This window comes from Tasmannia lanceolata, unplaced genomic scaffold, assembly GCF_043159265.1.
Source record: "Tasmannia lanceolata isolate RefF3 unplaced genomic scaffold, GAP_Taslan_0.1 ptg000003l, whole genome shotgun sequence".
Classification (NCBI taxonomy): domain Eukaryota; kingdom Viridiplantae; phylum Streptophyta; class Magnoliopsida; order Canellales; family Winteraceae; genus Tasmannia; species Tasmannia lanceolata.
The window spans coordinates 14,309,774-14,381,101 of NW_027518680.1; the positions used below are offsets into that span (position 1 = coordinate 14,309,774).

At 41.2% G+C, this 71,328-nt stretch overlaps 6 protein-coding genes across 6 annotated transcripts; 3 read left to right on the forward strand and 3 right to left on the reverse strand.

The window, feature by feature from the left end:
- Positions 1-6,549: 6,549 nt before the first annotated feature.
- Positions 6,550-10,435, reverse strand: LOC143852148 (uncharacterized). Its single transcript, XM_077361566.1, has 2 exons — positions 7,645-10,435; positions 6,550-7,457 (listed from the first exon to the last, which is right to left on the reverse strand). The coding sequence occupies exons 1-2, from the start codon at positions 10,268-10,270 to the stop codon at positions 6,964-6,966; spliced, it is 3,120 nt and encodes a 1,039-aa protein (XP_077217681.1). The 5' UTR covers positions 10,271-10,435; the 3' UTR covers positions 6,550-6,963.
- Positions 10,436-21,675: 11,240 nt separating this feature from the next.
- LOC143865815 (uncharacterized) lies at positions 21,676-22,952 on the forward strand. The gene is made up of 3 exons (XM_077375920.1): positions 21,676-22,119; positions 22,173-22,831; positions 22,916-22,952. The coding sequence occupies exons 1-3, from the start codon at positions 21,676-21,678 to the stop codon at positions 22,950-22,952; spliced, it is 1,140 nt and encodes a 379-aa protein (XP_077232035.1).
- Positions 22,953-31,508: 8,556 nt separating this feature from the next.
- On the reverse strand, positions 31,509-37,038 carry LOC143852164 (uncharacterized). Its single transcript, XM_077361567.1, has 2 exons — positions 34,349-37,038; positions 31,509-32,435 (listed from the first exon to the last, which is right to left on the reverse strand). The coding sequence occupies exons 1-2, from the start codon at positions 36,969-36,971 to the stop codon at positions 31,942-31,944; spliced, it is 3,117 nt and encodes a 1,038-aa protein (XP_077217682.1). The 5' UTR covers positions 36,972-37,038; the 3' UTR covers positions 31,509-31,941.
- A 2,386-nt stretch (positions 37,039-39,424) lies between these two features.
- Positions 39,425-43,825, reverse strand: LOC143852180 (uncharacterized). Its single transcript, XM_077361568.1, has 2 exons — positions 41,095-43,825; positions 39,425-40,321 (listed from the first exon to the last, which is right to left on the reverse strand). Exons 1-2 carry the CDS (start codon positions 43,718-43,720, stop codon positions 39,864-39,866), a joined length of 3,084 nt encoding a protein of 1,027 aa, XP_077217683.1. The 5' UTR covers positions 43,721-43,825; the 3' UTR covers positions 39,425-39,863.
- Positions 43,826-53,000: 9,175 nt separating this feature from the next.
- LOC143865824 (uncharacterized) lies at positions 53,001-54,180 on the forward strand. The gene is made up of 2 exons (XM_077375928.1): positions 53,001-53,312; positions 53,803-54,180. Exons 1-2 carry the CDS (start codon positions 53,001-53,003, stop codon positions 54,178-54,180), a joined length of 690 nt encoding a protein of 229 aa, XP_077232043.1.
- A 2-nt stretch (positions 54,181-54,182) lies between these two features.
- Positions 54,183-54,716, forward strand: LOC143865834 (uncharacterized). The gene has a single exon (XM_077375938.1). It carries the CDS (start codon positions 54,183-54,185, stop codon positions 54,714-54,716), a length of 534 nt encoding a protein of 177 aa, XP_077232053.1.
- Positions 54,717-71,328: the final 16,612 nt, after the last annotated feature.

The window sequence follows — 71,328 nt, forward strand, 5'->3', positions numbered from 1 at the left end:
CATGGTATACCTTTTAGTCAAGCAGTTTTGGCCCTCAAATGCATTTGCTAAAAATCATTTCAAAATATATTTTGAAAAACATTTGATAAACCTTTTATCAATTCCACCTGGCCAGGTAATTTTATAGGCTTACTACTCTGACAAAAATTATAGATGATTCTCAGTAATTTGGGCGGAGAATTCCATGTTGGGTATCCCTATTAGTCTTGTATTTTTGTCCAACATTCCAGTACTACCCTTGGGTGATCCTTAAAAGAACCTCTATTAAATAGACTAAGAAGGACGGGCCCACAGATCAATATGATTCCTCAGGTCAAAGGACATGTAAAGGGTTCCGTCTGGTAGAATAGCCTTACTATCTCCTCTCCACAGGCTTTCCTAATATGATCATGTTCAGTACACGATCCCGTCGTTGCACCCCCTCTTCTTGCTTAGGGTCTACTACCCAAGTGACTGAGATAAGCCACTCCACGATATGTGCATGTAAGCAAGATTGGTGTTATTTGTGTACGGGAAGAGATGCCCAATCTTGATGCCAACTAGGAACCTTCAATGTCTGCAAAGAACGAAATTTCATATCTCCTTGCTCCCTAGGATCTGTGAATCACTGAGCATGTGATTCCTATTTTGCTCCTGAGGACAAATATGTGTAAAACAATTAAGCACATTTCACATATTAATTAAATAACACCCAAAAATTAATGTCATAAAATAAAACTTTTATTAATTAATAATCAAAGTACACTAGTTTTTAGGGCACTAACTCTAACATGAACAACCACAGGCTGACTTTTTGACAGATTTTGTCTTATTCATTTAATTCATCGTAGGTGGTTCTATCATGCAAAAACCAGACGCAAAAAGCAAATCCCTATTTTTTAAACAAAAGAAATATTCTTCTGCGATGGTATTTACTGTTGCCACTATATAAAATAAGAGATGGTTACCTAACCGTAGCCGTTACTCTTTAACAACAATCTAACTACTATATATAAAGGCAAAATGATGGGTTAAGTTCTTCCACCCTTTGCCGTTATTTTCACTTGTGTCCCACCGCCATAATTCCAATCCAATTGTATCCCACATGTAAGGGCATTTGTGTCATTTGCTGTTATTTCCGCTTGTGTCCCACCTTTTGATCCACACGTCAGCATTACTCTTTTGCCATTAACCCCTTTGCTGATATCTAACATCTGTCTCTATGAGAAATTATTTGAGGGTAAAATCGTAATCTACATACGAAAAGTACCTACACAGGGTACCTGTCTATGACAATTACGGCAAAAAACTACCAAGAAGAGGTAAAGACATATGACAATGACGAAAGAACTACTTTATATTACTCATGCAGGACACTTGTAAAATATTGATGGATTCCGGGCACCTGAAGAGGAACAACAATTATGGAAACCCCTATCGATTGGAGGGCTAGGATCAGCTTATATCGATTAGAGGGCTAGGATCAGCCTATATCGATTGGAGGGCTAGGATGAACCTATGGAAATGGTTTTAGGAGCACAAACGATTGATGTTGTGTTCCATCACATGGACGGTTTAGATCGGAAGGCTTCGGATCAATTGATGAAAATTATTTTTGGGGCACAACCTATGTAGGAAGTGGTCCATCCAAAAGAAATTTCTTTTCTTTTTGTCTGGGATTTACACGTCAGCATTACTCTTTTACCATTAACCCCTTTGCTGATATCTAACATTTATCTCTATGAGAAATTATTTTAGGGTAAAATCATAATCTATGTACGAAAAGTACCGACACAGGTAGGGGTGTAAATGGATATTCGAAAATTTGATTACCGTCCGCATCCGAATCCATTTAAAGCGAATATTATCCGAATCCGTTTCAAGCGGATATTATCCGAATCCGTTTATGAGATATCCGGCTCTTAGCGGATGCGAATCTGGTAAGTGGTATATCCGATCCGTTTAACATCCGAATCCGAGAAGTAAATCCTTTTTATTTATTATTAATAATATCATTAATATTTATTTTTAGTAATGACACACTATCTTTTGTTTCTATAAGAAAAGTGAATATTCTTTTTAGAAAAAAAATATAAAAACAAAAATAGCCCAAACCCATTCCATCAAAATAGCCCAAACTCATTCCGTCATATACAAAAAAAAAGGAAAAACCCAAAGATCACTACCAACACTATCATCCATCCCCATCTCCTCCCTCTCTCTCTCTACCTTTGTTTTAAAAGGAAGAAGAGGATCTCATATATTTTAGGGTTTGAGAGTTAATTTTGTGAAGAGAATGTAGAGGTCTAGTTTTAAGGTTTGAAAAATTCATTCGAGTAAGTAGGAGAAAAAAGATAAAGTGCTGCAATAAAATGTTCGAATTTACCGGATAAACGGATACGGATAACATCCGAATTCGAACAATATCCGACGGATACGAATTCGGTAATAGATATTAAATATCCGTCGAATCCGAATCCGAATCCGAATTCGGATAGTGTATACTGTAATCGAATTCGGATATAGCCATATCCGCTCCGAATTCGATCCGTTTACACCCCTAGACACAGGGTACGGACCATACCGTACATTTTAATAGAGTGAGGAGTGCGATCATCAAAATACGGTGAGTAGTGCCATTATAAAATATGGTAGGGAGAACATTAGCACTATATATAATTTCAAACCGTCGTTGTTACTTGGGTGTTCCCACGCAGGTCAGGTTCAACTCGAACCCAACAGGTTCAACCCGAATTTGGGTTGGGTAGGGTTAAGCTTTTTCGCAAATCGGGTTGGGTTGGGTTGGGATGGGAAAAATCCACCCCAATTGGAAATCGGGTTGGGTCGGGCTGGGCTGTCGGGCAACCCGACCAGTCCCGAAACCCGAATTTGGGTTCCATCTGAAGAAGTTTTGTATATGTGTGTTTTTCTTTTTCAATATTGAAATAGTCTCCACAGACCACAATGTACGGTTTGGATAATCCTATGGTGCGGGCCATACCGTACTTGAATCAAGTGAGGAGTGTGATCATCAAATATAGTAGTGAGGATAATATTTCCCTTTGTTAATTGTTAGTCCCTGTTTGGTTTTGATTTTGAGAACCGATTGTGAGTTAAAAACTGATTATTGATGACTGACTATTGGTTCTCAAAATCCAAAACAACCCGGCTTGAGTTGAGGTGGTCAACAATTGGTACCATATCAAATTGGGTCAGCCCGAGCCAACCCAACCCGAATTGGGTCGGGTTCAACTCGAACCCAACAGGTTCAACCCGAATTTGGGTTGGGTAGGGTTAAGCTTTTTCGCAAATCGGGTTGGGTTGGGATGGGATGGGATGGGAAAAATCAACCCCAATTGGAAATCGGGTTGGGTCGGGCTGGGCTGTCGGGCAACCCGACCAGACCCGAAACCCGAATATGGGTTCCATCTGAAGAAGTTGACCCGAAACCCGAATTTGGGTTCCATCTGAAGAAGTTCTGTATATGTGTGTTTTTCTTTTTCAATATTGAAATAGTCTCCACAGACCACAATGTACGGTTTGGATAATCCTATGGTGCGGGCCATACCGTACTTGAATCAAGTGAGGAGTGTGATCATCAAATATAGTAGTGAGGATAATATTTCCCTTTGTTAATTGTTAGTCCCTGTTTGGTTTTGATTTTGAGAACCGATTGTCAGTTAAAAACTGATTATTGATGACTGACTATTGGTTCTCAAAATCCAAAACAACCCGGCTTGAGTTGAGGTGGTCAACAATTGGTACCATATCAAATTGGGTCAGCCCGAGCCAACCCAACCCGAATTGGGTCGGGTTGACACCCAAGTTGCACTTCTAACGATGACGAAAAAACTACTTTTCCTTATTCACTACGTGCGGGTCAAATTACAGAAATGTTGATATTACGAATGTAGGACACCTGTAAAAATATTGACGAATTCTGGGGATATTAAGAGGAACAACAATTATAGAAACCTTTATAGATTGGAGGGCTACGATCAGCCTATGGAAATGATTTTACGGGCACAACCTATTGATGTTGTGTTCCATCACATGAACGGTTTAGACCAATCTATGATGTGGCCTGTACAATTTTAAATGGAGATGCACGTGCATTTTTATTAGTTGGAAAAAAGAGGAACCTCTACTTTATAAGATGGGATATTCAGCCGATTTTTCTTCATTTGTGATGTAGCCGCTGTCATATGAAATAGGCCATTGCGAAATGCCTTGTGCGATGTAGCAAATCCCTTTAGATATCTACTATCTACTATAATAAGCTGGATGGAAAAGAAGAGAATTTTTTGATTTTTTTGAAAATTATATGAGAATTACACATCACTTTTTTTTGACTTTTTTTAACAAATGCATCCATTCAAGTCACATATTTTCAATCCTACCCCCTCCATTATGCTTTTAACAAAGGCACCCATTAAAGCCATATAATTTCAATCTTACCCCTCCTTTATGGTTTTTTAATAAAAAATCTATAGGGTGATCTTAATCATCCGATTTAAGAAGAATTATGGAAACATCTATAGATTGGAGGGCTAGGATCAGCCTATGGAAATGATTTTTGGGGCACAACCTATTTATGTTGTGTTCCATCACATGGACGGTTTGGATCAACCTATGACGTGGTCCGTACAGTTCTTTGTGGGCCGGTGCGATGTTTTTTACTAGTTATCTATGGAAGGGGGTTTGACGGTGCTGGAGAACCACACATCCATTTTATGACAAGTCAAGCCGTGGCTATGAGAATTTAAGTCGCCGTGGCTATGAGAATTTAAGGCATCCACACATTCATTTTATGACAACTCAAGTCGTGGCTATGAGAATTTAAGTCCGTGGCTATGAGAATCATGGCCCCATTGCACATGTAATAGACGCCTCAAACATAATTTTTCTTAGTATGACAATAAATTCGCACCCCATGTAGGATTATTCGCGCCCAGTATGACGGGATTTAACGTCAAAAAGCGTTAAAATCTGCCACAATTAAAGTTGCCGGGGTACGAAATATTATCCCACAGGGGGTGCAAATTTATCATCTCCGTTTTTCTTATCCTGAGGAGTCAAATCAAGTCGTCTCAAACTTGGCTATGAGAAATCTAACACCAAGTAAATTGCTTAGAACCTTCCTCTTTTTGACCACAAACCATTTGTGGGGTCCAACAACGAATGTTTTACATCTCTCCATGAGGCGGTGTTTGAATTTTAGTGCTCCGAAATTTGTGGGTTCAACTCGGATCGGGTTGGGTCGGTTTCAAACCGACCCGAGCTCAACCCGAGCTTTAAGCATGGTTTTGAAATTTCGGTTTCGGTACAGGTTTCGGACCCCACCAAAATCGAAATTTCGGCCGAAATCCGGCGAAACAAGAAAACTATTATTTCATTGGATATAAAATTTCGGTCGAAATTTCGGTAAAATATTTAATTAATTAAAAAAACAGATTTTTGGTTGAAATTTCGAAAAAAAAAAACGAAATTTCAACCGAAATAAAATACCGTTTCAGATTTCATTGATTTCGGTGTCAGTCTCCACCGAAATTTTGGATTTCGGTCGGAATTTAAAACCATGGTTTTAAGCTTAAAAAAATAAAAAATCACAAAAAAATGTCGGGTTTTACACGGTTCAGGTTGCAAAACCCTAATTTTAACCCGACCCGAACTCAAGCCGGGTTGGAAAAAGTCAACCCGAACCTGAACCCGATCCAAACTCAACCCGACCCGACCTTTTTCCGGGTTGAACCCAACCCGAGCTGCACCCCTATCCGAAAACCCAAATTCAAGTTATGTTATTTCCAGCATTATTACATATATAGTTGTAATAACTGTTCCTAATTTCTTAAGAATCAAACGATTTAATGGTTCAGATTACAAACGATGGTCTGTTGCATGAGAGAGCAGCCACATAAGCTCACTTTTCAACAAAGTTTGTCTTTATTCATGAGGTGGCTGCTCTCTCATGCAATTATTAATCCATGAAATGCCTTCTGCGATGGTCCCTAGCAAATCCTATACAATAAATAAAGACTAGTAAATATAGGGACGGAAGACGGAACAACAACCTTCGCCAGTAAGCATCTAGCGACGGTTAATTGGTGTTCTGTGATGGTAATGAGCCGTAGCCAAATGAGGTTTTTATAGTGGTATGCCTTAATGAGTGACACATGAAATGAAGTAGATCCAAATGTTAAAATCATCAATCAATACATAATCAATAGTAATATATGTCTTATTAAAGTAAAAGTATTTTCAATATCATCTTGGAAACTATCTACAGTAATCTAAAGCATGTTCATCATTGACGGGGAAGAGCTTTTATACGGTGTACATGCATTGTGACCCCCTTGTATTAGGGAAATGATAAATGCGCCCCTTTTCATAACTTGAGACACCCGGCTATAGTATATCTATGACTGCAAAGGAGCTAATGTACTTCACATTTTAGGATTTAAGGAATGAAGTGAAACTATACCCTTTTATCATCATACCCTACCATTTTGTATTTAAATAAAGTACCGATATTGGCACTACAATGTTTTGATAATTGCACTAAAGACCATCTTGTCTTTTATTATTTAAATGGGTGTCAAAAGTTATTACAGTCCCCAACAAGCTCTCAGAATCCAATTTAAAAAGAAAAGACAAACTGAGTTTGTGCAATTATTAAAACATAGTACGGCCAGACTCCCAGTATCACTACCCTTCAAATATTCTAGATCTAAACAAACATGTAAGACGAAACTGGTCTCATAGTATTGCCTTGTCGGTCGGTAAGAACCCGACCTCTACCTTACGCCGACCTCTACCCCGAGTTGATAGGCACTTTCGAGGAAACAATACAGCTAAGTTCTCCATGAACAGTAAAATAGAGTGACTTCAAGTCAGCGACTATAAGCACCTTGTGCTGTACCCGCCTAGAAAGTATGCATTTCAATGGCCACATGAGCCTAACAAGAACAATCATTCCATAGCCCTTTACACAATAGATACAATATCATCATCATTGTCATCAACCTTTGACGATCTTCTACTTCCCTTGTTGCCAAATAGTGAACTTGTATCATGGAGGATGGGAGCTATGTTTAGCGAGCTTGTATTATGGAGGAGGGGAGCTATGTCAAACTCGATGTTTGCCTTCTTACTTCCATAAGCCTTTAGAGGAGAACATCGGAGTAGGATTTGCAACACTTCCTTCATGGTCGGCCTACTAGAAGGCAATGTGCCCGTGCACATTAGCCCTACTTTCAGGACCGTGTTCATTGTGTCCAAGTGACAAGGTTCCTTAATCTCCTCATCAAGGACTCCAGTGACAGAGTCGCTCTCTTGGAAGTTATGCCACACCCACTCGGTGAGGCATGTGTTCTCACCATCCCCATTGTTGGCTTCCCTTCCCGTCGCCAGCTCTAGTAGGACTACCCCAAAGCTATAAACATCGGCCTTCTCGCCCACTTTCCTTGTGTAGCCGTACTCTGAAATTCAAATCACAATTCACAAAGATTAGTATATCACAAATACTGCAAGTCTAGTAAAATTACATTGTTTATGAGATCAAATAGTAAGACAAACTCGGCATCAAAATTTTAAACGCATTTTTTTTTAAACCAAGACCGAATTAAACTCAAATTTTCCTGTCACTTTTTGCTAACTATGTCTCACCTGGGGCAATATATCCGAAAGAGCCGGCAATGGCAGACATGGTATCAGGTTCGCCATGTCTGACCAGCATCCTGGCGAGCCCGAAATCGGCGATCCTCGCCTTGAACTCTGAATCCAGCAAAATATTGCTAGACTTCACGTCCCGATGAACGATCGGAGGAGTGCACGAGTGGTGCATGTAGCACAACCCTTGAGCAGCTCCGATCGCAATCTGGAGCCTCGTGGGCCAATCCAACGGTCTGATTTGCTCCGAACCCGATAACATCGAACGGTTATTCTTGCTATGAAGCCAACGGTCCAAACTACCCTTCTCCATGTACTCATAAACAAGAAGCTTCGAATCCTCATTCGAAATACAACACAACAATTTCACAATATTTGAGTGCCGAATTTTTCCCAAAATCTCAACCTCCGCCTGAAATTCCTTCTCTAATTTCTCATCCATATTTCGATTATTCCAAATCTTCTTAACCGCAACAATCTCACGTGCTCGATTTCCAAGGGCAATTCGGTAAACTCTCCCAAACCCACCACTCCCTACCATGTTCTCTTCGGTCAAACCTCGTATTATGTTTGACTCGTTGAAATCTAAACGGTGGAAATAAGAGAAGTTCCACGTGGCAAGATCCCTACGGTGCTTTCTTTGCCGGGAATCTTTTACAGCTAAAAAGACGAGTCCAACTGCCACGAGGGAAATTACCCCGGCGAGGACAATAATCACGACGATAAATGTAGCAGATATTTTGCTGGATTTTTCTGAATAGCAAGAGCGGAGATTTAGATAGGAGTTAGATGAGCACAGGCTAGGGTTATTGAGGAAGCTGGTATCGTACGCCGGGATTTGTAACTCGGTTGGGATTGGGCCGGTGAGTTGATTTGAGGAGAGGTTCAATTCACTGAGTCTCATGTAGCCGAGTTGAGGTGGAATTTCACCTGAGAGTTGGTTATCCGACAGGTCGAGGGAGTTGAGTTTGAGAAAAGATCCGATCGCTGGAGGGATTGTACCGGAGAGGTGGTTGGAGCTGAGATTGAGAATGTTGAGAGATCTCCATGAGTAGATCTTCGATGGAATCTGGCCGGAAAGTTGATTTCCGTCCAAAGAGAGTGTCTGAAGATTAGTTAGGGCAGTCAAACTGAGAGGAACCTCTCCAGAGAAGACATTGTTGCTTGCTGTGAAGACTGTTAGGTTTTCCGAGTATGAGATTTTGGAAGGAATGTTTCCTGAGAATCTATTGTTGTTGATCAGGAGTATTGTTAAATTCGGTCCCAATATAGACGGTAGCTCGCCGGAAAATGAGTTCTCGTGGATCATCAGAGAGTCGAGATTAGGAGAAGTCCAAATGCCATCAGGAATCGTACCTGAAAATCTGTTACTGTATAGCTGCACACTAGTTAGGCTATTGCAAGTACTGAGAGTCTCCGGCACAGTTCCGGTGAGATTGTTAGAGAAAACCACCAGTCCGAATAGCATGCCTCCACGGCATAGATTTTCAGGTAATTCACCGGAAAGTTGATTTTCCGAGACCTCGAAATCTCGCAATTTCGAATGAAATCCTAATTCTGGAGGTAAAACTCCAGTCAAGCTGTTTTTAAACAGGCGAATGTCAGATAACGCCGGAAGTGTGCCGATACTCACAGGAATCTCGCCGGATAATTGATTGTTATACAAGAACAGAAGTGTTAAGTTCTTCAATTTTCCAAAATCTTCCGGTATGGGTCCGTTCAGCTCGTTCATGGAGATATCGATTTCTATCAGATTCAAAGAATCAACGGATTGTGGAATTTCTCCTGACAATCTGTTGTAATAGAGATATACAAACATCAGATTCTTCAGCCGAAACAAGCCGATCGGGATTTTCCCGCTCAACTGATTTTTTGAAAGATCTAGCTGTTGCAGTTCCGCCATGTTCTCAAAAGATTCCGGAATTTCTCCAATCAGATCTAAGCTTTGCATCCATAGGTTCTTCAGCTTCTTCAACTGACCGAATTTCGGCGGGATTCTCACCGCCGTGAACGGATTATCATCCAACGTTAGATTTTCGAGATTTATGAGATTTCCGATTTCTGCCGGTAGCAGCGAGCCGTTGAGTTGATTATACTCGAGGTGGAGATCTACGAGCTTCGTTAAACCACCAATCCGAGCCGGAATTTGGCCGGAGAAGTTATTGTATGAGAGATTGAGGTACTTGAGAGTAGAGATCCGGTAGAGGTCAGGTGGAATCTCTCCGATGAAGATGTTCTGTGAGAGATCTAAGCTTTCGAGATTGGTGCAGTTGTAGAGAGAAGTCGGAAAATTCTCAGAAAAATGATTCCAAGAGAGGTCGATTTTGGTGAGATTTTTGAGGTTACAGAGAGTGGTGGGGAATTTCCCCGTGATGTTGAGGTCGGAGAGTGAAATTCCGGTGACGGAACTGCCGGAGCAGCTGATTCCCTGCCAGTTGCAGTGAGGCCCGTTTGAGGTGTTCCATGAGAGGAGAACTTGAGGCTTTCTCCAATCTTGCTTGATTTTAAGTAGGATTTGTTGCTCTGAAGCTTCTGTTGCTAGTTGTGATTTTCCCTTAAAGGGCAAAGAGAGGAAGAGGAGAAGGAATGGGAGATAGATTGAAGGGAGGGGTATTTTCGCCATTTGATATACTGGAAGATGAGGATTTGCTCCTCCTTCGTTATTGAGTTGGAGAAGAAGTGTGGTGTGGTGTGAAATGAAAAACTCTTAGCGGTTATTTATGAGCCATGCTCTATGTGCGCGTCTCTTTCTACGAAGGTCACTTGTCTTCTCTTGAATATGGCTTGTGCTTATGAACTCCTTGGCTTGACTTGTACTTTGGTTCACGAGTGGATCACCAACATGAATATATCTCCAAGCCTAAAAAGAGAGGCCACAAGTGAGGGAGAGTGTTAAAGTATAAAAGATTAAATAGTGCCATCTCCAACGGCTTAAGCTTTTGGAATAATTGGTTGCTACACAATGACACTAGCCACTTTATTAAAATTTAAACATGTTTAACAGTTGATTAGAAAAGTATTAATAAAGAGAGGGGTGTGATTATTGAAATAAGGGAGTTCAAATATCATTTCCCTAAATATGTTATCTTAAGATAATTTTGAATATTTTCTTTTGACAAAAAGAAAAACATAAAAGCTTCCTTAAAAAAATTTATTCCATAGTGCACCTAACCGTTTTTTAATTTCCTTTAATTTTTCCTTATACTATAATAATTTTAGGGCCTTTTTTGGGTGCGACCAAAATAGGGTCTTATTAGCAAACAATCTTATTCTAAGTTAATCTTAATTGCAAATGTTGAAGTATAAATGGTTAAATAACGCCATCTCTAACAGCTTAAGCTTTTGAAGTAATTGGTTGTTTCATGTGGTATCAGAGCAATTGTCGCAGGGAAGTCCTGGGTTCAAAACCCAACAATCGTGTACAGCCAACCGAAAAACAAATAAAAAGAGGGGCCACTCGTGAGGGTGTGTGAAGGGGGATGTTGAAGTATAAATGATTAAATAACTCCATCTCTATCACCTTAAGCTTTTGAATTGGTTGTTTCATGCAAATGAGACACTAAGGCCATTTTGTATTGGATTTTGAGTCCAAAGCTGGTTATTTGGGCCAAATTTGTGTGTAATTTTGGGCCAAAATAATTAGTTTTGGGCTCACAATTAATCTCATGATCAATTCTCAAAATTCAAAACGACCAAGGCACTGTTTGTTTTGGATTTTGAGAACTGATTGTGAATCAAAAACTCATTATTATTGGACTCAAAATTAAATGTAGATATAGTGTTAGAGAAAAGTCTAGATGGCGAAAGGTAGCCTTCTGGAAAACCGATACAATGTCAAATATAAGATATAGTGTTTGCTTAATTTCTTTCCAACAGCAGACAGACTACCTTTCGCAGGCCAGACTTCGCCGGATGCTTTAATGACCAGCAGGCGGAGGGACATATTGCGTGGGGGTGGCCACGGCCCCCAGTGACTTGCAAACTCCCTTTTTAATTATAGTTCTGATAGGTACAAAAATTATTACAGAAAGTTAGTAAGTGGCCTCAATTACCGATTAATGCAGGCGAAATGTAACTTAGTCTGGCCACCCAAGTGTAAATTCCTGCTACACCCCGGAGGGACCCTAGTAACACTCATTCTCAGCGAAATATTTGTTCTTGCTTGCAACCAAGAAACCCTCTACAGTTTAGGGGAAAAAACTTATGGAAAATAATATTTTTCATGAAACAATATTCCATGGAAAATAAAATTTCAGTTGGTTTTTTGCTTTCCTTGAAAAGAAAAAATATCAATTTTGGAAGAAAAAAAAACTCCTTAGAAAATGAGTTTACCAAACAGTAAATTTTTTTCTATTGAATAATCAAGGGGTAAGAGAGGGATGGGTGAGGGTGGGAAGAGGAGACTTGAAAGGTGACGAGTGAAGCAATGTTTTAAATTTCAGTTTCAGAATGCGTTTCGGTCCTCACTGAAACTGAAATTTCGGGCGAAATGTGACGAAACCAAAAGACTGATATTTTATCTCGTCCTAAAATTTCGGCCAAAATTTTTGAAATTTCGCCTGAAATTTTGGGAGAAGATTAAGTAATGTTAAAATTCCATATATTTTGGGATTTTCGGAACATTTCGGTAATTTTGGTTGAAATTTTGTAGAGTTTCGGGTTTACCCAATTTCAGTTTCGTTCTCCACCAAAACCCGAAATTTCAGATTTCGGTCAAAATTTAAAACCTTGGAGTGAAGAGAGGGCGATAAGTGGCTAAATAAAATGCAATAAATATAACTTATTTTGAGTGATTTTGGTCCGAAATTTTGAATTTCGGTTGAAATTTAAAACCTTGGAGTGAAGAGAGGATGAGAAGTGGCTAAAAAAATGAAAGAAATATATCTTATTTTGAGTGGTTTTGGTCCGAAATTTCGGGTTTAGGTCGAAATTTAAATCCTTGGAGTGAAGAGAGGGTGAGAATTGAAGTGCCTTAAAAACAGGAAAGAAATATAACTTATTTTGAGTGATTTTTTTACTAGTTTTTTTAGTCCTCCCTCGGTCCCTTTTTAGTCTTAGGTCTCTCCCTCTCCTGCGATCTCTTAGCATTGGTTAATCTAAAATTCCATGGAAAAAAATTCGTGCCTGCCAAACAGTCTCTAGTCACGTTAGACAACTCAAAAAGCCAGAACATGTATCACTAAGATTCACGTCCCCACCAAAAAAACGAAGGTTCCTTGTTATTATTTGTTCACCCTTCTTTCCCGGACGGCTTTCTTGACTTCTTTAAAAAAGTAACAAAGTCGTTCTTCGGAAACTTCAAACAAAGAGCTTTTCAAACAAAATATTAGTGGAAATGGGCAAAAAATTTTATTTTAGGCCCCGTTCTACCTAAGGGTGCAACTCGGGTCGAGTTCAACCCGAATTTGGGTTGGGTTTGGTTAAGCTTTTCGCAAATCAGGTTGGGTTAGGGTTGGGAAAAATCAACCCGAATTGAAAATCGGGTTGGGTTGGGTTGGGTCGGGTTGGGGTGTCAGACAACCCGACCCGACCCAAATGGACAAAAAATATTATTTTAGGCCCCATTCTACCTTGGGGTGCAACTCAGGTCGGGTACAACCCAAACCCGACGGGTTCATCCCGAATTTGGGTTGGGTCGGGTTAAGCTTTCCGCAAATCGTGTTGATGTAGAGTTGGGAAAAATCAACCCGAATTGAAAATCAACCCGAATTGAAAATCGGGCAACCCGACCCGACCTAACCCGAATTGGAAATTTGAAATTCCCATTTAGTAGTGATGGTAATTCCAACATATACATATGATCCTAGTTTATATTAATATTACCGTATTCCATCTGAAGAAGTTCTGTAAGTGTTTTTCTTTTTCAACTTTGAAATAGTCTCCACAGTCCACAATGGACGGTTTGGATAATCCTATGGTGCGGGCCATACCTTACTTTAATAAAGTGAGGAGTGTGATCATCAAAATATATTAGTGCAGATAACATTTCCCTTTGTTAATTGTTAGTCCCTGTTTGTTTTGGATGTTGAGAACCGATTGTGAGTAAAAAACTGATTATTGGTGACCCACTATTGGTTCTCAAAATCCAAAACAACCCGGCTTGAGTTGACGTGGTCAACTGTTGGTACCATATCAAGTCGAGTCAACCCGACCCAACCCAACCTGAATTGGAAATCGGGTTGAGTCGGGTTTAGGAAATTGGAAATCGGGTTGGGTCAGGTTCAGGTTGAACCCAACCGGGTTGGGTTGGGTTGGGTTGGAAAAATGGGTTCCTCGGGTTGGGTCCATGGTTTAAAATTTCAGTTGCGGTAACTGTTTCGGACATTGGGAAAACCGAAATTTCGGTCGAAATTTGGTACTCCCGTTCGAAATTCCGGACCGAAATTTCAAAATTTCAGCCGAAATTTTGTAACATTTTTTTTTTAAAACTTAAAAATGCATTTTCTCGAAATTTCAAACCGAAATTACTGAAATTATAGAAATTTCGGACCGAAATTTGGTAAATGGCAAAATATTTAATTTCGCCAAATACCGGTTTCGGTCCCCACCGAAAACCGAAATTTCGGATTTCGGTCGAAATTTTAAACCATGGTTTGGTCGGGTTGGCCTCAACCCGACCCGAGTTGCACCCCTAATTCTACCACATCCAAAGGAACAGAGGCGGGAAAGACGAACATAATGGGGAGGAAATATTACCAAAAAAAATTGCGTCCATTTTTCCACTAAAAAATGGGTGTAAATTTTAAGGCTCATTTTCGACTGTCCTTTTTGTCTTTTCTACAAAAATCATTGTAATTTCACCCCTTCTTTGTTTCCTTTTCTTTCAACATTAAAATTAGGGCTGTAACTCGGGTCGGGCGGGTCGGGTTTTGAAGAACCCAACCCGACCCGAGAAATATCTCGGGTCGGTTCGTATCGGGTTTTTTTTCCGAAAAACCCACGATTCCCAAACCCGGCCCTACCCATGATAAATCTCGGGTCGGGTCGGGTCGGGTTTATTTACGTTGACGCAATTTTTTAAGGAAAACTCTGGCAAGGCAACTCAACTCATAGAAGTAGAAAAACTCAAGCATGGCAAACTCTTTAGTGCATTAACTAATAATGAGTCCAAAGAGAATAAATTGATGCATTACCAAATGACAATTATTATACTCATATGAGATAAACAACAAATTATTTAGTGCATTAACTATTTAGTTGAAACTTGAAACCCTAGAGCTAAAGGGGGAAACAAACAGAAGATGGAAATAGTCCATGTGATTGCGTGCGTACGTGAGTTCTACTTTTATGTTTTCACTTTTAAAGTAACAAAGTTTTAGAAGAAAAAAAATGCATACTATAACTTAAGTAACTCGGGACGGATCGGGTTGGGCCCCTTCAAACCTGGCTCGACCTGGGATTCATGCGGGCTTTTGGATCATAGACCCGGCTCGACCCGAAACCCGAGAAACATGAACCCAACCCAAGCTATTTTCGGGTCGGGTCGATGCGGGTCAGGTTTTACCCGACCCAAGTTGCAACCCTAATTAAAATGATCATAAAACAAATTTTGCCCCCGTTTGAAATTTATTTTACACCCATTCTTGGTCGAAAGAAAAAAAAAGACAAACAAAACCGGGTGGAGATATTAGTTTCCATACTTAGACATAAACAAACCTAAATGAGCTCCAAATTTTAAATGTGCATGGTTCATTTTTAATATTTGATAGAGTTATTTCTAGAACAAGAAAATGTCAGATATGGAGTGCGGGTGGGCAAGGTCGGGGTAGGAATAACTGCACTTGTGATGGGAAATTGTGAAAGTGTTTGATGCCTAGTGCGTTGCTTTTCTACTTGCACAAATTATCATTACTTAGTGGGTCCCACATGGCAATATATCTCTCCAGTATCACATTCTTATTATGTCATGGTTTCAAAATTCCCCTATGTCATCGTTAACTTTCCCGTGTTAACTCCATTTTACCTTGTTCGAGTTCTTGTCACGAGTTTTCGCTTTGTCCTATAGAGTCAATAAAAAACTTTTTGGACTCTCACAAGTTACAACCCTGTCAACCAAGTACTCAGTGCTACATTTTACATTGCTCAAGCTCTTGTCATGAGTCCGTATTTTGCCCTACACAGTCAATCAAAACTCTCTAGACTCTCCCGAGTTACAGTGCTACATTTTACATTGCTCAAGCTCTTGTCATGAGTCCGTATTTTGCCCTACACAGTCAATAAAAACTCTCCCGAGTTACAGACCGTATCAACTGAGTACTCAGTTACCCCGAGTCGATTGGGATTTGTTTTTTCCTGCACCCCCATTTTGAAACACTGATTCATATTACTTCTAGGTAAAATGGAGATCTATTCTAGCATTAAAAACGATGTTAAAAAAATACAGTCTACCTGTTAAAGTATAAAAGATAAATAACGCCTTTCTTCAACAGCTTAAGCTTTTGGAGAAGTTGGTAAGTTAACATGGTATTAGAGCCAAAGGTCTCAAGTTCAAACCACCTGGATAACAAAATTTCACATGCGATGGTCGGCCCAAAGTGGGACCACATGTTTGCCAAGTGGGCCACACGTGCGGGGGAGTGTTAAAGTATAAAAGATAAATAACGCCTTTCTCCAACAGTTGGAGAAGTTGGTAAGTTAACACTACCCAGTGGTTAAATTTTCAAATGAATGACATCTTTACTAAAGCTGAAGCCATCACCGGTGGCTGAATGAGACCAATAATGACTGGAGTCTCTTAGTCTTTTCCCATATAATGCAGTGTTAGGTCCTCTAATATCTGGAAAACAAATCCGAAAATCTAAAAAATAATAAACTAAGTGAGTGCTGATCTCCATCTTCCTTAGTATTCATCATGTGGGCATGTAATGGAAAATTGTACTCACTCACAATTATGATACACATCCAGTCCTTTTGTTTGTCCTTTTTATTTTTCTGAAACAAAACCATGCAAAATAAAACAAAAGAACAGACGGTAATGTTGGGAAAAGGAGTAAAAATGTTACTTCTCTTGACTGGGAGTGCATTTTTCAAAAAAGTTCTCTTGGATACAACAGGCGTGAAAATTCATGTGGAATTCTAGTATATCTATATGAACATGTATGGGCATTACATACTAGGGTTTTAACTTGGATCGGGCCGCACCCAAAAATACCCTGGGCCGGGTTCAGAAATCATGGGTTTTTGGTTCGATTAATTTTCAGGTTGAAAAACCCAATCCAATCTCCGATGGCCCAGTTTAAAGAAGAAAAAAACTTGACACCTGACCCAACCCGAGATTGTTGCTGTATTGGATAGAGTACTGGAGATCAACAAATAGAGTTTTGGATCATAGCTCTAACAAAACAAAACTCCACCACATCCTAGCTTGTGAGGTTTGGAGGTAGGGCTCGATTTTGGTCCTTTCCTTGGGTTGGGCTGAGTTAGGGTCAGAAAAGGACAACCTGATTTAATTTCGAAATGGGTTATGGCTGAGACCTTGGGCAACTCAAGGCAAAGCAAACCCAACCCTAGCCCCTTATTTTATCCTAATTTTATTGCGACCCGTCCTCAACCCGAATAAACCCCGAACCCAATATTCATTTTGAGCATGTTTTTTCTATTTTTGCCACGGCCCATGTGAACCCAACCTGACCCAATTTGAAAAATTGAGTTAGACAGGTTCAGAGATTTAGAAGCGGGTTGGGATAGGGTTGACCCTCCTCGACCCAAGACTCGGGTTGGGTCGGGTTAAGATTGATTGACATAGGCAACCAGAATGCACTGCATATCTCTCTGGGCATGTTTCAAAATCATTTTTTTCCCCTGATGACATAGGGTATCCCCACGCCAATTTTTAGGTTCTCTCAAAATCATTGCTTAAAAACCAACGTAGAAAAAAGGGGGTAATGTATGCAATTAGAGCACAGAAATAAGCTCAGCATGCTCCGGAATAAAATCTACGGGTTCTGATACACTACAACTTGGTTAGGGGAATTTCACCAAACAGTAAAAAAATTTCTATTGAATAATCAAGGGGTAAGAGAGGGATGGGTGAGGGTGGGAAGAGGAGACTTGAAAGGTGATGAGTGAAGCAAGGTTTTAAATTTCAGTTTCGGAATGCGTTTTGGTCCTCACCGAAACTGAAATTTCGGGCGAAATGTGACAAAACCAAAAGACTGATATTTTATCTCGTCCTGAAATTTTGGCCAAAATTATCGAAATTTCTCCCCAAAGTTTGGGAGAATAATAAGTAACGTTAAAATTCCAGATTTTGTGGGATTTTCAGAAATTTTGGTCGAAGGGTTTACCCAATTTCGGTTTCGTTCTCCACCAAAACCCAAAATTTCAGATTTCAGTCAAAATTTAAAACCTTGGAGTGAAGAGAGGGGGAGAAGTGGCTAAAAAAAAGGAAATAAATATCTTATTTTGAGTGATTTTGGTCCGAAATTTTGGATTTCGGTTGAAATTTAAAACCTTGGAGTGAAGAGAGGATGAGAAGTGGCTAAAAAACATGAAAGAAATATATCTTATTTTGGTCCTTATTTTATGGTTTCGGTCGAAATTTAAAACTTTTGAGTGAAGAGAGGGTGAGAAGTGGCTAAAAAACAAGAAAGAAACATATTTTATTTTGAGTGATTTTTTTCCTTGTTTTTTTAGTCCTCACTCAGGCCCTTTTTAGTCCTAAGTCTCTCCCTCTCATGCCATCTCTTACCATTGGTTAATCTAAAATTCCATGGGAAAAAATTTGTGGCTGCCAAACAGTCTCTAGTCACGTTAGATAAGTCTAAAAGCCAAAACATGTATCACATAAGATTTACGTCCCCACCAAAAAAACGAAGGGTCCTTGTTATTATTTGTTGACTCTTCTTTCTCCGAAGGCTTTCTTGACTACTTTAAAAAAAAAAAAAACAAACAAAGTCGTTCTTCGGAGACTTGAAACAAAGCATTTTCCTTATCGTTTTGCATAGAAAATGGCGTTAGTGTTAGGTTTTTTTATGGAAAGATACTCATTGCACCCCTAGTAAAACAAAATATAAGTGATGTTATTCAATGTGTTTCACGTCAAAGACCTCGTGAGAATTGACTTAAGAATCCCACCCAACGTTTCACACCATGTTCATCTAGACGAATACTACACATAGATTTCGTTATATGCACTCGTGGCAGTTTCTTCCACGCGGTCCAATGTTTGCATGACACGTCATTAGTGATTGTTGTAGAAAGTTATCTGGAAATTATGAAAACGGTGTCGGGTTTGACTGGTCTTATTAGTTGGGTGCGGATAAATTCGCTCCCTGTAGGATAATTCGCACCACTTTAGGGTGATGATATTTTCACCCCCTGCATTACGTGCACACCCCTTATAACCAGATTTGACATGAAAAGTGGGTAACTTTATGTCAAATCACGTTATAAGGGGGTGTGCAAGTACTGGTGGGGTGAAAATAGAGAAAAGTACGGAATGGGGCTGTTGTTTGGAGAAATTACGGATTGTGGGCACCTTTTAAAACAAGAACAAAAAAGGGGCTAAACTTCACAGTCGGGTTGGAAAGAGACCCCAATACCTTTCTGACACCATCAGGAGTTCTTGTATTTAGCGCCCGGTGGTACACCTCAATCATTCTCTTCGGAGGTAGCTTTTTCAGTAAAAAATACACTTCTTGGGAAAAAAATGGCGTTGCATTTAATGCACATCTCGTCCTCATTAATGCATGGCACTGCGGCGTGTTGCACAATCTACGTAGTAGAAAATAGTAATCCACGTAGTAGAAAATAGTAGGTAAGGCGCCGGTGTACTTTAGTAAACGTCGGCATTATTATCTAAAACGGTGGCGTTTTCTACTTAGATGCCGGAGTACCTATATAAGACGCCAGCGTATCTTTTAATACGACGGCGTCTTTGTAGGTACGTCGGCGGTATTACGATGAAAAATATGTCTAAAAAGGGTATAGAGCACCCAATTTGAATTCTTTTACACTGACGTGAAGCATGGCAAACAAATGCACATCTCCTTAGACTAACAAGTCTTCTACAAGAAGATATTTACAATGTGGCGATGGAGAAAACAATGTAAGAGGGGTACTTGAAGAAGCTCTCCTTGAAGTTTATCTGCTATCAAAGATGATCTCCATCTCAGAGAGTTAGAAGATATTTGAAGTTCTCTTTGAAGCTCTGTTGAAGGTCTCTTTGAAGGTCTCTTTTATTTTCCAACATTAACATTAAGGGTTTAAGTCACACAGTTCTTTACACGTCACTGGCATATTTGTTGTTGTGAGTTATTGCTATGTTTTCTCTTGCTTCTGTTCTACTGAATCTTGACAATCTAGGTTAAGAAGATGGAGGGGGTACAGTTACTTTTATGGTATACTATGATGGATGTTTGATGGATGATGAATCATTTATTTACATTGGGGGTACTGTAAAGGTGGTAGTCTTAGACCGCAGAGTTCGATACTCTCATTTTTTATCTGCAATTTGTAATATCATTCGAATGAGGAGCAACAATGTGAAGGAGAAGACTCATCAGCCAGCGTATCATATACGCAGCAACAATGTGATAGAGGAGACCTATAATCTAGCATATCCTGTAAGCAGTAATAACATGATGGAGGAGACTTATAAGCCAGCGTATCCTGTACGCAGCAATAATGTGCAAGATGAGACTTACCGGCCAGGTCATCCTATGGAAGAAGATACTTATAATGTACGCAGCAATAATGTGCAAGAGAAGACTTACCGGCCAGGTAATCCTGTGGAATATGATACTTATATTGTACGTAGCAATAATGTGCAAGAGGATACTTACTGGCCAGGTTATCCTGTGGAAGAGGATACTTATATTGTACGCTACACCAATGTCTATCATGTGCGCTGCAGCTGCCCCAATGTGCAAGAGAATACTTCTCCTCTAGTCTGTAATGTACGCTGCAGGTATTTGAAGCGAAGCCCTAATCTTCTGGAGGATAGTAATATGTTGCCCGCTGCATCCCTCCCCAATCAAATCAGTCCGGTTCTCCCAATTTCGTATGCATGTGATGATGCTGCAAGGTGAAATATCACGATTCATTGTAATTTCTATTTTTGCAGGTATCATCTTAGAAATGGAATCTCTCTCATCACGATGTTTTATATGTTCTTACAATAGGTTTGATTTGAATGAAGATGTGGAGGAGGAGGTTCCTCATATGGTTCCCGATATTAATTATAATCCAATGCGGGATGCAATTGACCTCAATGATGACGACATGAACTACTTGTATGATATGGGTTTTGAGGTGGGCGTGGATGAGGCGACCGACAGAAACGACAATGGGACTGGGAATGAGGCCGAAAAAAATGCTCAATTATGTTACTCACCTCTTCCCAATGATGATGGTTTCAATCCGAACGCATATGATGACAATGAGATGGTCAACTACGAGCTTGGTGATGCATTTGGAACTGAGGAACAGGAATTGAAGGTTGGAGCCATATTTGAAAGTCTCGCGACATTCAAAAAAGTAGTCGCCCAATATGCACTACGCCGGCGCTTCTCATTCCGTGTTGTTGATAGCAACACGAAGAAGTATGCAGTTGTGTGCAAAACAAAAGAGTGCCCCTGGAGAATAAGAGAAGCTCTGTGCAACGGTAATGCGAAGGTCAAAACATTTGTGGACGAACATACTTGTACTCCTCAACCATCCGGACATGATCATCCTAAAGCCACATCAGATTGGGCAGCTAACACTTGCATAAGTAAATTTGGTCGAACGATAGAAGCCAATATTATTATTGATTACTTGAAGGCCAAATGGGGTATCACGCTGAGTTACCGAAAGGCACATGTTGCAAAGGAATTGATTGCTCAACATTTCCTTGGAAGTCATGAGGAGTCTTACCGCCAACTACCGGCATATGCATTAGAGTTTCGCCGTGCAAACCCTGGTTGTTTCATGGAAGTTTAAAGGTTATCCGAGTTATCTGGCGGAGATGATTCATTCGGCCGACTATTATGGGCACTCGGTCCTCCTATTTGTGCTTGGAATAAATCACTCAGACCTGTTATCACCATGGATGGTACTAACCTACGAGGGAAGAATCCCTGTGTATTGTTGATTGCATGTGGGATGGATGGAAACAATGGGATATTTCCGTTCGCGTACGCTATTGTTGAGAAAGAGAATATCGAGACGTGGAGTTGGTTTCTGTGCCAGCTTCGTGTGAGAGTTTGTCAACCGCATCGGAGAACGGGCATCACTTTTGTCTCCGACCGACAGAAAGGGATAATACAAGTAGTCAATGATGTGTTCCCAGAATCATATCACTCCTATAGCATTAGGCACATCCAAGCGAACATTAAGGAGTACTTTAAGGACGAATATGTGGAGGAACAATTCTGGAAGGCAGCAACTACCTTGAGAGAGGATATTTTTCGCATGACCATGGCCGATATAGAGCAGCCAATAAAAAAGCATATGAATGGATATGCAAGATTGCTAAGGAAAATTGGGCTAGTCTCTTCTTGAAGGGGAGGAGATATAATATTTAAACATCAAATGCATGTCAGGTTTCGAATGTTGTTCTGAAGAATGCCAAAGAATATCCTATTGCCATACTAGTGGAGCACACGAGGTGGAAGGCGTCTGAATCATTTGCAAAACGTAGAGAAGCCAGTAATGGTTGGAAAGGTCCTTTGACTTCCCATGCCATTAAGACCATACAATTAGCCAGTGAGAAGGGAAGGAGGATGAATGTTAGTGCTCTCGATTCGCTTCTCTTTCAGGTGTCCTCGAAGTACCACCAAGACAGAGTTGACTTACGAGAGAAGACTTGTTCATGTCGTGCGTTTCAAACTTTCGGGATAGCAGGTGCTCATGCAATGACAGCCACTGGTTTCAGAAAAGCCGATGTGCTTGACTTCACTGAGGAATGGTACCGGTCGGAAACTCTGCGTGATACATATAATGAAGTGATTGACACAACACTAGACAAGTTGCAGTGGCAACAACCTGAAGCTCGATTGCTGCCCATCGATCCTCCAAAATTTGAAAGGCTTCCTGGAAGGCCGAAGAAAAAGAGAAAAGAATCAACCTTTAATTCTGGAATACATAATAGATGTGGTAATTGTGGTCAACTTGGTCACAACAAACAAAGGTGCGGGAATAAACCGATCAGGAGACCCGTAGTTGATGTTGACCGCCTACTACATTCACGGCCGTTAGCTAGGTAAAATCTACACCATGAATTTTTCAAAACAGTATAACCGCTTGTAATCCAATATTCTGATACCCTTTCTCTGGTTGATTACAGGTCAGAAATACTTAGGCAACCGCCTTTCTATTCGTGAGTATGTACATAGAATACTCATTTCATGGCCAGTTTTCTTTCTCGTAATTCATCCAAGAAAAGCAATGAATTATATCCACTTGGTAACTTCATGATTCCCCACTTGGTAACTAGGTAAATATCGGTAGTAATTCCAGTGCCCTTCCCTGGTACATCAGGTGGTTTGTCCTCGATCAAAACGCCCATTAGTCACATAAGTGGGTAAATTACGGTGGCGTACCTATGGCGTACCGGTGGCGTTACGGTTGCGTACCAGTTTGACTTTTTTTTCCTTGCTGTTGCTGATGTTTGTACATAATGTGTCGGTGACTTATTATAGAAACGACAACGTTAATTTGTATTGAACCCGTAATCCTAACCCTAAGTCGGTTCGTTTTCTCTCTATATATATACAATATAAGGACTCCTTAAGGAAACCCTAACGCTAAATTGTTACTGTAGCTCTTCCTATCCTAATGGAGTTAGATTGTTTGTTATACATGGGTAACTGTAGACACCCCATTTTGACCGTGCCCTAAACCTCTATGTGAAAATGAATAACCCCACCAAATCAATCAGATAGGATCCCAAACTTCACCCTTAGCTAGGTCAAGGTCCCAGTTAGGTCCCTGTAAATTTTCATCGAGATCCGAGTATGTTTGATCAGTAAACGGATCAAAGCAGTAGTCGTAGTTCAAATCTGGAAGGGGGCTGATTGATCCGAAAGGGGGGTGTCCAGCAAGGAATGATTAGGTTCACAAATTTTAAATGAAACGGATAACGAGGAATCGAGAAATGGATCATGGTCATAAAAGGTGGTGAACAAGAACCATCGGTCTGATCCAAGACTGAAATAGTGAACAAACTCTAATCGGCGAATATTCTTTTATCATTTTGTAAATATTTTTGCCACAGGAAACAGAATTCCCTAACTACTCTGAAAGACTAATTAAACAACATTAATTAGTCCAGACCAGCCGCTGGATAGCCTAATAAAGTAAAAGAAAGCAATATCAACACTTCTATGCCCAACCACAAACACCACCCCGGATGAATGATCAATTTAAATTTTTTGTTTGGGAAATCCAATAGATGCACTCGTAATTTTGAGTTCCTAGCTTAGTTTCATGCTCCTGTGTAAAGTGCTTGAACTGTATATGTATAGCCTTGATATCATCATATGCATAATCTGATTTTTATTTATTTATTTTTTATTTTTTAGAGAAAATGATTTAAAATTTAACTACTCTCAAGGAATAATAGACTGTACATGTCATTCTCATGGTTTGATGAGAGGCTAATGATTGAAAGTTTAGCTTTGGAATATACTTGCACTAAGTGAAAGTTAGATATAGCCTAGTATTTCACACTCATTCTCTGTATATATGCATGTGTGTCTGTACATGTGTGTGTTTACAAATGTGTGTAAGTAGGTATATGTCTATATATGTGTGTGTGTGTGTGTGTGTGTGTGTGTGAGTCCATAAACATGTATGTCTATAAGAGTGTTTATATGTCTGTGTGTGAAGTGTTTTCGTTCTTTCAGTTGCTTATTTCAACCATAGGCTACATTGTTTTGTTATTCATATGATGGACCTGTTGGAATTGATAACTAGAATGAAAAGAGAGTTTCTCATGTGATAGCTACTGTCATAATCTCGTCTAAAAGAATAGAATTGCTATACCATGGATGTATGGGATATGATTATGCCTTAGTTATATTTTTAAGTTATGTTGCTTAGTTCAAATGATTCCATGACTAATTTTTGGGTGGCATTATCATAACAGAAATTTATTGTCATAGATATGTTAAAATTTTGTGTGAAGGTCCATATGATGATTCTCTTGTCAGCTTTAGGGGGTAATATTCTTATTGTTTGATTTCATCTTAAAGATTAACTTGTTATTATTAGTTGTAGAGATTAAACTTAATCACTATAGGGATTATGAAAATTTTTGAAATGGGTTCGAGGAAGAGAGTTGATGTTTATGTTATTATGTTGTAATAATAATATTGCTATGTTCCTTTATATTAATTTAGTTCAACTATTATTTTGCTTTGGCATGTATAGTTACTCACCTTGTTGTCACATGTGTAGCTTTTATCTTGCTTTATTATACTTTGGCCCTGTTTTGGTATAATTTAACACAGCAGATTCAGCCCTGTTTTGGCACATTTTAGTTCATTTAGTTCAACTCTTATTTTGCTTTGGCATGTACAGTTACTCACCTTGTTGTCACATGTATAGCTTTCATCTTGCTTAGAAGTATATAGCTGTTTCCTTTGTTGGCTCATTACTCTTATTGGATATGCTTTAGTTGAAGTTCAAACTCTATTTGGCAACTGTAAATGATTTCAATTGATGCTACATAAATTACTATTAACAGCTATACTAGATAGTCATGAAAACCATGTTCGTTTTCTACAAAATTATCTTATCTCTATGCCTTCTATTTTTCCTGTTCAGTTTGTAGTTCAATGGTTAGGAGACATTAGATTATCAAGTTGCATTACACAGTTGTCTTTAGTTTGCAAAATTATATTAATACGTTAGAATAGAATGAGTGTATTTTCCTTTTTATTTAAATAAATTGTTTAATAGGAAGAAGGAGATCAGATGACTACTCTATTCGATATTATCGACATGAGTACTGTCTGATCTCAAGGCGGGATTGAATGAGTGTATTTTCCTTTTTATTTAAATAAATTGTTTAATAGGAAGAAGGAGATCAGATGACTACTCTATTCGATATTATCGACATGAGTACTGTCTGGTCTCAAGGCGGGATTAGAAATATTATCATGTGTATATGATATCAGATGATTACTTTAGCATCATCTGATTTCATCCCCATATTGGATGAAATCAGATGATGCTCGCAAGAATTTTTCTAAAAACCGTATATAATTAGCTAAATTATAAAAGACATATCTGTTCTATCAAATCTCTAAACTGAAAATGATTCAAAAACAGAGACAAAACTACTAAGATGAGTATGATCAACACAAGTAACAATACAAATTACACGATTCATGAAAATAATACCTGGATATAGAAAATCCGACACTTCTTCCTTGTTCAATCTCTTTTTTCCTTTGTGCAAGCTCAAAAGCAACAAATTCTAGCAGAATCGCTTCTACCAGTTGGAATCAAAGCTGAATCTTATGTTTAAATGCTAAAACAGATAAAATAGACTGGATCGAAGGCCTTCAACAGCTAATTCGCTGAAGTTGAGGCAGATCTAGAGTTTTAAAGACAAACTTAGGGTTTGGGAAGGAGAAAAATGGCACAGGCAGCAACTTGCAAGATCTAAAGAAGAAATAAAGAAGAGATCTTGACCGGAGAAGAAAGCTTGGATTTCAGTCGGAAACTGACGAGATTTGCCAGAGAAGAGGAAGTTAAGGTTTATGGATTGGATCGAATTTTTCGCTCTTGCTCTCAGATTTAATCTCTCAGTTAGGGTTTCAAGAGAGAGATCTAAGATTTTGGATGAGTTAGGGTTTCAAGAGAGAGATCTAAGGTCGAAATACAGAGAAAACAATGGAGGAGAAGAAGACCGGAGAGTATGACCGGAGATTTGCCTGGATCTGACCGGAGATCTGAAGGTGAAGAAAGAGAAAAAATAGGGTTTCAATGACAAGGAAAATGAACGAAAGAGATAAGGTGAAGATCTGCAAAGGTAATAGAAGTGAAGGAAGGTGGACCGGTGGTGCGAATTGACCGGTCGGAGCTCCGGTATATACGCCGGAGAAGATGAAGCTTGGATCGGGTTTGGGAAAAATCTCTCAAGCTCTTGGTTCCTCTCTCTATCTCTGCGAATTCTTTTTTTTTTTTTTTAAGCTTTGATTTTTCGTTTTTATAGAAAATTTGGGAAATGATATTGGCAACACTAATTGATGAGGCGCGCGAATTACTAGGCGCACCTCTCCCGCTTTGTCTTATTAGACAGAAGGCAAAACCTCGGCTATTTTTCAAAAGTAACTGATCTCCTTCTCGATCACTAATGTATGCGTTGCGCTTAGGGTTTGTTTGATTCTCCTTCTGCACAGATACATTTTCACCAAATACCTCGAAAAATTTTGGGGAGGAAGAAGTACTATGTAGTTTTCAGGGGAAGGCAACAGGAAATCTTTACTTCATGGCCTGAGTGTGAGCAGCATGTTAGAGGCTACAGTGGTGCCGTCCATTATTCTTATACGACGCTGGAGGAGGCGGGACAACAATTAAGGGAGTACAGGCTTCGGCAAATGCCATTGGCAGGACGAGGGGAAGTAGAGGATCCTGTGCACGCCCAGCCTATACCTACATCGGCCATTACTCTTCTTAGGACACACAGCCTAGTTACACATAGGATATAGGAATTACCTGCATTAGCTTAAGGCTAATCAACTTGCATTAGTTAGGGCATATAGGGAGTCCTAAAAATTACAATTCATTTGAACTTAAGCAATCGCATAAGAAACTTTAAAAACTAGTCAGGTTTAGTTGATCGAGTCTAGGATAGTGACCTTAGATGGTTAGGCATCATAGTTTAGAATTGGTCACTGAACTACGTTGACTCTGATTCTTCCCGAGGCCAGGATACGTAGAGCAGCCAGGATGGATGGCAATCTTGGTCTGAGTCAAGTATCACATTAGAGTCTAGGATTTGTCATGTCGAGTCGTGTGTGGAGTCGTGTTGTGTTGTGTGTTTTATTGTGTTTTCTTACTTTCATGTACAGACCTTATATCTTTAGTTGTAGCTTGCATGTGTTTGCCCATCAGAACTTAGACACCAATTAGGCATGATACTCATAACCTAGCTATTCTTGGGTGACATTTCTTTCATTTTTTTTGCTTGTGCTTATTATTCATCTTCGAGACATGCATGATTAGGTAGATGTCTTCTCGGAGATATATGTTCCCATTTCACATGAGTTTCGCCCAAAACACTTCAAAATTAATAAATAAATGACATAAGAGACTAGGTGCTTGCACTTGGGCGGATGAGGTGCTCTTCGGACCTTTCAAAATCGTAACCAGGCACGAACCTTCTATTATATCTCTGATTATCCATTGCAACAGAGCATAGTATGGGATCCAGAACCCACTTCCTTGGATGGCGACTCTTCTATGTGTAACGTACGTCTCGAATCCGGGCTAGTCCCCGAATCGAGAGGTATCTCACCTTACATCGTCACTCATGCTGTGAGAGACACTTTTTTTAGAGTTCATTGGTAGAGCACTCCTTCAGGTGGATGATCTAGAAACTCTTTGGGGGCTCGTCCCTCGCCTCTCTAGGATCGGGGTCCACAGGCTGGCGACTCTGCTGGGGATCTTTCGAGATATTGCCTAACTCTGTTAAAATGCCATTTTAATTAATTTTGGATAGATTTGGGCTAAAATCATTATAAATGGAAACTTTTCGCTTAGAATCCAGGGACACCAAATAGGTGTTTAAAACAAGGGATTCACACACTGCACAACATGCATTATCATATTCTTTACTTCTTTCATTATTTTTTTATTTCTTTCATTGTTTTTCTTTGTTGGCTCCATAGGATAAATACAGTGTGTGCCAGATGGGATATCATTACCCTGATGGTGCTATTGTATCTATTTCCAAGCTATGCGTCAGTACTGCAGTCATAAACATTCGGTGTACTTGTGTTTACAGCAGCCGGTAAGCATTGAAGCATCTATGTATAACACTCGGTGTACTTGTGTTATACATCTAAAGTATGGATCATATGCATAGTACCTGATTGATTGAGTCCGGATCTCTACTTTCATTTTACATCTATTATGTACATGAATATATTTGCTGATTTAGTAAAACCCAATTAGGAGTTGCATGTGCTTATATATGTATTACATTCATATAGGGATGAACATGTGTTGCTTACACATGTGGAGCCTAAATTTAGGAGTCATGTCCTGTCTATAGATTATTGTAGCTCACCTTATGTGGCTATAACGCAGTCCTAGTATACTCACATGTCTGTCTTAAGTCAAGTATCTTGACTCTGCGGGATTTATATTTAGGGCTGGTGCCCCTGGTTAGGATATATATATATATATATATATATATATATATATATATAGATTATCAGATTATGGCCTACTCATTAGTGAGGCTTCCTTATCTAATCTAATCAATTCCATCATTCCATCTCCGAGATCTAGACCCGACCAGTGGTTCTTATTTACCACTCTCATGGTCGTGGTCTATCTTCTGATCTATCCTTGGAAAATCCATCTGTAAACTTCCCTGATTATAAGACCGGGACCTACTTTCTAGTAGAGATTCCAGGTTTGAATCAATTAGTCATGTCTATTCATCCCTCAGATCTAAACTTGGTCAGTGACTTCTACTTGTCACACTCATAGCTGTGGTTTATTCCTTGATTCAGTGATGATAAATTATGCTTGTTATTATCCTTTGAATTCAAACCTCATTCATCCATTCTTTTGTTGTGTCATAGATTCATATTACATATGTATTACTCGGATCTTTGCTTGTTTTGTCTTAGATATTGTCGATAGCTTGTCCGCTGTCGCTATGGCCATAGTCTATCATTATCGATCTTTTGATCATACATTTTTTACGTCCATCTTTCATATTTAGATCCGGTCTATGATCTACTTTTGTCATTTTGTGACCGTGGTCTCTTTTCTGAGTTTCTGATCATCTTTGATCATCAATGGAACATTCGGTGTCGCCAATTGTATCCTTCCTATGATTGATTACTAAATTTATCTTTATTCTTTGTTTATTGCAGGTTATCTTCATTCCCTAATTATCCCATCCTATTATTTGTGTTTAGGTCAAATCATGGCGAATAATGTGTTGAAATGCTGGATAAGTGAGACTATTAGGGCTCTTCCGCAGGAACCTTCGGAAATGAGTATGGCTGATTAGTTCATCTGTACCCAACCCGAGATTGTTGCTGTATTGTCTAACTTTGAAGCACTTCAAAAATAATTAAGTATTTTCTTTTATGAGAAATCTAACACCAAGTAAATTGCTTAGAACTTTCCTCTCTTTGACAACAAACCATTGGTGGGGTCCAACAACGAATGGTTTACATCTTTCCATGAGGCGGTGTTAGAATTTTAGTGCTCCGAAATTTGTGGGTTCAACTCGGATCGGGTTGGGTCGGTTTGAGGCCGACTGGCTCGAGCTCAACCCGACCCAACCCGAGCTTTAAGCATGGTTTGAAATTTCGGTTTCGGACCCCACCGAAGTCAAAATTTTGGCCGAAATCCGGCGAAACAAGAAAACTACTATTGCATTGGATATAAAATTTCGGTCAAAATTTTGGTAAAATATTTAATTAATTAAAAAAACAGATTTTTGGTTGAAATTTCGGAAACAAACGAAATTTCAGCCGAAATAAAATACTGTCATTGATTTCGGTGTCGGTCTCCACCGAAATTTCGGATTTCGGTCGGAATTTAAAACCATGGTATTAAGCTTAAAATAATAAAAAATCACAAAAAAATGTCGGGTTTTACTCGGGTCAGGTTGCAAAACCCTAAACCGAACCCGACCCGAACTCAAGCCGGGTTGGGAAAAGTCAACCCGAACATGAACCCGATCCAAACTCAACCCGACCCGACCTTTTTCCGGGTTGAGCCCGACCCGAGTTGCACCCCTATCCGAAAACTCCAATTCAAGTTATGTTATTTCCAGCATTATTACAGATAGAGTTGTAGTAACTATTTCTAATTTCTTAAGAATCAAACGATTTAATGGTTCGGATTACAAACGATGGTCTGTTGCATGAGAGAGCAGCCACATAAACTCACTTTTCAACCAAGTTTGTCTTCATACATGAGGTGGCTGCTCTCTCATGCAATTATTAATCCATGAAATGCCTTCTGCGATGGTCCCTAGCAAATCCTATACAATAAATAAAGACTAGTAAATATAGGGACGGAAGACGGAACAACAACCTTCGCCAGTAAGCATCTAGCGACGGTTAATTGGTGTTCTGTGATGGTAATGAGCCGTAGCCAAATGAGGTTTTTCTAGTGGTATGCCTTAATGAGTGACACATGAAATGAAGTAGATCCAAATGTTAAAATCATCAATCAATACATAATCAATAGTAATATATGTCTTATTATCATCAATCAACCAAATGTTAATAATAAAAATTAAAGTAAAAGTATTTTCAATATACAATAATCTAAAGCATGTTCATCTTTGACGGGGAAGAGCTTTTATACGGTGTCCATGCATTGTGACCCCCTTGTATAAGGGAAATGATAAATGCACCTCTTTTCATTACTTGAGACACCCAGCTATAGTATATTTATGACTGCAAAGGGGCTAATGTACTTCACATTTTAGGATTTAAGGAATGAAGTGACATGATTGCCACGTAAAATGCAGCTGGATGTCTCAACTCATCATCTTCAGTCTAGAAAATTTCCACATTCTCATTACATGACATAGAAATCAGCCATTGTAAGTTGGGTCATGTGGCTTCATTTTTCACCGTAACATGTGAAACTATACCCTTTTATCATCATACCCTACCATTTTGTATTTAAATAGGTTACCGATATTGACACTACCATGTTTTGATAATTGCACTAAAGGCCATCTTGTCTTTTATTATTTAAATGGGTGTCAAAAGTTATTACAGTCCCCAACAAGCTCTCAGAATCCAATTTAAAAAGAAAAGACAAACCGAGTTTGTGCAATTATTAAAACATAGTACTGCCAGACTCCCAGTATCAATACCCTTCAAATATTCTAGATCTAAACAAACATGTAAGACGAAACTGGTCTCATAGTATTGCCTTGTCGGTCGGTAAGAACCCGACCTCTACCTTACGCCGACCTCTACCCCGAGTTGATCGGCACTTTCGAGGAAACAATACAGCTAAGTTCTCCATGAACAGTAATATAGAGTGACTTCAAGTCAGCGACTATAAGCACCTTGTGCTGCACCCGCCTAGAAAGTATGCATTTCAATGGCCACATGAGCCTAACAAGAACAATCATTCCATAGTCCTTTACACAATAGATGCAATATCATCATCACTGTCATCAACCTTTGACGATCTTCTACTTCCCTTGTTGCCAAATAGTGAACTTTTATCATGGAGGATGGGAGCCATGTTTAGCGAGCTTGTATTATGGAGGAGGGGAGCTATGTCAAACTCGATGTTTGCCTTCTTACTTCCATAAGCCTTTAGAGGAGAACACCAGAGTAGGATTTGCAACACTTCCTTCATGGTCGGCCTACTAGAAGGCAATGTGCCCGTGCACATTAGCCCGACTTTCAGGACCGTGTTCATTGCGTCCAAGTGACAAGGTTCCTTAATCTCCTCATCAAGGACTCCAGTGATAGAGTCGCTCTCTTGGAAGTTATGCCACACCCACTCGGTGAGGCACGTGTTCTCACCATCCCCATTGTTGGCTTCCCTTCCCGTCGCCAGCTCTAGTAGGACTACCCCAAAGCTATAAACATCTGCCTTCTCGCCCACTTTCCTTGTGTAGCCGTACTCTGAAATTCAAATCACAAAGATTAGTATATCACAAATACTGCAAGTCTAGTAAAATTACATAGTTTATGAGATCAAATAGTAAGACAAACTCGTCTTGACGAACGAAAATGATCATGACCTTAAGATCGTTGTTCCACTGTGCTGTCACAGATGACCCTAAGTCGAGGTCCAATGCCAAACGATAAAATTGAGGCGGACAAAACTCAACGGTTTTCAGACTTTTTATTAGTGTTTCAAAGGGTGGATCAGGTCAAAATGCGGCTGAAGAAAATCCTAGTCGACTCGGCACATCACAGCCGAGTAATCGGTTGATGCAGTCAAATGAGTTTTGATTGAATTTGTAAGGCAAAATGATGAATCGAACAAGAACGTAGCAAAGGTAAAAGGTAGTGGATTTTGAAAATATGTTCCTAAGAGACGTCCTTCACAGCATGACTGATCAAAGGTCTAGATTCATTAGATGATTAGTTTCATTAAGGCTTCGCTTGTATAAATTTTTACGCCCATATTTCCACTTGAAAATGGGTGTAAAATTTCTTTTACCCCTATTTTATGTCGAAAGAAACAGAGCCTAACAAAAATAATTATAGCTCTAAAAGCTTTTCTCGTAGTTCATAGAGATGATTTAAAGTTCTTAAGACTGCATGTCTCCCTCTCATAGTCTCGCCTATAGTTAGCAACAATAGTCTCTCTATTTTGTTCTTGAAGTTGGAGTTAATCTGCCAGCCAAGTGCTTGTTGAAACACTTGTGAAGGCCATTTGAAGCCGAGCATTGAATTGACTAAATTACATATGTGACGTGAATGATCTATTGTGAGTTGGCAGATTTACTGTAACTTAGTTTTTTAGGAAAACTTTGAACAAGTTTAAACGTATTTAACGCATTTAGGCCAAATTTCGAAGTTTACCCAGGTATCAATTGAAAATTTCAAAATTTTAAACTCCTTTTTTTGTGTTCCATTTTTTACTTTTTTTTTTTTGAACCAATACCGAATTATGTTGGTGGGATTTGTGGCTGATGGAGATTTAAGATAAAAAAGTAGTGATGCTTCAAGGCGCGTAATCGCTTTCCTTAAAACAATATTCGCCCCCACCAGTAGTGGGCAACAAGGATCCGCGAATTGTCTCCAAGTTACAATGAAGCCTTGTAGGGCGATCCTACAAATATTTGATGACGCTTTGCACAAGCGGAATTAAACCCAAAATGCCCTTTAAGAATTACAAGCCTTAGAAAAATTCACTAAAACTGTTTCTGCAGTTAAACAGTTTTTAGTGTACTGTTTGAGAGAAAACAAGAAAGTAGGAGATTTCATAAGAGAAAAGTCCAGCAATTAACTAACTCTAAAAAGACAGATTTTCTGTTCTTTTCATAGAGCCACAGGTATCTTTTCATTAAGGAAAACATCCCTTCAAAACATCTCTTGGATTGGTTTGAATAATAACCATTCGATCGCACGTCTTTGTGATTTAAAGGTTTTAGATCATACACAAAGTGTCCATTGTGTTTGAAAATCATAAATGACTGTTGGGAAGCAAAACACATGAAGACAGGCAGAAAAATGGAAGTGAAAAGCCATGTCTATTTTCTCCCAACGGATAGATTTTCGAACAGCCGCGGTCGCCTGCCGGCTTGCTTCTGTTCCTTTCATTTTTCCCGATCCAAAGAACCATGGTCGACCGGACCTACTGCGGTCGACAGGCCATACCTTTCTAGAAATCACATATATTTCAAGGTTCCAGTCCGCGATTGGCCTGGAACCCCGGTCGACCGGCCCTGTCAGAAAATATGTTTTAATTCTCTTTTTATTTTGATAAAACACTTCAAATATTTTGACTTATCCCAAAACATTTTGAAAATTTCCAACAAATTAAATTCAAATTTTCCAGTCACGTTTTGCTAACTATGTCTCACCTGGGGCAATATATCCGAAAGAGCCAGCAATGGCAGACATGGTATCAGGTTCGCCATGTCTGACCAGCATCCTGGCGAGCCCGAAATCGGCGATCCTCGCCTTGAACTCAGAATCGAGCAAAATATTGCTCGACTTTACGTCCCGATGAACGATCGGGGGAGTGCACGAGTGATGCATGTAGCACAACCCTTGAGCAGCGCCGATCGCAATCTGGAGCCTCTTTGGCCAATCCAACGGTCTGATTTGCTCCGAACCCGATAACATCGAACGGTTATTCTTGCTATGAAGCCAACGGTCCAAACTACCCTTCTCCATGTACTCATAAACAAGAAGCTTCGAATCCTCATTCGAAATACAACACCACAATTTCACAATATTTGAGTGCCGAATTTTCCCCAAAATCTCAACCTCCGCCTGAAATTCCTTCTCCAATTCCTCGTCCAAATTTCTGTTATTCCAAATCTTCTTAACTGAAACGATCTCACGTGAGCGATTTCCAAGGGCAATTCGGTAAACTTTCCCAAACCCACCACTTCCTACCATGTTCTCTTCGGTCAAACCTTGTATTATGTTTGACTCGTTGAAATCTATACGGTGGAAATAAGAGATCTTCCACGTGGCAAGATCCTTACGGTGCTTTCTTGGCAGGGAATCTTTTACCGCGAAAAAGACGAATCCAACTGCCACGAGGGAAATTACCCCGGCAAGGACGATAATCACGACGATAAATGGAGCCGATATTTTGCTGGATTTTTCTGAATAACAGGAGCGGAGGTTTAGATAGGGGCTAGATGAGCACAGGCTAGGGTTATTGAGGAAGCTGGTATCGTACGCCGGGATTTGTAACTCGGTTGGGATTGGGCCGGTGAGTTGATTTGAGGAGAGGTTCAATTCACTGAGTCTCATGTAGCCGAGTTGAGGTGGAATTTCACCTGAGAGTTGGTTATCTGACAGGTCGAGGGAGTTGAGGTTGCGTAACGATCCGATCGCCAGAGGGATTGTACTGGAGAGGTGGTTGGAGCTGAGATTGAGAATGCTGAGAGATCTCCATGAGAAGATCTTCGGTGGAATCTGGCCGGAAAGTTGGTTTCCGTCCAAAACGAGTGTCTGAAGATTAGTTAGGGCAGTCAAACTGAGAGGAATCTCTCCAGAGAAGAGATTGTTGCTTGCTGTGAAAACTGTTAGGTTTTCCGAGTATGAGATTTTGGAAGGAATGTTTCCTGAGAATCTATTGTTGTTGATCTGGAGTCTTGTTAAATTCGGTCCCAATATAGACGGTAGCTCGCCGGAAAATGAGTTCTCCCCGATCATCAGAGAGTCGAGATTAGGAGAAGTCCAAATGCCATCAGGAATCGTACCTGAAAATCTGTTCCTGTATAGCTGCACGCTAGATAGGCTACTGCAATTACTGAGAGATTCTGGCACCGTTCCGGTGAGATTGTTAGAGAAAACCACCAGTCCAAACAGCACACCTCCGCGGCATAGATTTTCCGGTAACTCACCGGAAAGTTGATTTTTCGAGACTTCGAAATCTCGCAATTTCGAATGAAATCCTAATTCTGGAGGTAAAACTCCTGTCAAGCTGTTTTTAAACAGGCGAATGTCAGATAACGCCGGAAGTGTGCCGATACTCACAGGAATCTCGCCGGATAATTGATTGTTATACAAGAACAGAAGTGTTAAGTTCTTCAATTTTCCAAAATCTTCCGGTATGGGTCCGTTCAGCTCGTTCATGGAGATATCGATTTCTATCAGATTCAAAGAATCAACCGATTGTGGAATTTCTCCTGACAATCTGTTGTAATAGAGATATACAAACATCAGATTCTTCAGCCGAAACAAGCCGATCGGGATTTTCCCGCTCAACTGATTTTTTGAAAGATCTAGCTGTTGCAGTTCCGCCATGTTCTCAAAAGCTTCCGGAATTTCTCCAATCAGATTTATGCTTCGCATCCAGAGGAACTTCAGCTTCTTCAACTGACCGAATTCCGGCGGGATTCTCACCGCCGTGAACGGATTATTGGCCAACCCTAGATTTTCGAGATTTATGAGATTGCCGATTTCTGCCGGTAGCGAGCCATTAAGTTGATTATAATGGAGGTAGAGATCTACGAGCTTTGTTAAACGGCCTATCCCGGCTGGAATCTGGCCAGAGAAGTTATTGGATGAGAGACTGAGGTATTTGAGTGTAGAGATCCCATAGATGTCAGGTGGAATCTCTCCGATGAAGCTGTTCTGAGAGAGATCTAAGCTTTCGAGATTCGTACAGTTGTAGAGAGAAGTCGGAAAATTCTCAGAAAAATAATTCCAAGAGAGGTCGACTTTGGTGAGATTTTTGAGGTTACAGAGAGTGGTGGGGAATTTTCCGGTGATGTTGAAGTAGGAGAGTGAAATTCCGGTGACAGAACTGCCGGAGCAGCTGATTCCCTGCCAGCTGCAGTGGGGCCCGTTTGAGGTGTTCCATGAGAGGAGAACTTGAGGATTTCCCCAATCTTGCTTGATTTTAAGTAGGATTTGTTGCTCTGGAGCTTCTGTTGGTAGTTGAGATTTTCCCTTAAAGGGCAAGGAGAGGAAGAGGAGAAGGAATGGGAGACAGATTGAAGGGAGGGGTAGTTTCGCCATTTGATATAATGGAAGAAGAGGATTTGCTCCTCCTTAGTTATTGAGTTGGAGAAGAAAGTGTGGTGTGAAGTGAAAGAACGGTAACGGTTATTTATTAGACATGCTCTATGGCCCACACAGGAAGATGTGTTTCACGAGAAATTATATGGTGGGGCTTACACGAATAAGAGGCCTTTATACGGTGGAAGTATCACCCTTTACATTGTACCTCTACCGTATTGTCGTAAGCCCTTACACCATATAAAATCTCGTGTTTCACAATCTTTACCTTTTTTTTAACAGTAGCAAGGCCTAATATTAATAGGGCCCGTTTGGATACCTCTTGCATTTGAATTTTGATTTGGATTTGAGTTTTGGATACAAAATACATCAATCATCTTCATGATCATGTTTTAAGAGAGAGAGAGACAGAGACGATGGGCGGGAGGGATGTCTCGCTGCTGTAGGAGCAACGTCGAGGAGCAGCGACGAGAAAGGAAGTTGCCACAAACATTGATTTCCAAATAACGTCTCGCATAACAGATTTGAAATCGGAATTTTTTGCACTGCTGTATCTGATTTAAAAATCTAAGGATCTGATCCAGAATAAATATCAACTAAATCCAAATCTAAGTCTTGTGGGTATCCAAACGTGGCCTTATGGTTTTGATCATATAATGAGTACGGGAGTTGCATCTATTCGTCCTCTTTTATTCACTGGGCCACCCTTGTAGTGTAAAAAGATCAGTCATATATACATTAAAGGAGGCCGCCCGGGAAAGCATAGGGGATTGAATATAACACCAACTCTAACAGCTTAAGCTTTTGGAATAATTAGTTTTTTTGCAGCCTTAACAATGGGCGCCCCGATGGATTTGAAATGAATCGTGACCCAGAATCCGAATTGACAGTGACCAATACATTTTTTAATCTAATCCTAAGGCCCTATTTGGATAGCAAGAAATACCTTTTTAATGGATAGTTTTTTCTTGAGAAAATTTTCCTTTCCATGATTTACAGGGAAATGGCATGATTATGGTTAATTTATAGGGATATTATTATAAGTTGAAGGTCACCTCTTCTGGGGAGAGAAGTATCATATATATTCAATGGTTTAAGGGTTTTAAATAAAGAGAAATTATAAGGTGTCCGGCGGTGCAGGTGTAGCCCAATAACACAGTAGGCCCCACATTGTTTAGGTGATCCAAACTGTTTGTGGAGGTGTGCCCAGCAAATCTTCTCCATACGATGATCCTAAACCTCCAATTTGTGGATGAGGTTTAAACCATCTAGAGATGGGTTCGACGCTCTCCACACCAGGAAAGGCCAGCGCACGGTCCCACAGAAATTGATAATAAAGCATGCGGACGAGCATTTATATATAAACTAAAGAGATCTCCAAAGCCTAGAGCTACTTCCTTGACACGAAAACGGCTCTAAGGAAGTGGGGAATATGTTGGGGGGAAAATTGGCACCCCCTTTTATATTAGACACACGGCATACATGCTAATGTATGGCATGCACACCGACAAGTGGCAAACATGCTAAATACATGGCATGCACAGGGACACATGGCTTATACACCAAAACGTGGTGTAAGAACTCTAAACCTATAAAAGTCACCATCTTGCTCAATGGTAAAACACACTCTTCTTCCCCCAATAAACATGTTTATCTCTATTAGTCTTGCTTAGATATTTGTGATAGCAATATCCGACTTGAGCGTCGGAGGGTGCCCCTGAGTCCTCACTCCGGAGCCTTCTAACGTTGTTTTCTGAGTGCAGGCACCCATGAATAGGAGCTCTACCAAACTAAGCTGCTGGTTTTGCCACTAACGCTCGCCCGATGCGCAGATCCAGATTTTGCCATCATCAACGGGTTATCAGCTTCGGCCCCTTATACGTATCAGTTTACAAAATCTAGACCTTCCATGTAACATGGGCCACAGTGAATGGATCACATTGAATGGGCACCTATGGATGCAATTAAAAAAATTGGGCAGTGCACATTGAATGGGCAAAATTCCTCTTGATCATATAGATAGAAACTACCGTTGTTTTATCAGAGCAGCTATGATGAGGTCCAAAGCCCAACAGTGTGGATCTTCTACTTATGTACCGCATGTACAGTTTAAAAATAATTTTAAAAAATAATGCCGCATGGATCCAGGTGGTCAATTCATGAGAAATGTTCATGTTAGTTAGCATTAGGTTAATTTTTTAATGATCTACATAGCATTTTGAGAAAGGACCGCCTTCCTTTTGTCTGTGAATTGTTAGTATATGCACATATCCATGCTTTCAGAGAATAGTTAGTCAAGATGGTGAAGGCTTTGGCCTTTCACCTTTGTCGAAGGTTCGATCCCAGCTTAGCTACCAAAAAAAAATTTAGTCAAGATGATATTTTCCTTGATTATTCATGTTTCTGTTATATATGGGGCCTCATCTTCTTTATAACCACATGGCACTACCATCTTTTGATAATTGCACTAAAGCCCATCTTGTCTTCTATTATTTAAACGGTGTCCAAAGTTATTACAGTCCCCAGTCCCCAACAAGCTCTCATAATCCAATTTAAAAAGAAAAGAAAAACTGAGTTTGTGCGGTTATTAAAACATAGCACTGCCAATATTGCTAGCCTTTAAATATCTAAACAAACATTTAAGAAGAAACTGGTCTCATAGCATTGCGCCATTGCCCTCTCCGTCGAAAAGACCCCGACCTCTACCTTACGCCGACCTCTACCCCGAGTTGATCAGGACTTTAGAGGACACAGTACATCCAAGTTCCTCATGAACAGTCGTATAGAGTGACTTCAAGTCAGCAACTATAAGCACCTTGTGCTGCACCCGCCTAGAAAGTATGCATTTCAAAGGCCACATGAGCTTAACAGGAACAATCAATCCATAGTCCTTTACACATTAGATGCAATATCATCATCATTATCATCAACCTTTGACGATCTTCTACTTCCCTTGTTGCCAAATAGTGAACTTGTATTATGGAGGAGAGGAGCTATGTCAAACTCGATGTTCGCCTTCTTACTTCCATAAGCCTTTAGAGGAGAACATCGGAGTAGGATTTGCAACACTTCCTTCATGGTCGGCCTACTAGAAGGCAATGTGCCCGTGCACATTAGCCCTACTTTCAGGACCGTGTTCATTGCGTCCAAGTGACAAGGTTCCTTAATCTCCTCATCAAGGACTCCAGTGATGGAGTCGCTCTCTTGGAAGTTATGCCACACCCACTCGGTGAGGCACGTGTTCTCACCATCCCCATTGTTGGCTTCCCTTCCCGTCGCCAGCTCTAGTAGGACAACCCCAAAGCTATAAACATCGGCCTTCTCGCCCACTTTCCTTGTGTAGCCGTACTCTGAAATTCAAATCACAAAGATTAGTATATCACAAATACTGCAAGTCTAGTAAAATTACATAGTTTATGAGATCAAATAGGAAGACAAACTCGTCTTGACGAACGAAAATGATCATGACCTTAAGATCGTTGTTCCAGTGTGCTGTCACAGATGACCCTAAGTCGAGGTACAATGCCAAACGGTAAAATTGAGGCGGACAAAACTCAACGGTTTTCAGACTTTTTATTAGTGTTTCAAAGCGTGGATCAGGTCAAAATGCGGCTGAAGAAAATCCTAGTCGACTCGGCACATCGCAGCCGAGTAATCGGTTGATGCAGTCAAATGAGTTTTGATTGAATTTGTAAGGCAAAATGATGAATCGAACAAGAACGTAGCAAAGGTAAAAGGTAGTGGATTTTGAAAATATGTTCCTAAGAGACGTCCTTCACAGCATGACTGATCAAAGGTCTAGATTCATTAGATGATTAGTTTCATTAAGGCTTCTCTAGTATAAATTTTGACGCCCATATTTCCACTTGAAAATGGGTGTAAAATTTCTTTTACCCCCATTTTATGTCGAAAGAAACAGAGCCCAACAAAAATAATTCTCGCTCTAAAAGCTGTACTCGTAGTCTCGCCTATAGTTAGCAACAATAGTCTCTCTATTTTGGCCAAATTTCGAAGTTTAACCAACTATCAATTGAAAATTTCAAAATTTTAAACCCATTTTTTTTTAAACCAAGACCGAATTAAACTCAAATTTTCCTGTCACTTTTTGCTAACTATGTCTCACCTGGGGCAATATATCCGAAAGAGCCGGCAATGGCAGACATGGTATCAGGTTCGCCATGTCTGACAAGCATCCTGGCGAGCCCGAAATCGGCGATCCTCGCCTTGAACTCTGAATCGAGCAAAATATTGCTCGACTTTACGTCCCGATGAACGATCGGGGGAGTGCACGAGTGATGCATGTAGCACAACCCTTGAGCAGCGCCGATCGCAATCTGGAGCCTCGTTGGCCAATCCAACGGTCTGATTTGCTCCGAACCCGATAACATCGAACGGTTATTCTTGCTATGAAGCCAACGGTCCAAACTACCCTTCTCCATGTACTCATAAACAAGAAGCTTCGAATCCGCACTCGAAATACAACACCACAATTTCACAATATTTGAGTGCCGAATTTTTCCCAAAATCTCAACCTCCGCCTGAAATTCCTTCTCTAATTTCTCATCCAAATTTCGATTATTCCAAATCTTCTTAACCGCAACAATCTCACGTGCTCGATTTCCAAGGGCAATTCGGTAAACTCTCCCAAACCCACCACTCCCTACCATGTTCTCTTCGGTCAAACCTCGTATTATGTTTGACTCGTTGAAATCTAAACGGTGGAAATAAGAGATCTTCCACGTGGCAAGATCCTTACGGTGCTTTCTTCGCCGGAAATCTTTTACAGCGAAAAAGACGAATCCAACTGCCACGAGCGAAATTACCCCGGCAAGGACGATAATCACGACGATAAATGGAGCTGATATTTTGCTGGATTTTTCTGAATAACAGGAGCGGAGGTTTAGATAGGGGCTAGATGAGCACAGGCTAGGGTTATTGAGGAAGCTGGTATCGTACGCCAGGATTTGTAACTCCGTTGGGATTGGGCCGGTGAGTTGATTTGAGGAGAGGTTCAATTCACTGAGTCTCATGTAGCCGAGTTGAGGTGGAATTTCACCTGAGAGTTGGTTATCCGACAGGTCGAGGGAGTTGAGGTTGCGTAACGATCCGATCGCCAGAGGGATTGTACTGGAGAGGTGGTTGGAGCTGAGATTGAGAATGCTGAGAGATCTCCATGAGAAGATCTCCGGTGGAATCTGGCCGGAAAGTTGGTTTCCGTCCAAAACGAGTGTCTGAAGATTAGTTAGGGCAGTCAAACTGAGAGGAATCTCTCCAGAGAAGAGATTGTTGCTTGCTGTGAAAACTGTTAGGTTTTCCGAGTATGAGATTTTGGAAGGAATGTTTCCTGAGAATCTATTGTTGTTGATCTGGAGTCTTGTTAAATTCGGTCCCAATATAGACGGTAGCTCGCCGGAAAATGAGTTCTCCCCGATCATCAGAGAGTCGAGATTAGGAGAAGTCCAAATGCCATCAGGAATCGTACCTGAAAATCTGTTCCTGTATAGCTGCACGCTAGATAGGCTACTGCAATTACTGAGAGATTCTGGCACCGTTCCGGTGAGATTGTTAGAGAAAACCACCAGTCCAAACAGCATGCCTCCGCGGCATAGATTTTCCGGTAACTCACCGGAAAGTTGATTTTTCGAGACTTCGAAATCTCGCAATTTCGAATGAAATCCTAATTCTGGAGGTAAAACTCCTGTCAAGCTATTATTAAACAGGCGAATGTCAGATAACGCCGGAAGTGTGCCGATACTCGCCGGAATCTCGCCGGATAATTGATTGTTATACAAGTACAGAACTGTTAGGTTCTTCAATTTTCCAAAATCTTCCGGTATGGATCCGTTCAGGTCGTTCATGGAGATATCGATTTGTATCAGATTCAAAGAATCAACCGATTGAGGAATTTCTCCAGACAATCTGTTATGAAAGAGAAACACAAACGATAGATTCTTCAGCCGAAACAAGCCGATCGGGATTTTCCCGCTTAACTGATTTATTGAAAGATCGAGCCAATCAAGATCAGTCAGATTCTCAAAAGATTCTGGAATTTCTCCAATCAGATCTAAGCTTCGCATCCAGAGGTACTTCAGCTTCTTCAACTGACCGAATTCCGGCGGGATTCTCACCGCCGTGAACGGATTATTGGCCAACCCTAGATTTTCGAGATTTATGAGATTGCCGATTTCTGCCGGTAGCAGCGAGCCATTGAGTTCATTATACTCAAGGTGGAGATCTACGAGCTTCGTTAAACCGCCAATCCCGGCCGGAATTTGGCCGGAGAAGTTATTGGATGAGAGATTGAGGTACTTGAGGGTAAAGATCTGGTAGATGTCTAGTGGAATCTCTCCGATGAAGCTGTTCTGAGAGAGATCTAAGCTTTCGAGATTCGTACAGTTGTAGAGAGAAGTCGGAAAATTCTCAGAAAAATAATTCCAAGAGAGGTCGATTTTGGTGAGATTTTTGAGGTTACAGAGAGTGTTGGGGAATTTTCCGGTGATGTTGAAGTCGGAGAGTGAAATTCCGGCGACGGATCTGCCGGAGCAGCTGATTCCCTGCCAGCTGCAGTGGGGCCCGTTTGAGGTGTTCCATGAGAGGAGAACTTGAGGATTTCCCCAATCTTGCTTGATTTTAAGTAGGATTTGTTGCTCTGAAGCTTCTGTTGCTAGTTGTGATTTTCCCTTAAAGGGCAAAGAGAGGAAGAGGAGAATGAATGGTAGATAGATTGAAGGGAGGGGTATTTTCGCCATTTGTTATACTGGAAGAAGAGGATTTGCTCCCCCTTGCTTATTGAGGCCGAGAAGAAGTTGTGGTGTGAAATGCAAAACTCCTACTGCCAGTTTTGAGAAACAACGGTGACGGTTATTTATTAGCCATGCTCTATGGCCCACACAAGAGAATGTGTTTTCACAATCTTTACTTTTTTTTTCAATTCAGCCTCCTTTCTTCTCTAGTTATCCACTTGCCTTGCAGTGTAAAAGCTTAAAAAGAGAACTCAAAAGTCATATAAATACACTGGTGGGTGTGGCCCAAGAAGAAAAAGGGGCAATATATCACTGTCACTTCTTTTTTACCTACTGAGGAATTTACGTGTGCTAGAAGGTGACCAACTTTTAAGTTTTGCACATAAAAATTTGTTTCACAATCTGTATTTTCACATAAAAGACATTATCACCTCAATGAAAACAATTGTATCAATATATTGGAAAATGATTTGCTATGTTATTCAAAAGATATTTAAGAAAGTCACAGTACACCCATATGACTTGGGTCGGGTTTCGGATTTCTTTTTCTTTAAACCCGGCCCTACCCAAGATTGAATCGGGTTTCCAATTTAAAACCTAGCCCTACGTAAGAACCATGATTTCTAAACCCGATCCATGTTATTTTCAGGGTCGGGTCAATGCGGGTCGGGTAAAACCCGACCCAAGTTGCAACCCTACCCCTGAGTATAAAAAGGGAAGTCATAAACATGGTTTAAAATTTCAGTTTCGGTAACCGTTTTGGACCCCACCAAAAACCCAAATTTCGGTCCGAAATTTGGTAATTTGGTTCCAAATTCCAGACCGAAATTCCAAAATTTATCCTAGGCGGGTGCAAATTTATCATCGCCCTTTTTTAATGGTATAAGTGGGACCCACTGGTTCTATAATCCAAACCATTCATCTGCTAGGTCTGGGTGTGGATAGGCCATGCATCAAGATCCACTCCGATCAAACAACTCCAATCCTCCAATTTGTGGCCGTGAATTTAGACGCTTGCTTCTTTGTTTTCTGACTGTCCATTCAAAAGATACAATTACAGATTGGAGGGAGAAAATTTTGATGCATGACCCATCCAGAGCAAGGCCTCATATATTCATGGTTTTCGTCCTCTTTTATTCCGGGGTAGTGTAAAAAGCTCAGTCAATACATTAGAGGAGATGGCCCGGGAAAGCATAGGGAATTGAATATGACATATACCAACTCTAACAGCTTAAGCTTTTGGAATTATTAGTTTTTTCGCAGCCTTGACCCCGATGGATGATCAGATTTGAAAGTAAGATCTAAAAACCTCCAAAAAAGATCCTATCGACAAGGAATCCGAATTGATAGTGACCAATACACTGTTGAATCTAATCCTAAGGCCCTATTTGGATCACAAGAAAAACATTTTTGATGGAAAGTTTTTCTTGAGAAAATTTTCCTTTTCATGATTTAGTAATTTACAGGGAAATGGTATGATTATGGTTAATTTATAAGGATATTATTAAGTTGAAGGTCCCTCCATGTAAAAATTTAGTAGGATTGGTTAAAAGTTTTATCTCTTTTCATGTGAAAAATAAGAAATTTTAGAAATATTTTCCTTTCTAAATCTTTCTAGAAAATTACTGGAATCCTAACAGGGCCTGAGTGGATCCATTGATGCATCTAGTTTTGGGAAATGATATATTCGCCCCATTTTCGTCCCCAGGCCACCCACTTGTCGTGTAAAAGGCCGGGGTGGCCTGGGGAAGAAATGGAGGCTAATATAACACTTCTCCTAGGTTTATTTTTCATATTAGCACCCCCAAAAAATAAACAATAAACTAAAACGGTAGGGGTATAGATCCATTGACACCCTTTTCTGGGGAGAGAAGTATCATATATATTCAATGGTTTAAGGGTTTTAAATAAAGAGAAATTATAAGGTGTCCGGCAGTGCAGGTGTAGCCCAATAACACAGTGGGCCCCATATTGTTTAGGTGTTCCAAACTGTTTGTGAATTTGTGGAGGTTTAAAATTGATGGCTTAGTAAAGAAACGTCCACATATCAGAGGGTTGGGATCATCCTATGGATAAGATTTTTGGGGCATAGCCTATCTATGTAATGGCCCAACGAATGAACGGTTTCGATCAACCAAACAATGTGGGAACCACTGTATTTTTGGGCTGCACTTGCATTGCCGGCCGGCCACCATATAAATTCTCATAAATAGACAACTTTAGGTAGTATAGATACAATTTGAGGGACCATCTTACCCATAAATAAATTAAAAAAAAAGATACATTTTTAGGGGTATAGAAAGAGGCCCGGGTTTTGTTTCTTATCTTAGACCTTCTCGAAGATAAGGCGAAGATGGTTGGCGCAGCCTCTGCTTCTCCTTCAGTTAGATGATGAGACACGAAAGGCTTAGTCTTTAAAGGACACAGTTTACTTTTATTTGATTTGATAATTAATTGTTCACTTGTGATTTATAAAAGCAGATGTGATATCTGCACTCCCTTGGTTTGATAACGACACCTTTTCCGATTAGCTTCTTATATCATGGCTGTGCATAACGTATTAACGTACAAGTGGATTGGATGATTCGAACCTTCTAATTTGTGGCCCTTAAATAGACAGTGACATAATAAAGAACCATTGGTCTATATTTACGACCAAAAATTGGAGGGTTAGGATTGCTTGATGGTAGTGGATTTTGATTCGTGGACCATCCGTAGTAAAGATTAACAGATAAATAGCTTGGATCATTGAATAAGTGACCCAACTTGTACTTTTGCCTATTTAAAGAAAAATATACATGGATCCCTTCTTGATTGGCTGTTTATTTTTTTGTAATTGCTACATTTTAAGAGCTAATCAGTCAAGGAATGTTATTTCTAAAACAGGATAATGGTGATATCATTTCCCTTCATAAAGAGGCACAAAAAAAAAAAAAATGTTTCCAAAGGCTATATTCATCAATGCTTCACTTTCTCCCCTTTTAGTGGAATACAATTCAATTGCTAGAGTCCGAAAATCCAATTTTTTATCTGCTTTTAGTTAGTAATTTAGAGAAATGGGCAGAATGGGCTTGTGGCAAAAACACCAAATTGTCGTTGTTAGGCCTAAAATTGGTAACAGATACGGCAGTGACGTGTGAGCTGAGCTGGCGGGCCCGAGGAGCTCAAGGGAAGGAGTTGGGTCCTGCACAAGAGTGCACGAGGTCAGAAGACCAACCCGGAGTCGTTGCTTCGGACGGGCCCTTCGACACTCAAGTCAGTATGAGCAGAAGTGCAGAGCCAAACTTTAAGAGTGGTAATTTTTGGAAGTTATTACCCCCTGCTTTGAGCCTTGAAAGGCCTTTTATAGAGGGAGGCCTGGGGTGGTTGGATTACCTACCCCAGGACAGGTGTTGGCCCATTTGTGGGTTTAGGTTTACCTACTCTCAGGTAATTACCGGATTACCCCTGAGCAGGTGCCGAATTCGTGGTGGGCCCTTTAAGGGCCACGTGTCAACAGCCAATTAACCGTTGCTTTTCATACCCCATCAGTTGCCCCCCAGTTCTACAAGTCATTGTAGTGATTTGGGGAAGTGCGAGGAGTTATGCCCCTGAATGGTGGAGCGAGCCAGTTAGTGTTCGGGATGGCTTGATAAAATGGAGAGGTCCGGCTGGGGCTGACCGGGATAAACGAGGTGAAATCTGTCCGACCTGGGACGACCAGAAGCTGAAGTTGTAAAATCTATCCGTCCAAGCCGCCTGTCTGGCCTGGAACGGCCAGAAGCTGAAGTTGTAAAATCTGTCCGGCCAAGCCATCTGTCCGGCCAGGGACGGACACATTTTTGTCGTCTAGCGAATGCGTCATATTCACTCCGGCTTGGGAAGGACACATTTTTGTCGTCTAGTGAATGCATCATATTCTGTCCAGCTTGAGACAGACACATTTTTGTCTTTTAGCGAATGCGTCATATTTTGTCAGGCTTGGGACGGACACATTTTGTCATCTAGTGAATGCATCATATTCTGTCCAGCTTGAGATTGCCACATTTTTGTCTTTTAGCGAATGCGTCATATTGTGGCCGGCTTGGGACGGACACATTTTTGTCGTCTAGCGAATGCGTCATATTCTGTCCGGCTTGGGAGCCGGACACATTTTTGTCGTCTAGCGAATGCGTCATATTCTGTCCGGCTTGGGACGGACACATTTTTGTCGTCTAGCGAACGCGTCATATTCTATCCGGCTTGGGACGGACACATTTTTGTCTTCTAGCAAATGCGTCATATTCTGGCCGGCTTGGGACAGACACAGACACATTTTCTAGACAGGCACAATCACTTAGAAGGTGTCCCGTACTCAAGCACTTCATGGACAACCCTTAACCCCTTGGAGATTTTTCCCTCATCCATATCGTACGCGCGTAGTCTATACGCGCACATTTACTCATGTCATTGCCTCGAAGTGTGTGCCCTTCATTAATGAGGGACACGTGGCATCATCTGGTTCACGAATGCGAATCGCCTTCAGTCTCAAGGTAATAAAATGAGGTTTTGACCTTTCATATTTTCACTTCACTCTGCCTTCTCTGCCTGTTCTGCTCTGCTAGCCCGTGGTTGTGATTGTCCGCAAGCTTAGGAGCCTTTCTCCTTAGGCCGGTAATCTTCTTTTTAGCGCGTATCTATTTGATTTCTCTTTCAGCGTTCTTTATGTCCTGTAGTGCCTCAAGTTCTGAGTCCGGTTCTAGGTCCTTTTCGGGGAAGTCCGCATCTTCTAGTAGCTCAGGGTCTAGTTCGTCGGAGAGGACCCACACTAATCCGACCAGGATTCCCGGCCCGTATATGGCGAGTCCTGATGTTAGCGTAGAAGTCGTAGATACTGGGGACGAGGTGATTTTGGATCTGAATACCATCCCGGCCCCAACGGATAGTTACTTCCGGGCAGAGGTGAGTGCAGGTAGTGTCGCCGCCGAGGCGTCCACCACATTCCTTCCGGGCCGGGCCGTCGAGGTCACTGCTAGGGCTCGGATGGACGCCGATCCCAAATATAATATTCAGGCTCTTTACGAGGAGAATATCCTTGATGAGTCCAGATTATGGGACATTAGAGATAGGTATTGTATTCCCCAAAGGTTCAGGCTGAGGGCTGCGATAGAGGGAGATAGGGCTTGCAACGATAGTACCGACGTTTGTATATATGATGAGTCGTTAAGAGCCGGGCTGAGGTTCCCCTTGTATCCATTCTTCGTCGCAGTCCTTCGATATTACGGCCTGGCTCTGGCTCAGGTCGCGCCGAACTCATGGAGGACGCTGATTGAGTTCATATACCTCATCCAGGGCTAGCTCCAAAGGAGCTTGTCCCTACCGCTGTTTCGGATGTGTACGCACCTAAAGAGGCATAAGGACGGAGGCTGGATTTATATCAGCCAACGCCCTGAGGTGAAAATGATTACTGGCATTCCATCCTCCATACATCTATGGAAGAATAGGTTCTTCTATGTCGAGGACGGCGAGCCCACTGAGCCCTGGCCGGTTCCTTTGAAGTGGGACACCCCAGATACACTTGCGCTGAGCCGCAAGCCGCTCTTGGAGGGCGAGGATATGAGAACGTTTGCTCTAGTCTATGAGGAGTTGCATCCGGAGGGCCTGATTCATTGTGCGGACTTTTCTAGGGAAGAGGTCCTGGTCGAGCTCGGCATTAGTACTGCGACCCCGGCACGTATGTGGCTAGTCTTATTTTTCAGCTCTTCTTTTCTCTTCTTTCTCCCTGATCGGTTTTTGTTGGTTCTGTTGAATTTCTGAAATGCAGATGCAGTCCCAGCTAGAGAAGGTGAGGCAAGGGGCCTTTGGCAGGGGCCAGGGCCAGAAAAGGAAAGCCCCCGAGGTTTCAAGTCCCGCACCAACTAAGGACGCACCACCCCCAAGGGATGGGCCCTTCGACACTCAAGTCAGTATGAGCAGAAGTGCAGAGCCAAACTTTAAGAGTGGTAGTTTTTGGAAGTTATTACCCCTGCTTTCAGCCTTGAGAGGCCTTTTATAGAGAGAGGCCTGGGGTGGTTGGATTAGCTACACCCAGGACAGATGTCGGCCCATTTGTGGGTTTAGGTTTACATACTCTCAGGTTATTACTGGATTACCCTTGGGCAGGTGCCGAATTCGTGGTGGGCTCTTTAAGGGCCACGTGTCGACAACCAATTAGCCGTTGCTTTTCATACCCCATCAGTCGTGATGTTGGGAAATATCTTTTGAATGGGCATTGAATTAAAAAATAAAAAATAAACATAGGAGTGTGAAAACCCGAATTGTCCATTGAATCCAAAGGGTTCTAACTTAATTGGACAAGACTAGAGCACAATGGGCCGGATACATGGGACAAGATTTTTATTCACATCCTTATTGTCGTGATTTTGCGACGGATCTTTTGATTCTAAAAAATTAAAAAGAAACATAGGAGTGTGAATGAATACAATGGCTGCATACATCCGACAAGATTTTGATTCACATCCTAATCCTAAGATACAAATTTGAGCTGGATTGGACCTAGACATTTTGGTTCACATCCTAAGATTAAAATTTGAGCTGGATCGGACCAAAACATAGTCAGAGAATCGATCGGTCCTATTGGAGGTTGCTAATGTGCAAAAATATCTTTAATATTCTAAATAAAATAGTATTTATAAAGGATATTTTTATTTAAAATCTAAAATTAAAATAATTTTCCCTCACTTAGAACAAACAAAGTCCCATCTATCTCTCTCTCTCTCTCTCCCCTCTTGTCTTTTCCCCTAATCCTAAGTCTTAACTAGTTAGGCATTAACCTAATGCTAAAGGCTAGATGCTTGTATCCATTCAAATTAATTTCTTTATTTACAAGCATTAGTTTACTCATTTAGAAGTTTAAATTTGTCATGAATAAGTGAGTGATCCGAGTGAATAAACTGCTTTAGAGATACTAATACTGGACAAAAGATTCTAAAATTTCAATAACACTCCGATGAACTATACAATTTTAAATGGATCATGACCCAGACTCTGAAATCAGGATTCAAAGAACACTTTGAATAGGATTCTAAGGATAAGGGTTCTAAACGGATCCGATCAAAATTGGATCCGCTGACATCCCAAAATAATCATCTTGAAGGGAGACTTTTCTCGTAATTTCAATTGACTCGTGGGTCAATAAATCAAGGATAACCACATAGTTTTTAGGGACAGCTTAAGCTTTTGGAATAATTGGTTGCTACACAATGACACTAGCCACTTTATTAAAATTTAAACATGTTTTCGTTTGTTTGTTGATATTATGGGGAATTGAAACTATGTTTAACTGTTGATTAGAAAAGTATTAATAAAGAGGGGTGTGATTATTGAAATAAGGGAGTGCAAATATCATTTCCCTAAATATGTTATGTTAAGATAATTTTGAATATTTTCTTTTGACAAAAAATTAAACATAAAAGCTTCCTTAAAAATTTTTATTCCATAGTGCACCTAACCGTTTTTTAATTTCCTTTACTTTTTCCTTATACTATAATAATTTTAGGGCCTTTTTGGGTGCGACCAAAATAGGGTCTTATTAGCAAACAATCTTGTTCTACGTCAATCTTAAATGCAAATGTTGAAGTATAAATGGTTAAGTAACGCCAAATCTAACAGCTTAAGCTTTTGAAGTAATTGGTTGTGATGGGGTACGAAAAACAACAACAACTAATAAGCTGTCGACACGTGGCCCCAGAAGGGCCCACCCCAAATCCAACAGCCTCGCCACCGCCAGAGGTCACGATCTCGCTCCGCGCAAAAGCACCAAGCCAAGGAAGACCGTGCGCCGAGGGAAAGATCCCGGCATCATCGTAGGAGTCCGAAAAGTCATTACGTCTCTGCTGCGAGCCCCTCAATAGGGAAAAACAGATCATTGGGCCGAGCAGACCAGAGGACTGATCCAATGCTACGAAGGATAGAGGAGATAGACCACCGTATAGAAGAGCTGGCAAAGGATCAAAGCCGGCCCGCCGTGAAGACGTACTTGAGTAGACCTCCATTCACCGATAATGTTATGAAAGCGCCAGCACCCAGGGGGTTCAAAATGCCGACGGTCCCGCAATATGACGGAACCACCGACCCTGTAGACCACCTGGAGACGTTCAGGACTATGATGCTCCTCCACAGCGCCTCTGATGGATTCCTCTGCAGAGCATTCCCGACCACGCTGATCGGTGCAGCTCGGGACTGGTACTCGACAATCAAGCTGAACTCCATCAGCAACTTTGAGGACTTTGGGGACGATCTGGTCCGCCATTTTATGAGCAGCCGGAGGCCAAGGAAAACAACAACATCCCTGATGGCCTTGCGGCAGGAGGATAATGAATCTCTGAAAACATTCATCAGCCATTTCAACAGGGAGGCTCTCAAAGTGCCAAATCTGGATCCCTCAGCCGTAATGAACGCACTCCTCGCAGGCGCTAGATCCAACGATTTCCGTCGGTTAGTTGCCCGCCAAAATCCGCACTCACTAGCGGATCTGATGGCCGGAGCGGAGGAATATATAGCCGTGGAGGAGACTCTGGCGGCCTTAGACTCAAATTGGAGGAGAACCTCTGAAGAAAAGAATCCTACCAAGCAGCGTAGGGATGATAAGGCCCCCAGAAGAGAGAGGTCCCACCAGAGGAGGGACGAAAATTTACCCCTCTCAACACCTCTCGGAGACACATACTAGCCGCAATCAGGGGAGAAGAATTCGTAAGATGGCCGACCAGGATGATCTCGAAGGGAAACAAGACAGACAAGTCGAAATATTGTCGGTTCCACAGGGACCACGAGCACGACACAGACGAGTGCTGGCAGCTTAAAGAAGAAATCGAGCTGCTGATCAGCTGGGAATACTTGAAAAAATATGTCAAAGATGAGGGCCACAAGAGAGAGCGCGGGGAGAAGAGCCTTCAGGGTCAGGGCCCTCGATGGTCCCAGCCGCGCCCTGTGCGAAACCAATCTCCCCCGCCATCCAGTCCACAGCCGGAGGCGCGCCAATCCCAGCCTAAGGGGTCATCGGCACAATTATGGGCGAACCGGCCGCCGGGGGTACATCATCTGCTGCTCGAAAAGCCTACACACGCCGAGTCAATGCCGTGCACACGTGCAGTAAGAAGATAATGACAGAGAACGAGATTTCCTTCTCAGACGCGGATCTCGACAACTTGATACTCCCCCATGACGACGCCCTGGTCATAACCATGCTAGTCGCGAACTGGGAAGTGAAGAAGATCCTCGTCGACAACGGGAGTTTGGCCGACATTCTCTACTACATGCATTCGAGCAGATGATGATAGGAAATGACCGCTTGAAGCCGGCGAACTCTGATTTGTTTGGTTTCTCAGGAGAAATTGTTAAAGTGGAAGGGCAGATTGAACTCCCAGTCCTTGTCGGGGAGCCGCCCTGTCAAGCCTTCACGACGTTCAACTTCCTAGTAATGAGAGCCACTTCGTTCTACAACGCTATCTTGGGACGACCCGACCAGAATCTCATCGGTGCCGTTGCCTCTCCTTATCATCAGAAGATGAAGTTCATAATTCCAAATGGTATGGGGGAAGTCAGAGGAGATCAGCCTCAGTCCAGGGAGTGCTATGCCATGGTATTCCGGGGCAAAAACGCATAAGAATCACTGCCAATTGAGCTACTTGATCTGAGAGATGAAGCCCAAATGAATGAATCCGCTGAAGACCTCATCCCCATTCCCCTGTTCGATAACGATGGCGAGAGGATCATTCAGGTCGGCTCCTGTCTGGACAGTAGCACCCGGTAGGACCTCGCCACATTTCTCCAAGACAATGCAGATGTTTTCGGGCTCCCACAGACATGCCCGACATAGACCCGGAGGTCAGCGCGCACAAACTCGGTGTTGACCCAACCTGCAGGCCAGTGAAATAAAAACGGAGACATTTTGCCTTGGAAAGGCAGCAGGCGATCAAGGAAGAGGTGGAGAGGCTCTTGAGGGCTGACTTCATTCGAGAAATTCAATATCCGGACTAGCTGGCGAACGTAGTGCTGGTGAAGAAAGCCAATGGGAAGTGGAGAACCTGCGTTGATTTCACCGATCTGAACAAAGCTTGTCCCAAGGATAGCTACCCGCTCCCAAAAATCGATCAACTTATAGATGCTACCGCAGGCCACGAACTGCTGAGCTTCATGGACGCCTTCTCCGGGACAACCAGATCAAAATGTATGAGTCAGACATACCAAAGACCTCATTCATAACAGATCTGGGGACGTACTATTACCGCGTCATGCCTTTCGGCCTAAAGAATGCCGGGGCCACATATCAGAGGCTCGTCAACAAACTTTTCGACAAGCAGATTTGCCGCAACATGGAAGTCTATGTGGATGACATGTTGGTCAAAAGCCAAAGCGCACAAGATCATGTCTCTGACCTGAAAGAGACATTCCAAGTCCTAAGGGGGAGATCAGGTACCAACGGGTTGAGAAATTGGCATATGCCCTGATCATGGCGGCCAGAAAACTGAGGCCGTATTTTCAAGCCCACATGATAAAGGTCCTGACTGATCAGCCGCTCAGACAAGTTCTCCACAGACCAGACACCTCATGGCGTCTTGTGAAATGGGCCGTGGAGCTAAGTGAATTTGATATCCGGTACCTGCCTAGGCCGGCGATAAAAGCCCAGGTGCTGGCAGACTTCGTGGCCGACTGCACCATCTACCAACAAAGCATCGAATCTGAAACTGTCCAAACCCCGATTGTAGAGAAGGTAACTACAACTAGGGAGCGAACAGAAGTGGAGACTGAACCGTGGGGAACCGAAGACATCCCCATGCTTGCAGAACAGAATCCATCGCCCAACGAACTGCTCTGGGAAGTGTATGTGGACGGATCTTCGAACAAGGCTGGTTGTGGAGCAGGTTTGATTCTCACCGGGCCCGACAACTTTATTCCTGATTACGCACTAAGATTCGGATTCCACGCATCCAATAATGAGGCAGAATATGAGGCCCTCATCGCCGGAATGAACTTAGCAGCCTAGACCAGCGCCCAGAGGCTAAAGGCATATTGCGACTCCCAGCTGGTCGCCAACCAGATCTAAGGAGTCTATGAGGCCCGCGACGAGCGCAGGATTAAATATCTCTCCAAGGTCCGCCAGTTGGCCGGCAAGTTCAAAAACTTCGAGGTCATCAGGATTCCCAGAACGGAGAATGCAAAAGCGGATGTTCTGTCTAAGCTGGTTGCATCCGGTTATACCACTCTTGGGAGTATTTGTATGGAATTCTTGAAGAAATTCAGTATTGAGAATGAGGTCGTAGAAGTCATGCAGGTCGAGTACGAGCCGTGCTGGATGGACGAAATCGTCGAATACCTGCTTAGCGGGAAGCTTCCCGAAGCAAAGAAGGAAGCCCACAAAATGATTCAGAGAGCAGCCTAGTTTTCTTTGGATGGTGAGAGCCTGTACAAAAGGTCGTACACCCTTCCGTACTTCAAATGTCTCCGACCAAGCAACGCCGCCTACACTCTGCAAGAGACGCACGAAGGGATTTGTGGAGAACACCTGGGGGGCAAGGCCCTGGCCATCAAAGTAGTGCTGAGAGGCTTGTAGTGGCCAACATTGAGGCAAGACGCTCTGGACCTGGTCAAAATGTGCGAAAGATGCCAAAAGTTCTCTCCCACCATCCATCAACCGGCTATATCCATGGCCCCGATTATTAGTCCACTCCCTTTTGCAGTATGGGAGATGGACATCTTGGGCCCTTTTCCGCCAGCCTCCGGAAGACGTGAGTTAGTCGTGGTGGCCATTTGTAGACACCCCCATTTTCCTACGCATTAAAAAGCAAAAGATTCGGTAGTACGATCGAGTTTTGAATCTGTATTCAGCATTAGATTAGGCATCCGTGCATTTTAGGGTAGATTTCATTTCATTATGGGAGTTTTGAAGTTCATTAGCGATCCTGAAGGTCTCTAGGGGGTTCCTTTGGCCTCTGGAAGATGAAAGTTCAAGTTTCCAAGCAAATGAAAAAACCTGCTATTTTTAGAATTTTTAGGGTTTCCCTCATTTTTGCCTATTTTGCACTGCAGGGGTATTTTGGTCATTCCCGATGTGTCTCGTTTGACCCCCGAGTTATATTTGAGAAATCTTGAGTGATTTTACAAATTTTGAAAAAGCTGCTATTTTTAGAAACTCATGGGGCTTCCACATTTTCATCATCTTATGAATATTTCAATCATTTCTCATATGTCCAAAACCATCTCGAGGGTACGGCTGATGGATTATGAGTTTTCGTAAGTTTTGGGAAACCTGCTAAATTTAGATCTTTCAAGATTTCCTCTTAGTCTTGCACTTCGGGGGTATTTTAGACATTTCCAAACATATCATATTTGGTCCCTAAGTTGTGTCTAAGAAATCTTGAGTCCGTTCATAAATTTTCAAAAATCTGTTATTTTTAGAATTTCTCAGGGTTTTCCCTAGTCTTGCCAAATTCTAGCACCACGGGGTAATTTGGTATTTTCCTGTGTATTTCTTTTGATCCCCAAAATATGTCTGAGAGATTATGAATGATTTTCTGAATTTTGGAAAACCTGCTAAATTTAGAATTTCTCAGGAGTTTCACTTAATTTGGAAATTGTAAGTGTTGAGGGCATTTTGGGTATTTTCAGGGGATACCAAATGATTCTGTTTAATATTGCTCACCGAAAGGACCCAATTTTAAAAGTTTCTATTTTTGAAGTTTGACCATAAAGACTTTCCATTTTTAATTTTTTCCTTTAGGGGTGGACCAATCTGAGGGTATTTTGGTCGCATTTGGATGTCTAACAGTCAAGTAGGGGCATTTTGGTCCGAAAAGTTATTTTTCAAAAAAGATTGTCCGATCATGTGTGAGGGATGCACCATAAATGTCAAATGGGTTAGGTCCATATATAGAATGTTGAATTTAGAAAGATTTTATTGATTTTTTACGGAAAAACACGAAACCCGAAACCCGTAACCCGTGTGAAATGATTGAATGTTCTCACATCCTCGCCCTCCAAGAGCGGCTTGCGGCTCAGCGCAATTGTGTCTGGGGTGTCCCACTTCAAAGGAACAGGCCAGGGCTCAGTGGGCTCGCCGTCCTCGACATAAAAGAACCTGTTCTTCCATAGGTGTATGGAGGATGGAATGTCAGTAATCATTTTCACCTCAGGACGCTGGCTGATGTAAATCAAACCTCCGTCCTTATGCCTCTTCATGTGTGCACACATCCGAAACAGCGGTACGGACAAGCTCCTTTGAAGCCGGTCCTAGATGAGGTATATGAACCCGATCAGCGTCCTCCATGAGTTCGGCACGACCTGAGCCAGAGCCAGGCCGTAAAATTGAAGGACTGTAGCGAAGAATGGATGCAAAGGGAACCTGAGCCCGGCTCTCAACGACTCATCATATATACAGACGTCGGTACTGTCGTTGCAAGCCCTGTCTCCCTCTGTCGCAGCCCTCAGCCTGAACCTTTGGGGAACACAATACCTATCTCTAATGTCCCCTAGTTTGGACTCATCAAGGATATTCTCCTCGTAAAGAGCCTAGATATTATATTTGGGATCGGCGTCCATCCGAGCCCTAGCAGTGACCTCGACTGCCCAGCCCAGAAGGAATGTGGTGGACGCCTTGGCGGTGTCACTACCTGCACTCACCTCTGCCCGTAAATAACTATCCGTTGGGGGCGGGGTGGTATTCAGATCCAAAATCACCTCGTCCCCACTATCTACGACCTCTACACTAACGTCAGGACTCGCCATATAGGGGTCGGGAATCCTGGTCGGATTAGTTTGAGTCCTCTTCGACGAACTAGACCCTGAACTACTAGAAGATGCGGACTCCCCTGAAGAGGACCTAGAACTGGACTCAGAACTTGAAGCGCTACTGGACATAAAGAACACTGAAAGAGAAATCAAATAGATACGATCTGAAAAGAAGATTACCCGGCCTGAGGGGTAAGGCTCCTAAGCTTGCGGACGGCCACAACCACAGGCTAGCAGAGTCGAACAGGCAGAGAAGGCAGAGAGAAAAGTGAAAGTAAAAAGTGAATATGAAAGGTGAAAACCACATTTTATAGCCTTGAGACTGAAGGCGGTTCGCATTCGCGAACTAGATGATGCCACGTGTCCCTCATTAATGAAGGGCACACACTTCGAGGCAAGGGCATAGTAAATGCGCGCGTATAGACTACGCGCGTATGATATGAATGCGGGAAAAATCTCCAAGGGGTTAAGGGTTGTCCAATGAAGTGCTTGTGTACGAGATACCTTCTAAGTGATTGTGCCCGTCTAGAAAATATGTCTGTCTCAAGCCGGCCAGAATATGACGCATTCGCTAGACGACAAAAATGTGTCCGTCCCAAGCCGGCCAGAATATGACGCATTCGCTAAAAGACAAAAATGTGTCCGTCCCAAGCCGACCAGAATATGACGCATTCGCTAGACGACAAAAATGTGTTCGTCCCAAGCCGACCAGATTATGACGCATTCGCTAAAAGACAAAAATGTGTCCGTCCCAAGCAGGCCAGAATATGACGCATTCGCTAGATGACAAAAATGTGTCCGTCCCAAGCCGGCCAGGATATGACGCGTTTCATAAAACGACAAAAATCAGCCTGGCCCAAGCCGGACAGGCCCAGGCCGGACAGACGGCTTGGTCAGCCAGATTTTCCACTCCACTTCTGGTCGTCCCAGGCCGGACAGACGGCTTGGCCGGATAGATTTTCCACTCCACTTCTGACCGTCCGAGGTCGGACAGACGGCTTGGCCGGACAGATTTCCCACTCCACTTCTGGCCGTCCCAGGCTGGACAGATGGGTTGGCCGGACAGATTTCACCCCACCTATCCCGGTCAGTCCCGGCCGGATCTCTTACTCCATTCCATCGAGCTATCCCGAACACTGGCTCGTTCTACCGTTCAAGAATATAACTCCTCACACTTCCCCAAATCACTACAATGACTTTTAGAACTGGGGGGCAACTGATGGAGTACGAAAAATAACAACAACTAATAATTTGTCGACATGTGGCCCCAGAAGGGCCCACCCCAAATCCAACAGCTGCCCAGGGGTAATTTGGTAATTGTCTGAGAGTGGGTGGACCTAAACCCACAGAAGGGCCGACACCTGTTCTGGGGTAGGTAATCCAACCACCCCAGGTCACCCTCTATAAAAGGCCTCTCAAGGCTCATAACAGGGATAATAACTTCTGAAGCTACCACTCTTAAAATTTTAGCTCCCTTTGCACTTCTGCTCATACTGACTTGAGTGTCGAGGGCCCGTCCGGAGCAACTACTCCGGGTTGGTCTTCTGACCTTGTGCGCTCTTGTGTAGGACAGCTCTCTCACCTCCAGTTTGGTACCTTGGGCCAACCAGATCAGCTCTTACGTTACTGCCGCATCTGTTACCGATTTTAAGCCTAACAGGTTGTTTCACATGGTATGGGAGTCATGGGTTCAAAACCCAACAATCGTGTACAGCCAACCGAAAAAAAGAAAGAAAGATAGGCCACAGGTGAGGGGGTGTGAAGGGGGATGTTGAAGTATAAATGATTAAATAACTCCATCTCTATCACCTTAAGCTTTTGGATTGGTTGTTTCATGCAAATGAGACACTAAGGCCCATGTCGTATTGGATTTTGAGTCCAAAGCTGGTTATTTGGGCCAAATTTGTGTTTAATTTTGGGCCAAAATAATTAGTTTTGGGCTCACAATTAATCTCATAATCAATTCTCAAAATTCAAAATGAACAAGGCACTGTTTGTTTTGGATTTTGAGAACTGATTGTGAATCAAAACTCATTATTATTGGACTCAAAATTAAATGTAGATATAGTGTTAGAGAAAAGTCTAGATGGCGAAAGGTAGCCTTCTGCAAAACCGATACAATGTCAAATCTACTACTATAAGCTGGGAGGAAAAGAAGGGAATGTTTTTATTTTTTTGAAAATTATATGAGAATTACACATCACTTTTTTTGACTTTTTTTAACAAATGCACCCATTCAACTCACATATTTTCAATCCTACCCCCTCCTTTATGCTTTTAACAAAGGCACCCATTAAAACCATATAATTTCAATCTTACCCCCCTCCTTTGTGGTTTTTTAATAAAAAATCTATAGGGTAAGAGGAATTATGGAAACATCTATAGATTGGAGGGCTAGGATCAGCCTATGGAAATGATTTTTGGGGCACAACCTATTTATGTTGTGTTCCATCACATGGATGGTTTGGATCAACCTATGACGTGGTCTGTACAGTTCTTTGTCGGAGTTTTTTACTAGTCTAATACAATAAGCTGGGATGAAAAGAAGAGAGTTTTTTGATTTTTTTGAAAATTACATGAGAATTACACATCACATTTTTTTGACTTTTTTTAACAAATGCACCCATTCAACTCATATAATTTCAATCCTACCCCCTCCTTTATGCTTTTAACAAAGGCACTCATTAAATCATATAATTTCAATCCTACCCCCTCCTTTATGCATTTAACAAAGGCACCCATTAAAGCCATATAATTTCAATCTTACCCCCTCCTTTATGGTTTTTTATTAAAAAATCTATAGGGTGATCTTAACCATCCAATTTAAGAGGAATTATGGAAACATCTATAGATTGGAGGGCTAGGATCGGCCTATGGAAATGAGTTTTGGGGCACAACCTATTTATGTTGTGTTCCATCACATGGACGGTTTGGATCAACCTATGACGTGGTCCGTACAGTTCTTTGTCGGCCCGTGTATCGCACGGGTTTTTTACTAGTATACTATATAGCAGAAGAGAAAATAAGAGAATTTTTTGAATATTTTGAAAATTCTATGAGAATTACACATCACTTTTTTTGACTTTTTTTAACAAATGCACCCATTCAACCCACATATTTTCAATCCTACCCCCTCCTTTATGCTTTCTAACAAAGGCACCCATTAAAGCCACATAATTTCAATCTTACCCCCCTCCTTTATGGTTTTTAAATAAAAAATCTATAGGGTGATCTTAACCATCCGATTTAAGAGGAATTATGGAAACCTGTATAGAATGGAGGGCTAGGATCAGCCTATGGAAATGATTTTGGGGCACAACCTATTTATGTTGTGTTCCATCACATCGATGGTTTGGATCAACCTGCGACGTGGTCCGTATAGTTCTTGGTCGGCCTGTGCATCGCACGGGGTTTTTTACTAGTATATATATGAGGTATTCTAAACTAAAGGGCGCCCATGCAGAAACAGGGTGAAAGGGTGCCTGCAACTCTGCAAGGGTCACGGGGTTTTTTACTAGTATAAGATATAGTGTTTGCTTAATTGCTTTCCAACAGCAGACAGACTAACTTTCGCTGGCTAGACTTTCACCGGATGATTTAATGACCAGCGGGGCAGAGGGACATATTGCATGGGGGTGGTCACGGCGCCCCCAATGACTTGCAAAATCCCTTTTTAATTATAGTTCTGATATGTACAAAAATTATTAGTCTGGCCACCCAAGTGTAAATTCCTGGCTACACCCCGGAGGGACCCTAATAAAACTCATTCTCAGCGAAATATTTGTTCTTGCTTGCAACCAAGAAACCCTCGGTCGAAATTTTGTAGAGTTTCAGGTTTACCCGATTCCAGTTTCGTTCTCCACCAAAACTTGAAATTTCAGATTTCAGTCAAAATTTAAAACCTTGGAGTGAAGAGAGGGCGAGAAGTGGCTAAAAAAAAGGAAATAAATATATCTTATTTTGAATGATTTTGGTCCGAAATTTCGGATTTCGGTTGAAATTTAAAACCTTGGAGTGAAGAGGGATGAGAAGTGGCTAAAAAACATGAAAGAAATATATCTTATTTTGAGTGGTTTTGGTCCGAAATTTCGGGTTTAGGTAGAAATTTAAAACCTTGGAGTGAAGAGAGGGTGAGAAGTGCCTAAAAAACAGGAAAGAAATATGCCTTATTTTGAGTGATTTTTTTTTACTTGCTTTTTTAGTCCTCACTGGGTCCCTTTTTAGTCTCAGGTCTCTCCCTCTCCTGCCATCTCTTTCGGTTAATCTAAAATTTCATGGAAAAAAATTCATGGCTGCCAAAGAGTCTCTAGTCCCGTTAGATAAGTCAAAAAGCCAAAAAAAACCGAAGGTTCCTTGTTATTATTTGTTGACCCGTTTTTCCCGGACGGCTTTCTTGACTTCTTTAAAAAAAGTAACCAGTCGTTGATCGGAAACTTCAAACAAAGAGCTTTTCATTTTCCTTATCGTTTTGCATAGAAATGGCGTAAGTGTTAGGTTTTTTTTATGAACCACGAAAAGGAAAGATACTCATTGCAACCTAATAAAACAAATACAAGTGATGCCATTCAATGTGTTTTACGTCAAATACCGCGTGAGAAGACTGTAGAATCCCAACATGTTCATCTAGACGAATATGACACGTGGACTTGTTTTATGCACTCGTGGCAGTTTCTTCCACGTGGACCTATGTTTGCACGACATGTCATTGTTGATAGTTGTAGAAGGTTAACTAGAAATTATGAAAATGGTGTTGGCCTGTTGGGTTTGACTGGTTTTATTAGTTGGGTGCTGATAAATTCGCACCCTGTAGGATAATTCGCACTCCTTTAAGGTGAGTTTAATGTCAGACAGCGTTAAGGGCGATGATATTTTCACCCCTTCTGCATTACTTCCAGGCACAGCACGGCACGGCACGGAAAAGTTGAAGGTTAGGCACGGCCCACTGCCCGTATCGTGCTGGCCTGGGAAAATAGTTTTAAATACTCACTTTTACATTGATTTTACCGGGCCGGGCCGCTTGTCGTGCCGTGCCGTGCAGCGGGCCTAAACCCCACAGCCCGGCACGGCCAGCGACTTCGTGTCGTGCCGGCATGGCCCGTGTCACTGTAGCTATTCGTGCGGTGCTGGCCCGGCCCATGGCGTGACGGGCTGCGTTGCCCACTTTTCACATGTAATGGGGGGTTGAAAATATCATCGTTGCCCCCCACTTTTCACATGTAATGCGGGGTGCCCACTTTTCACATGCAATGCGCGCGGCGCGGGCGGAGGGGGGGGGGCGTGGGGGGGCGTGGGGGGGCGCGCAGTGTTAAAGTGTCTTTTTTTATGCTTTTTGACGTCAATAGAGAGTGCGGGTTGAATTTATCATTCACCATTTCTTCCCGTAACCAATGATTATGCACAAGCTGATATTCGAAAGAGTAGACAGTTTTAACGGGGAAATGATATTTCCACCCCCTCTTTCTAGCATTTTCGGCCCTTATTTTTTGTCTTCCCTACAAATCATTGTAGTTTCCCACCATTTTGTCTCCCTTTCTTTCGACGAGATTTTATATGTAAAATAAGTTTTGTACTTTAAAAAAGAGGGACATAATTTTTCGCCCCAATGTAGGATAATACACGCCCCTATTAACGTTATTTGACCACAAAAAGTATTATCCTTCGGGGCGAAAAAATCATTCTCCCTAAGAAGAGGGTTCCTTACTTGCTAGCAAAAGGGGATCCCATACCCTTGCTGGGATCCTCTATAGTGACACGTGCGCATAAAACAAAAAGAGAGGCGTGTATCTCAACTCTACAAGTGCAAAAAATGCCATAAAGTTGTCAAATTGATCTGCCATATTTATCCCTTTTTATTCTGACCACGGGATCCCATTTTAAAAGTGTTTTCCCTTTAAAATGGGCATAAAATTTGTTTTACTCCCATTCAACGTTGTGGTATAAAACGATAAGTGTGTATGAATCACCCATTGCAACCAAGATCTTATTATTTGTAGTACCTTTGGACAACCACTATGTCGATCTATATCATTTCATAATAAAGTATGTATCTTGAACAATTAATAAAGTAAAGGAAGAGGAAAAGAAAGAAACAGAGTCATACAAGATAAAAATAACCCGGGTGAAAATATTAGTGGAAATGGGCAAAAAAAATTATTTTAGGCCCCATTCTACCTAAGGGTGCAACGCGGGTTAGGTTCAACCCGAATTTCGGTCGGGTTGGGTTAAGCTTTTCGCAAATTGGGTTGGGTTAGGGTTGGGAAAAATCAACCCGAATGGAAAATCGGGTTGGGTCGGGTTGGGGTGTCAGGCAACCCGACCCAACCCAAATGGACAAAAAATATTATTTTAGGCCCCATTCTACCTGGGGTGAAACTTAGGATGGGTTCAACCCGAACCCGACAGGTTCATCCCGAATTTGGGGTGGGTCAGGTTAAGCTTTTCGCAAATCGGGTTGGGGTAGAGTTGGGAAAATCAACCCGAATTGAAAATCGGGTTGGGGTGTCGGGCAACCCGACCCGACCCAACCCAAATTGGAAATTTCAAATTCCCATTTAGTAGTGATGGTAATTCCAACATATATATACATATGATCCTAGTTTATATTAATATTACTGTATTCCATCTGAAGAAGTTTTGTATGTGTTTTTCTTTTTCAACATTGAAATAGTCTCCACAATCCACAATGGACGGTTTGGATAATCCTATGGTGCGGGCCATACCTTACTTTAATAAAGTGAGGAGTGTGATCATCAAAATATATTAGTCCGGATAACATTTTCCTTTGTTAATTGTTAGTCCCTGTTTGTTTTGGATTTTGAGAACCAATTGTGAGTCAAAAACTGATCATTGGTGACTCACTATTGGTTCTCAAAATCCAAAACAACCCGGCCTGAGTTGAGGTGGTCAACTGTTGGTACCATATCAAATCGAGTTGGGTCGGGTTGGGTTGGGGTTGAACCCAACCGGGTTGGAAATCGGGTTGGGTTGGAAAAATGGGTTCCTCGGGTTGGGTCAGGTTGGCCTCAACTCGACCCGAGTTGCACCCCTAATTCTACCACATCCAAAGGAACAGAGGCGGGAAAGACGAACATAATGAGGTGGAAATATTACCAAAAAATTTTGCGTCCATTTTTCCAATTAAAAATGGGTGTAAATTTTAAGGCTCATTTTCGACTGTCTTTTCTACAAAAATCATTGTACTTTCACCCTTTCTTTGTTTCCTTTTCTTTCGACATTAAAATTAGGGCTGTAACTCGGGTCAGTCGGGTCGGGTCGGGTTTTTTTTCCGAAAAACCCACGATTCCCAAACCCGGCCCTACCCATGATAAATCTCGGGTCGGGTCAGGTCGGGTTTATTTACGTTGACGCAATTTTTTAAGGAAAACTCTGGCAAGGCAACTCAATTCATAGAAGTAGAAAAACTCAAGCATGGCAAACTCTTTAGTGCATTAACTAATAACTAGTCCAAAGAGAATAAATTGATGCATTACCAAATGACAATGATTATACTCATATGAGATAGACAACAAATTATTTAGTGCATTAACTATTTAGTTGAAACTTGAAACCCTAGAGCTAAAGGGGGGAATCGAACAGAAGATGGAAAGAGTCCATGTGATTGCGTGCGTACATGAGTTTTCACTTTTAAAGTAACAAAGTTTTAGAAAAAAAAAATACATACTATAACTTAAGTAACTCGGGTCGGGTTGGGTTGGGCCCCTTCAAACCCGGCTCGACCTGAGATTCATGCGGGCTTTTGGATCGTAGACTCGGCTAGACCCGAAACCCGAGAAACATGAACCCAACCCAAGCTATTTTCAGGGATGGTCGATGCGGTTGCAACCCTCATTAAAATGATCATAAAACAAATTTTGCTCCCATTTGAAATTTAGTTTACACCCATTCTAGGTCGAAAGAAAAAAAAAGACAAACAAAACCGGGTGGAGATATTAGTTTCCATACATAGACATAAACAAACCTAAATGAGCTCCTAATTTTAAATGTGCATTGTTCATTTTAAATATTTGATAGAGTTATTTCTGGAACAAGAAAATGTCAGATATGGAGTGCGGGTGGGCAAGGTCGGGGTAGGAATAACTGCACTTGTGATGGGAAATTGTGACAGTGCTTGATGCCTAGTGCGTGCCTTTTCTACTTGCACAAATTATCATTACTTAGTGGGTCCCACATGGCAATATATCTCTCGAGTATCACATTCTTATTATGTCATGGTTTCAAAATTCCCCTATGTCATCGTTAACTTTACCGTGTTGACTCCATTTTACCTTGTTCGAGTTCTTGTCACGAGTTTTCGCTTTGTCCTACAGAGTCAATAAAAAACTTTTTGGACTCCCCCAAGTTACAACCGTGTCAACCAAGTACTCAGTGCTACATTTTACATTGCTCAAGCTCTTGTCATCAGTCCGTATTTTGCCCTACACAGTCAATCAAAACTCTCTAGACTCTCCCGAGTTACAGTGCTACATTTTACATTGCTCAAGCTCTTGTCATGAGTTTGTATTTTGCCCTACACAGTCAATCAAAACTCTCTAGACTCTCCCGAGTTACAGTGCTACATTTTACATTGCTCAAGCTCTTGTCATGAGTCTGTATTTTGCCCTACACAGTCAATCAAAACTCTCTAGACTCTCCCGAATTACAGACCGTGTCAACTGAGTACTCAGTCACCCTGAGTCGATTGGGATTTATTTTGGCTGTTTTTTTGCCCGCACCCATATTTTGAAACACTGATTCATATTACTTCTAGGTAAAATGGAGATCTCTTCTAGCATTAAAAACGATGTTAAAAAATATATTCTACCCACTGGTTAAATTTTCAAATGAATGACATCTTTACTAAAGCTAAAGCCATCACCGGTGGCTGGATGAGACCAATATTGACCGGAGTCTCTTAGTCTTTTCCCATATAATGCAGTGTTAGGTCCTCTAATATCTGGAAAACCAATCCGAAAATCTAAAAAATAATAAACTAAGTGAGTGCTGATCTCCATCTTAATTAGTATTCATCATGTGGGCATGTAATGGAAAATGGTACGCACTCACAAATATTATACACATCCAGTCCTTTTGTTTGTCTCTTCTTTTTTTTTTCTGAAAAAAAAGCCATGCAAAATAAAACAAAAGAATAGACAGTAATGTTGTGAAAGGGAGTAAAAATGTTACTTCTCTTGACTGGGAGTGCATTTTAAAAAAAAGTTCTCTTGGTTACAACAGGGGCGAAAATTCATGTGGAATGCTAGTATATCTAGCTATATGACCATGTAAGAAAATGGAATTTGCAAAATTTTCAGTCAATTGAAATGCAAGCCTGATAAAATATTAGTGCAACATTTTCAAACGAACAATAAAAGTTATCCCACCAGACAAGATTCTAAACAACCCACTTGCCTACTTAAAAATTCTTCAGAACTCAATCAACTTACTAAACAAGTGTTGGGATTTTTGTCTTCTTTCAACAAAAGTGTTGTTTCCAATTGGAAACGGAAAAATAGATGTGAGATGACGCCTTCTAAAATTTTGGGATTGCTTAGGTTGACTTATGTATGGCATTAACTTGGATCGGGCCACACCCAAAAATACCCTGGGGGGTTCATAAATCATGGGTTTTTTGTTCGATTAATTTTCAGGTTGAAAAATCCAATCCAAATAAAGATTGATAAAGAAAATAAGTAAACAACCTACTTGGAGTTGCACAATAGAGTATGTTCACAAAAATCCTTGTATGCTCGAAGAACGAACGAAGAAAGTAAAATGTATTTTTAAAGAATGATAAGCTGATAGATCATTTTTTCGTTGTTTATAAGAACTAACATCCTAACCATCCGATTTGTAGCAATTTTTTACCGTTTATTTTAAAATTAAAAAAAAAAAAGAACTTGTAAAGCTTGCACCTTACAATTTGAATGGATAGACTGGAGATCAACAAATAGAGTTTTGGATCATAGCTCTAACAAAACAAAACTCCACATCCTAGCTTGTGAGGTTTGGAGGTAGGGGTTTAACTTGGGTCGGGCTTAACCCCATTTTGGCCCTTTCCTTGGGTTTGTTGCGGCAAGACTCCGCCGCTAGAAATCCAGTTATCGGAAACTACTCGAACCAAACAACAACAAATAGCCTCCGGCAACCCACGAAATTAGCCCAAACGAGTATGTGCACAAATCAAGAGTGTATCGAAATAAAGAAAGAAAACAAGAGAGCAAGAGACACAAGAGATTTACGTGGTTTGGCACTTTGGCCTACTCCACAGGCAATCCCGCAAGTAAACTTCACTATCAACAATGGAAAATTTCAAATAAGGGCTAAAACTCTTACCTCTCAAACAATGGTACCAATACCCTATTCTTACAACTCAAGCAAAAAATCCAACTCCCCCTTTACAATGTCTTCACAACCCAAGAACACCATAAGAGGAACCCCAATAACCTTGGATCAAGTTCTTGCAAAGGAAGAAGAAGAAGAAACCCTTGGAGAGAGAAAAAACCCCTTTCTTGTAGAGAAAGCTATTAACCTCACTGCTTTAGAATTAGTCACCCCACTAAAGATAAAAGGCCTCTTTAGTAGACATAATAAACACATTCCAAGAATGCCCCTCCAAAAGAAAATATTACCAAGTGATTTTATATCACTATTCCAACAATCTCCACCTTCATAGAAAATCACCCACTTGCCATTGCCAACACCACCAAACTCACCTTGGCATAATACCGAGAGAAGTCATGCTCCACTCTAACTTCTCTCCTTGAACCACCTTGGTAAGCATATCCGCCACATTCTCTTTGGTTCCCACTTTCAACAATCGGATTCTTCCGTCTTCAATGACTTCCCGAATGTAGTGATATTGGACGAATATATGTTTGGTCCTTTTGTGATTAACCGGATTCTTTGCCAAATAAATAGCACTCATGTTATCACAAAACAAATCCATGGGTTTTGACTTATTGCCAATCTCACCCATCAAACCTTGAAGCAAAACTGCTTCCTTGCAAGCTTCCGTTTCCGCCATGTACTCGGCCTTGGTAGTTGATAATGCCACCGTTGTTTGAAGTTTAGACATCCAACTTATCGGCCCATTAGCAAATCGGAAAACATAACCCGAAGTAGATCTCGCTCTATCACGGTCATCGGCATAACTTGCATTAAAAAACCCTTGAATTGATGCCGAACTTTTGCTAAAAGTAATGGAATAATCACTTGTGCCTCTCAAATACCGAAGCACCCACATTTTGCCAATGCATCTTTCCGGGATTAGCCATGAACCTACTTAATACACCAACCAAATGAGCAATATCCGGTCTAGTACACACCATTAGAAACATCAAACTCCCAACAACACTTGCGTAAGGAAACCTAGCCATGAGCTCATTTTGTTCTTTTGTCTTTGGACTATCATTGGAAGACAACTTGAAATGTGATGCCAATGGGGTTTTAACCGCCTTTGCCTTGCTCATGCCAAACTTGTCAAGCACTTTCTCCACAAATCCCCTTTGTGAAAGTCACAAGGTTCCATGCTTCTTTCTCTTTGAATCTCAATACCAAGTATTTGCTTGGCCGAACCTAGATCCTTCATTTCAAACTTCTTGCTCAAACACCCCTTGAGCTCTTCAATCTTAGTCTTGTCCTTGGCCACCAAGAGCATATCATCCACATACAAAACTAAGATAATGAATGTACCATCATCAAAGAATTACATATACATGCAATGATCATAGTCACTTCTTTGATAACTAAGATCCAACATTGAAAGGATCAAATGTCTTGTACCATTGTCTTGAAGCTTGTTTTAGTCCATATAACGATTTTTTCAACTTGCATACAAGCTCCACCTCGCCTTTTTCAACAAAACCTTCTAGTTGCCGCATGTACACCTCTTCTTGAAGATCACTATATAAGAACGCCGTCTTTACATCCATTTGCTCAAGCTCTAAGTCATGCATTGCAACAAGCCCAAGCACAACCGAACAGTGACAAACTTTACTACCGGAGCAAATATTTCAAAGAAATCAATGCCTTCCTTTTGTGCAAAGCCTTGGGCCACAAGCCTTGCCCTATACCTTTCCACTTTGCCATCTTCCTCTTTCTTAAGTTTGTACACCCACTTGCAAACAATTGCTTTTCTACCTTTTGACAACTCTACCAAGCGCCATGTTCTGTTCTTTTGAAGTGCTTGCATTTCTTCTTCCATAGCCTCTCTCCAACTTTGAGCATCATTTCTATTTATGGCATCTTGAAATGAGCTTGGTTCTTCATCCAAGGCTATCAAAGCTCTAAGAGTACTCGGGTCAACATAATCTTTGAACCGTTCCAGTAAACGACTTTCTCTTGAGAACCTTCTTTGAGTAGATTCCACTACTTCCTCTTCATCATCAACCAGTTCTTCATCTTGATTTTCCGCCTCTATACCCTGATCACTAAAATCCATGGGAACATCTTCATTGGGAACACCTTCATTTGAAGAAGAACTTGAAGGTTGAATTTGAAATTCACGGGTATCTTCGACAATAGACTTTCCTTCCTCAAGCCTCTTTTCCAATCCCCTCATCAACACGGAAGATTCATCAAAGTGCACATCACGACTTATGATGATCTTGCAGGAATTTGGATCCCACAACCGATACCCCTTTACATTCTTTCCATATCCCACAAACAAGCATTTCTTTGATTTTGGATCAAGTTTAGTTCTATGACAACTTGGAATTAAAGCATATGCATCACAACCAAATACTTTCAAATCAGAATAATCACAAGGAGTTCCGAACCATACCTCATTTGGTGTCTTCTCATCCAATGCCATTGAAGGAGACCTATTCACAAGATAGCATGCCGTTGATACGGCTTCGGCCCACAATCCTTGCTCTAAGCTAGCATTGCTCAACATAGCCTGAGCCCTCTCCATCAACGTTCTATTCATGCATTCCACTACGCCATTTTGTTGAGGAGTATACACCGTTGTGTAATGTCGAAAAATTCCTTCATCCTTGCAAAATTTAACAAACTCATTGGAGGCATATTCTGCCCCGTTGTTCGTTCTTAATACCTTGATGCATTTGCCCATTGTCTTCTCCACCTCGGCCTTGAAGTTCTTGAAAGCCATAAACATATCACCCTTGGACTTAAGCATTGTGTAGACACCCCCATTTTGCTACGCTTTAAAAAGCGAAAGGTTTGTTTGGTCTGTGTCAGTCATCTGCATTAGGTTAGGCATTCTTGCATTTTAGGGTGAACTTCACCTCATTTTAAGTGTTTTAAAGTTGATTCGCAATCACGAAGGTCTCTAAGGGATTCCATTAGTCTCCGGAAGATGAGAATTCAAGTTTCCAATCAAGTAAGAAAACCTGCTATTTTTGGAATTTCTCAGGGTTTTCCCTAATTTTATCAATGTTTGCACCACAGGGGTAATTTGGTCATTTTCAATGTATTTCATTTGACCCCCGGGTTGTGTCTGAGAAATCTTGAGTGATTCCATGAATTTTGAAAAACCTGCTAAATTTAGTATCTCTCAAGGGTTTCGCTTGATTTGGAAATTTTGAGTGTTGAGGGCATTTTGGGCATTTTCAGGGAATGCCAAATGATCATGTTTGATATTACCCACCAAAAGAAGCAAACTTAAAAACTTTCTATTTTTTAGGTTTAACCACAAAGACTTTTCATTTTTAACTTTCCCCTTTAGGGGTGAACCAATTTGAGGGTATTTTGGTCGGATTTGGATGTGTAATAGTATAATAAGGGTATTTTGGTCCGAAAAGTTATTTTTCCAAAAAAAAGATGGTTCGATCACGTGTTAGGGGTACACCATAAATGTCAAATGGGTTGGGTCCATATATAAAATATTGAATTTAAAAGAATTTTATTAA

What these genes read in the sequence shown, in the direction of transcription:
- LOC143865815 (XM_077375920.1), top strand. Translation starts at nt 21,676, where the DNA reads ATGGATGGTACTAACCTACGAGGGAAGAATCCCTGTGTATTGTTGATT. An exon ending in TGCTAAGGAAAATTGGGCTA is followed by an intron (nt 22,120 to 22,172) that starts GTCTCTTCTTGA and finishes AATGCATGTCAG; the next exon opens with GTTTCGAATGTTGTTCTGAA. An exon ending in CATTCACGGCCGTTAGCTAG is followed by an intron (nt 22,832 to 22,915) that starts GTAAAATCTACA and finishes GGTTGATTACAG; the next exon opens with GTCAGAAATACTTAGGCAAC.
- LOC143852164 (XM_077361567.1), bottom strand. Translation starts at nt 36,971, where the DNA reads ATGGCGAAACTACCCCTCCCTTCAATCTGTCTCCCATTCCTTCTCCTC. An exon ending in TTTCGGATATATTGCCCCAG is followed by an intron (nt 32,436 to 34,348) that starts GTGAGACATAGT and finishes TTTGAATTTCAG; the next exon opens with AGTACGGCTACACAAGGAAA.
- LOC143865834 (XM_077375938.1), top strand. Translation starts at nt 54,183, where the DNA reads ATGGCGGCCAGAAAACTGAGGCCGTATTTTCAAGCCCACATGATAAAG.
- LOC143852148 (XM_077361566.1), bottom strand. Translation starts at nt 10,270, where the DNA reads ATGGCGAAAATACCCCTCCCTTCAATCTATCTCCCATTCCTTCTCCTC. An exon ending in TTTCGGATATATTGCCCCAG is followed by an intron (nt 7,458 to 7,644) that starts GTGAGACATAGT and finishes TTTGAATTTCAG; the next exon opens with AGTACGGCTACACAAGGAAA.
- LOC143852180 (XM_077361568.1), bottom strand. Translation starts at nt 43,720, where the DNA reads ATGGCGAAAATACCCCTCCCTTCAATCTATCTACCATTCATTCTCCTC. An exon ending in TTTCGGATATATTGCCCCAG is followed by an intron (nt 40,322 to 41,094) that starts GTGAGACATAGT and finishes TTTGAATTTCAG; the next exon opens with AGTACGGCTACACAAGGAAA.
- LOC143865824 (XM_077375928.1), top strand. Translation starts at nt 53,001, where the DNA reads ATGATGATAGGAAATGACCGCTTGAAGCCGGCGAACTCTGATTTGTTT. An exon ending in CCAGGGAGTGCTATGCCATG is followed by an intron (nt 53,313 to 53,802) that starts GTATTCCGGGGC and finishes TCCCAAGGATAG; the next exon opens with CTACCCGCTCCCAAAAATCG.